Source organism: Lycium barbarum, chromosome 2 (assembly GCF_019175385.1).
Source record: "Lycium barbarum isolate Lr01 chromosome 2, ASM1917538v2, whole genome shotgun sequence".
Classification (NCBI taxonomy): Eukaryota; Viridiplantae; Streptophyta; class Magnoliopsida; order Solanales; family Solanaceae; genus Lycium; species Lycium barbarum.
In genome coordinates this window covers 1,161,137-1,223,875 of record NC_083338.1, presented here as the reverse complement: position 1 = coordinate 1,223,875, position 62,739 = coordinate 1,161,137, and the positions used below count along the sequence as shown (strand labels likewise).

Sequence of the window (62,739 nt, the reverse complement as noted above, 5' to 3'; positions counted from 1 at the left end):
CAACTCACTCTTTTCAGCAATCAGATCATAATAAGCATCAATCAACATGCTTGATAATAATATGAGTTTATTCTGAGAGTAAGTTCTTAAGTTTTTCTTAACCTTAAGAAAGTTTACCTCTTTGTCTTCATCATCGTAATTATTATTATTATTATTTGTATCTGATTCGACCATGAGTGCAAAGATTAAATCATACTTTGTTGCTCTATCTTCAATAGCCATCATTGATGTGATCATTTGGTCCTCCTTACCTTCTGATTCACTAAAGGGATCTCCCCATGCGGCCAGCGCTTGCTTCCCCATTTCGTCAACACTTCTTTTCCTCTGAGTTTTCTGTTGGGAACTTGGTTCTTCCGGCCAGTTCTGTCATAGTTTTCCTATTTGTTTCGAGGACAATCTTTCATAAAGTGACCAAGTTTCCCACACGTGTGACAGCAGTAGTCGTTTCCTTTGAAGTTTCTGTTGGAGCTTCCTGTCACGCCCCGGACCATGGCCTGGATGTAACACGGTGCTCGGTGCCTGACTGCATGTGACCGAGCGAACCACATGGCTTGCTGAATCATCATGATACATACCATAAGCGGAATATAACGTGAATGCATGATGAGCCTTTATAAAACGTAGTAAGTCATAATACATAATAAAATACTTGTTTAAACATGAGTGCGGAAATAACTTGAATGAGCCAAAATGGCTATACCACTCCAAATGTCTGACATGACATAACTGACTTGTCTAGTCTATGAAACCTCTACCGTGAGTCTGACTGGGAAACATACTTACTGGGACAAGGCCCCCAGCATAGCTTTAGATGCAAAACTAAATAAAGCAGGACAATGTCTAAACCCCGAATGAGATGAGGCTCACCAATAAGCTGGTACGTGCAAATCCTAATGAGCAGAAGCGTCGTCCTGTAAATCTATACCTGCATCGTGAAATGCAGGCCCCGGGCAATAAAAAGGGGACGTCAGCACATTGAATGTACTGGTATGTAAAGCAACCGAAAAAAACAACATGAGACATGGAATAACATGATAAGAACTGAAACTGAAAACCTAGACATAAACATGAGCATGAGCATGAGTATATAAACATGAAGTTGAAACTGAAACTGAATACTGAAACTAAACACAAACATGAGTACTGTAAGCATGAAATAATCTGTAATACCGACATGAACCACCACGGGGAGAAACGTGGAGTCTGATCTCGGCCCGATCAGCTAAGCCATCTCGTACCTTGCCGGGGCACGAGACATGAACATGACATGAATGGATCCAAAATCCCTCAATGGGGAAAATATGAAAGAATCGTCCTAACTGGGCGGAGCGATCCTTATCCTACGTTGGCATACGTACTTTCAGGCTATCTGAGCCTTCTCGGTATTAATACAACTCCCGAACATGAAATAACTGAAAACATGATTTCTGAATCTTGACATGAACATGGGTACATGAAGACATGACATTAAATACATATATAAAAGTTTTTCATGAAAACTTTTCCAGTTACCAGTTTCAAAAAAAAAAAAAAGTTTTTCATGAAAATAAGCATAATATCTCACATCTTGTGTTATAGAACCCATGGGATGCAAGTTATGGGTTTTTCATAGATTACGGACTGAGTCTCAATTACCAAAACAGTAGATTAAGACTAATCAAACGGAATTGTAACTGACCATATAATATACATCATGGTTCAAGTGTCTAGGGTTTAGTAGGAATATACCTAGAATCCTAAAACTTGGTGTGTAATCTTGGAATACTGAAACATGGGGAAGAACAAGGATGTTCCCACACGTGGACAGCGTCTACATACCTTGACTTCCTGCTTTTGAGCGTATCACAATGTCCTTCAATCCCTTCAACTTTAATCTATAGCAATAAAGGTCATAGGGATTCTATATTAGCAATAATATCCATGCTTTGATCATCTAAGCATTTTATCAAACACTTGATGGGCATGAAGCTCCACAACCTTCATTAATGGTGTTTTCTTCACCCAATCCCCATTCTATTACTTCTAGCTGATTCTACAATCTCAATTAGATGTAATTAACATCATTATTCATCACCCACATGAATACAACAATCCCAAGTCAATAATCCAAAAACCCTAGCATAGTTCATATAATTCTCTTTATCAAACCCATTTACTATTCTCCCAGAACTCATCAATTCACAACTATAAATGATTAGAGAGTAGAAACATTACCTTTTTGAAGTCCAATCCTCTTGAATTCGGGTTCTAGGGTTTCCACATCCAACAATAATATTCCAATCATAACTCTATGGATTAGAAAGGTTTTGGGGACTTGGATTCAACCTAGAATCATGATAAAACTTACCTTGGAAGGTACTTGAGGTTTGGGACTTGGTTCTCTCTGAATTTAGGGTGAGTTTTTGTGAATGGGATGTTGGGGAAATAACCCTAAATCTTAAATATAACAAAAAAATGCGTAAACCCGACTTTTGACCCGATACCGACCTTTTATGCGTTGGTTCCGCGACGCACGTGCATAGAGCGACCCCCATGCAGATCGATATTCAGAGAGAGGGTTTTTTTGCGATCGGCGCGCGGCGCGGGGCCATCGCATGCGCCTGCACAAGTGACGGGTGTCGGTTCTGAACAGCGTTCGGTAAAATAGGCATAACTTCTAGTACATAGCTCTGTTCAAGACCCATAATATACTGTTTGAAATCTATTTCACAGGGCTACAACTTTGATCAAGGAAGGTTTCCCAAATTCCCAACGGATTTTCACGAAATTTGACTGGAAGGCAGACGTATTGAAAACTTAGCCGATCATATAGGATTTCAAGTGCCTTACTATTAGCCATATTGAGACGATCATATCTCCTTGCTCTGATCTCTGATTGGCTTGGTCCTTATATCGTTAGAAAGGTATTTCTACATACTATAACTTTCATTAAGGGTACTTTCCCAAATTCCAAACTGATCAAGGAGTTATCGCTGCCCGAAGTAGGCCTATCAACCATTTTCGCAAAACGTTCAAACCTTCAGTGTTTCCACTAGAACTCTAATGATATGAGCCTAAACTTAGTTCCAAGATGCGGGGTGTTACACTTCCTATCTTGGGAATTCCCCCATTTTTTCTGATCATCTTATGAAATCTGTGCGTGAGCTAGGCCATTTCAGATTCCTCATCGCTCGAATCTCCTCTCGCATCTTTGAGAACCAGATCCCTTTCTTTCTTCACTTCATTATTTTCCACTTTCTTCAGAGTAATCTTCATGTCATAGGTCTTGAGATTTCCAATGAGTTCATCAATCGTAAGCTTGCTAAGATCCTTGGCTTCATAGATGGCATTCACCTTGCTGTCCCAAGAATCAGGTAAAACACCAAGCAACTTCCTCACCAGTTTAGTAGTTGTGATGACTTCCCCAAAAGAGTTAAGCTCATTGATTGTGGAGGTAAACCTGGTGTGCATATCATGAATAGATTCACCTTCTTTCATTTTGAACTGCTCATACTCTGTGGTGAGCATGTTGATTTTGGAGTTCTTCACCTGTGTTGTCCCTTCGTGGGCAGTTTGGAGAGCTTTACAGATCTCCTTAGCAGTTGTGCATGATGATATTCGATTTTACTCATCTGGTCCTATATCACAGACGAGAATCTTGTTTGCTTTATTCTCCACAGCCTTCCTATCTGCCTCAGTGTATTCTTTCCTTGTTTTTGGAGTGGTTTCCAAGCCAGCTTCATCGTTGTTTACAGGGACACGAGGACCATCACAAATGATGTCCCACAGCTCTGAGTCTTCAGCCATAATGAAGTCATGCATCCTAGCCTTCCGCCACCGATAATATTTTCCGTTGAATCTGGCTGGTCTGGTGGATGATTGACCTTTTTCCAAGTTTGTGGGGCGGCCATTTCATAGATTCTTTCTAGGTGTTAACCTTTTAGAAAGCACCAACTCTGATAACAATTGATAGTAGCAGTGCGTCCACCAAACAGGACATGGAGAGACCTGTTTGTCTACCAGTTCTCTCAGGCAGTGCAGTAGGTAAATAACACAAGATTTTACCGTGAATAACTCTTTGTTCAAAGGATTAAAAACCACAACCTACCACGTAGGATTTCACTTCACTACACTGAGGAACTTCATATTACAACCTCTTACAGTCTAGGAATTTAATTCACATAAATCCCTCACCCTTACAATACACCTATTGTAAGCTACAACTCTTGACTACCCTTAGCCAAGCACACAACGATGTTTAACTAACTCTAGCCAAACCAACTAATACACTTGACTGACTCTAGCCAAACCAACTAATACACTCTAGCCAAGGGTACAATATATTGAATAGGTAGACTGCGTAACAACTACTGAGAATGTAAGCTACCTACAACATCTTCTTGAAAGAAGAGCAGGTTTACAATTTAAAGTATAAATGAACAAAGACTCACAACCACCTAAGGAGTTTCTAGATCAGGTTCTTCAGCTTGTAAGTGGCTTTGTTCTTGAGAACATTCGAGAACTTGTGGCGGCAAGGATTTGCACAAAATGGTTTAGGTTTTCAAGCGATGCACAATATGTTGGAACAAGTTGTATATATATTGGGGAACATATGGGTGAGATAGAGACCACTCATCCCATGTTTGATTTAAGGCATGGGCCGCTGCACTGTTGTATAGTTGTACAGTTGGCAGTGTAGCTTTACAACTATTGCAGTTGACTGTACGACGTACAGAAGGAGCAGATAGCGAACAAGGTCTCTCTCTATTACTTCAGTAGTTTGACAATCATTAAAACATAGAATGTACTTTGTTTTATCAGTCTTCATGATGTAATAATGAATTTTAAAGTCCATTAATTACATTTATTTGATAACGTAAACAAAATTTTAAATTAGACTTCCGTTGTTTCTTACACATTTTCCTCAAAGAAAGCCAAAGGTCATTTTAAAAGATAGAACTATTAGTAAAAGCTAATCATCTCTAGTACTGGTGGAGCTAGAATTTTAACAAAGGGGGTTCAAAAATATAAAGAAGCAGACAAATGAAGAAGCCAAGAGGGTTCAACGTCTACTATATATACATAAAAAATAATTTTCACCTTGTATGTATAGTGTAATTTTTCAAATGAACCCCCTTGGTCCTTACTGGCTCCGCCCCTTTTTGCACCCAAATGTTCTTGAGATAATGTTTGGTTGAAGGGCAAAGTAGTCATCTAAACTTTTGATGAATTTTTTCATAATTCAACTTTTGGCCTAGAGTCTTCCCACTTTTAATATGGTATGATAATTGCGAAAAATAATAAGTATTCCTGAATTTGTCTTGAATCTCAGTTACACACATGTAGTTTGTCTTATTATTTTCTGACTTTTCTAAAAGTGAAATCAAGATAATTTCAGGCGACACTAATACATTTTCCCAAAATAATTTGTTGAAATTGTGGATCATCTTATCTAAATGTTCAATATATTTTAGTATGGATAATTCTCTATTAGTTAAGTCTCTAACACGACTTTTCACATGTGAGTGTGTTTTTCCCGTGGTTCAAGCATTGATCAATCTCTTTGTGTAATACATTACAGCCTCTAGACTAATATTTGCTCTTTTTGTGATACATTACAGCCTCTAGACTAATATTTGTTTTAATACCATGTTAATGTGTGTATGACTCATTGATTTAAAATTTTAACTTTAAGGAGGTACAACTTCTATTTACATAATAAATTATGATTTTGACTTAGTCAATGCGAACTTAATTTCTAATGTGACAACACACAGTAGGAAATTCATCTTCCTATTCTATAGCCTATAAACTAGAGCCATGGCTTCTTCCTCATACTCTGTCAAATTATAATCAGGTTTATGCATCATCTATAAAGATCGGTTTGTCTAAGTTACATATATTTTGTTTAAATTACTTTAAGAGATTCAATATGAGTTGTTTCAACAATTTATAGGGCGGAAAGAAAAATGTGCTTAGTGAAATCATCAATGTGCAAAAGTTACTAGGAATCACCAAGTGTTTACATATCAAAATTTTACCTTTAAATTATACATAAATCACCGCCATGTGTTAATTTGAACTAGCTTCCTATAATTTCTACTAAGCCTTGGAAACACAACATGCATTCCAGTATTTTTATTTCTCATTTTGGTCATGCAAAGCAACTAACTGCATCCATAAGTTGAACTTTAATGGAACAGTGAGGATTCATCTATCCGACCTTAACTTATTTGGGATTGAGGCATAGTTGTTAATTGTTGTTGTAACTATTGTTCGATCATGAGTTGAGCTATATTTTCTATTAGCCTTGGAAAAAACTTTGTGTATTCATCCAAACATCTCTAGCTAGGAACAAAACTATTAAAGCAACTAACTGCTAGATCACGAATTGAGCTTAAATGGATCAATGAGGATTCATCTAGCCAAACCCCAAATTGTTTGGGACTGAGGCGTTGTTGTAACTAACAGCTTGATCATGATGAAGTCTACTTCAAGAACATCAGTTTCAGAGCATCGGGCCGGACATCATCATCTGGGGTAAAAAGAACTGTGGGATAAGTTGGCAATCGAAGCAGAATCACCTTCTTTAAGCGAGTACTTCTCCCAAGCGTCATGAAGTTCCATGGTTTTCTCATCCACGAATGGAGGATTAGTAGGAGGAGGCAACTCTTCGTCTTTCTTGACGAACATTTGTAATGCCCTAGACACGGATGGCCTTAGTGTTGGGATCTCTTGAGTGCACAAAAGTCCGACATGTAAAACTCTCGCGACCTCATTTTTCACGTTGATTGTGTGGTAGTTATGCAACATGAGATTCGGATCGAACAGTTCCTCCACTATGCCACGTTGAAAGTTGTCCCACACCTGTTAATTTCATCCAATATTAGTTAAGACCAATGAACAAAATAGTTTTTCAAAATTGAAAATTTTGTTCAAGAAAAAAAGTGATTGATCAGAAATTACAATGGAAACTAAGCTCTTTGTGTATTCGGCATTTTTGCTCCTGTTATTTTGCCTTCCGGTAACAATTTCCAATAGAAGAACCCCAAAGCTGTAAACATCTGCTTTTTCTGTCAATTGGCCATGTGCTAAGTATTCTGGAGCCATATATCCCCTGCGTATTAAAAATGTAAATCATATTAGTCTTTGCATTTTTGTGTACTTTCATGCGACAAATTAAAAAATGAGATGAAGAAATACTAACAATGTGCCAGCAATGGCAGTGCTTATGTGACTCTTGTCTTCTTGGAATGACCTAGCCAACCCAAAATCAGCAATCTTTGCACGAAGCCTTGAGTCCAACAGGATATTGCTTGCTTTTATGTCTCTGTGAATTATTCGAGTCTTTGTGTTCTTGTGTAGGTATACCAAACCTTCCGTGGTCCCTATAATTATCTCGAATCTTTTCTCCCAGTTTAGAGCTTTACCTTTGACAGGATCTGTCAATTTTGAGATTAGAATCAAGACGCGTGACAAAGTCATTTTTGTGGTCATGTGAAATCACCATTTAGTTTTAATGCAAAGTCTCTTATCTGTCAGACCTCTCTATAATAATCATCCTCTATAACAACATTTCACGACTTCTCTGTAACAATCGTCTTCTATAACAACATTTCACTATAACGGTCAAGTTTTCTTTGGAACCAATATTCATGTTATGTTATATTGTATGTTATCTATAACAACATTTCGCTATAACAACAAAAAAATATTCAGACAAACGCCGCTTTTACGGGGAGGTTTGGCTTTAACTTGTTTCCACTTTCATTTTTAGTCGATGTGATGATGACACGAGTTCAGCTTAAATGGAATAGTGAGGATCCATATAGCCGATCCTTAACTTGTTTGGGACAGAGGCATAGTTGTTGTTGTTGCAGAGTCCGGTTACTTACCAAATATGAAGCGATCAAGACTCTGGTTAGGGAGGAACTCGTATACAAGAAGGCTTTCCGGTCCCAAACAGCTGCATCCCAATAACCTTACCAAATTTTTGTGCTCGACGCTACTGATTATGTTAACCTCGTTATAAAAATCTGCAGCTCTGTGTTTGTTGTTGATGAACAGCCTTTTGACAGCAATCTCTCTCCCATCTGCCAAAACACCCTGTAACAGATCACGCCTCAGACTACTTTTAATGCGAACACCTCTAGTATTGCATTAGTGTGATGGATGATTAACAACTTCCAACATATCAATTTGCACTACATTCAGCCATTACGTACCTTATAAACCGTGCCAAATCCACCTTGCCCGAGCTTGTTGGCCTCGTCAAATGACCCTGTGGCTTTTTCAAGTGTCGAATACTTGAAGTTCAAGCTGTTGTCATGAAGGATCTTCACTAATTTCTCGGCATCATTTGCGCCTGACAAGTTCAAAGTTTCCAGGAAAATAGACCATAACGCCTCAAGATAATTCTTGGAAACTATTTTCATTACAGTTGTGTGCAGCTAAAAAGTTTTGCTATTTTCTGCTTTTACTGAACCAGTTTTAGCGTAAAGATACAACATATGTTCATCATCGATATCCTAAATGACTTCTATAACTAATTTTGGCACAGAAGGATTTACCTTTTCTCTTCTTCTGGATTTGCTTGTTTTTCCAGACATAAATAGCAATGACAACACCTACTCCCAAAATGAGCATGGAACTTACAACGACGATGACAATGACTGCAACTTTTCCTGCAATATGATCATTTGAAATTAAAAAAGACCATTTATCAGCAAAATTACTTTTTCAGCAGTGTCATCAAAGCGAAAGCGCAAAAAAGCTCTAAGGTCCGTCGGGACTTTAAGCGCAAAGCACAAATAAAGCGTGGGCCTTAATGAACTAATGAAGAAGGCTCAAAATGGAGAAAAAATAAAAATATGTACATGTAGTTCAAGACTAATAATTATAAGCATAAATAACAAATATATGGACAAAGAAATTGATTAAAATTACGATAAAGTGAAGTATCAGTTGTTTTTAGTGTCCCCTTTCAGGATTACGCTCATTGGCAAGGAAAAGTATGCCTTAGAGCTAGAGCCTTGATGACGACAATGAAGCGTCCGTTAAGCGAGGCGAATCGCTTAACATGTTTTGCGCCTCGGTTCAGGCCTTCAGCGCGCTTTAAGCTTGCCTTTTGACAACATTGCTTTTCAGTCGATAAATAACAGGTAAACCAGGACAAAAAAGCGTAAAGGTACCTCCTGATGACGAGCCTCCATTGGTAGAAATAGCATTGAGAAAATTTGTATCGGAATACCTCATGAAGCATCCGGTGTACATCGCTCTACCTTCCGACCAAGGCAAGCATCCCAACATGGAGGCAGAAGCATTTTGCAAGCACGCTGCACAGGAATTTGAGCTCAGCGTCCTCCAACAATCAGCAAGAACGTAAGCTGTCTCGTTAGAAGGACCGGGCACTGACACTTGAGCACGCGCGTAGCCATTATTACTTGGTGCATTTGCAACTGCTTGCTGAACGGCTTGCCTAGCATTAGAAATGGCAAAATTAGCTCATGAAAATATGAACCGCCCAACCAGCCCAAGTTTGGGCTGGTAATTGACACGCCCATTTATTAGCTCAGCCCATCAAAAAATTGGGCTGATATGTAACCCAAATTGACCCGTGAGAAATCTTGTTAAAAATATTTCATAAGATTTTTTTTTTGTTTGATATGTTATAAAAAAAAATAGTTTATTAGGGACTGAAAAATATAAAAGAATAAACAAAGAAATTAAAATTTAGCAAGAGTTGGGCTTGGTTGGGTTATGACCCAGTTTTTAGCCCAACCCAATTCAATCGTCCATTTATTAACTCAATCCATTTTGACCCATCCAAATTCAGCTCAACTCGCTCATTTGACACCCTTACCTAGCATTCTGTTGGAACAACGAACCCTTTGTCGTCCTGTTTCCGCATACATGCCTGTCTTCCGGACCTAAGTACTGTTCATAGAATGTGTAATTTTCCGATCTCATAAAGCAACCATCAAGATAAATCCGCCCTGCGTTATGAGGGAAGCACTGGGGAAGAACAGTTCGCGCTTCAGCGTAACATAAGACGCAGTCGGATAACGAAAGATCGCCATAGCATTGGGCAAGTCCATAGTTAGTATCTGGTCCAGTGCCAGTAACTGCTACTCCATATCCTCTAGTTCTCATTTGTTGGCTTATAGTTTCCATAGTAGCAACAAAATTTGGAACGAAAATCGTTGTGTTATGCTCGTGTTGGTTTCCACATATGATCTGGACTGTCTGGGATCTTGGTTCAGACACTGATGTATCTGGTAGAAGTAGGAGCAACACAACGAAGAAGAGACTACAAAAAACTGAAGGGGCTGGTATCTCCATTTTGCCAAATGAACTGTACAACATAGAAAAGAATGTGAGAGGACTAATTGAAGTACTAAAAATGATAAAAGTAAGAAAGATTGAATGACTAAAAACTCTGAAAGAATATAATTTATTCATTGTGAATACAACTCTACAAATGAAAATTAATCTACAAGATGGTGATAGTTCAGGTACGAAAAGAGAACAACTGATAGTTGGGTGTGAAACTCCCAAAAAAGTGTTAGTTCAGGTGTGTTTTTTAACCATTAATTCTTTTTAAAAAAAATCATTGATATAGTATTAAATTAATTAATAAAGTTTATTAATTTTTAAATATAGACAAGTTTAATATGTTCAGTGGTTGAGCAAACTAACCGTTTTAAATATTTAGTATTTAGATCTTAATACTCATAAATATATTCAGATTCAGACGTTTTAATCTTATTTAAAAAAGGGGTCTTAGCCAACTTAATCGAATGACATAATACTTCAAGACCCCTAAATTTGGCACCATTTATTTGATGCACGGTCAAATTATTTTTGATCTTAATTATCCCCCTATAATTGACTATTCGTTAGTATTTACCCCCTATATGGAACCTATCACCCATCACAGCGTCGATGATTTTCTCTTCTGTTCATATACTTCTTACCAAATTTCAAGTAATTTTTTTTAAAAAAAAAAAAAAAAGGAGAACAAAACGGATGACTAGTAAAAAAAAGCCATTAGACACGCCATCCAGTGGTATAAATTCGTCTAAAAAAAAGTTGGATAACTTTTCTGCGCTGAAACTAAGAAATAACTTGAATCTGAGTGAAAAAGAATAAGAAAAAAAAAAAGGAACACTCACAAAATTCAATGCTCTGAACACTGAGCGCTCAGAATTCGCCGAATTTTGAGTCGCAACAAGAGATTGTCGGGCAAACTGATGGTCAACAGCTGTCAAAGTTGTAGAAACACATTGACGAGGGAGAGAGAAATGGGAGAAAATGAAGGATAAATAAGCGGATTGAGTTAAATTTAAGCGCGTCAAAATGAATTGAGACAATAAATAGGTAGATCAATAACCCACAAAAGTTACTTGGGTTGAAATGAAAAATCTTATTCTACTTTATTACTTACTGCCCAAACGAAAAATAAAAAGGAGAAGAAAAAGGATCCTCCATTCATTTTAATTAATAACATGATACAATTTGATTCGACATGAAATTTAAAAATTAGTATTTCATAAATTCGTGATTTTAAACATGTCATAATATTATGTGTAACAATAAAACTTTTGAAACTTGCGTCTTTAAACATGACATAATATTTGTGTGACTGTAAAAATTTCTTATGTCTCCTTACTAGTAAAAAAGGAGCTTTTCGACCAAGAGACATTCTGGTAGGAATTAAGGCCAACTTACATAAATAGCCATCCGCCTTACTTAACGTTCAATATACTGGTATGGATATTTCTCAGTTAATTATGTCTCTAACACGCCTTTTCACGTGTAAGCAAACATTTTTCTCGTGGTTCAAGCAAATAAATCTTTTTTTGCTATACATCTTCAACACTTATATCTGCTTTAATACCATATTAAATAGATATATCATTTAAAATTTTAATTTTAAGAAGGTATCGCTTTTATTTACACTAGTTTCTGGACACATGCATTAAATGTGCGTCCCATGTCAATTAATATATAATTTTTACGGCAGTATAGGTAATATGAAAATTACAATATAATTAGTAATGATAAATTTGAAGGGAACAATTATAAAATCAAAGTGATGAACAATTAGCTTATTCGAATGACTTTATCATTGTATATTAAGTGACTTAGATCTTAAAAATATAAAATTTGAATCCAGTAACTCAAATGATTAATTAATTTAATGGCCTCTCGAATCCATAAATTCAAATCTTAAATTTGTCACCACACAGCTTACAACTTGATTCTAGTAGATATTGTAGAGATAACAAGCGAATGATCCACTAGACGGAAGATACTTAGGGGTCGTTTGGTAGAGGTATTAGAGAAAATGATAGTGGTACTGGCTTAGGTATTATTTAATACCTTGTTTGGTAGTGTTTTCAACCTATGTATAACTAATACACGTGTGGTTATACACCCTATTCAGTATTATTCTTATACATAGTAAACCATGACATTAACCATATCAATACTATTCCCATTTTAATGTACATCCTATTAATTTGATACGACAAACCAAACAGTCGATAAAAAATAATGCTAGCATAACTAATCCCTTCATTACTGATCCCAGCATTACTGATACACCTTATTCAGTACTATTCTTGTACACCCTACCAAACAACCCCTAACAACCAAAAAAAGAGGGTAAATTGGTCCTCCTTCTTTTAAGTCAACCTTATCATAGTTAATCAATATTTTTGCAGGTAAAGTAAGGTAAGGTCTAGCCCCTATTGCTTGTACTCCTCCTTTTTAGGATTACTTTATTATTATTTAAAAGGCCGCTAGACACTCACACTTTGTCTAGTGTTAGAATTTCATAGAAAAAAAGACCACTGAACTTAGCTAGCGGTTTTCATACAACGGAGCAGCTCTCTCTCTCTCTCTCTGAGTTTTCTTCTCGGCAGTACTTGCATTGGAGCGCCGAATAATCCAAAATCTTACGGGGCAGTCCCAGTTTGACTAAAGAGTTCTATCAAAAGAAATTTTTATTTCTAGGACTTGAACGCAAAATTTCTAGCTAAAGATGAAGGGATACCTATCACCCATCAAAACGTCGATGATTTTCTACTCTGTTCATATACTTCTTACCAAATTTAAAGTAATTAAAAAAAAAACTAACAAAATGGATAACTAATAAAAAAAAAAAAGGTGCTAAACACGCCATCCAGTGGAATCTGAGTGAAAAAAGAATAAGAAAAAAAAAAGGAACACTCACAAAATTTGATCCTCTGAACACTGAGCGCTCAAAATTGCCGATTTTTGAGTCGTAACAAGCGATCGTCGCCCCAAACTGATGATCAGCTATTGTCAAAGTTGTAGAAACGGAGTGATGAGGCTGAGAGAAATGGGAGAAAATGAAGGAATAAATAAGGGGATTGAGTTAAATTTAAGCGTGTCAAAATGAACTGAGTTAATGAATGGGTATCAATTGTGGGGTCCAGACCCACAATTTTTGACTTTGCCAAAAGAAGGAAAATTTGGCACCGGCCAAATTGCAGAGTTTGTCAAAAAGTGATACCAATTCGTGGGGTCCAGACCCACAATTTTTGACTTTGCCAAAGGAAGAAAAATTTGGCACCGGCCAAATTGCAGAGTTTGTCAAAAAGAGTTGCAAAAAGGTTGAAGAATTAGCACAGGCCAATTAATGCCAAGAGAAAAAATTGCACACTCCATCCCTATAAATAGGGAGCTCTCTTTCAGTTTAAGGACACACCAAAAAAATCTCAGACAATACATCTGAGTGAGAGCAAAGTGGGGTATACCATAGACTGTGTAAGGAAATAGTCTGTGAAGAAAAATAGAGTGTGAGTGATATTGTAGTAAGGTGGAAAAAATCAAAAGAGTGTTTTTCCCTTTTGAGGGTGTAGTGGTCTTAGGAGTATTAGTACTCGTTACTACACAGTGTAAAATTCCTTGCTATAGTAATATCAGTTGCTCCTCTTGGCCGTGGTTTTTTCCTTATTCAGAAGGGTTTCCACGTAAAATCTTGGTGTCATTATTGCTGCATTTTATTCTTGCTGATTTAACCATAAGTTAATGTTCCGCGTTTATCACTAATACCGTGAATATTATTTTCGCGGGTCTATTTTATTCCCAACAAGTGGTATCAGAGCCAAGGTTCTGTCTGAGTATGCTCTGTGGTTGCAGCACATTCTGAACTTCCACATCAGAAAAGAATTACTTTGGTCTTCGAATAAAATAGTATTTGTATTTGTGATAAACGATGGAAGCCAACACTAGCAGAATGGTTACTTTGAGTGGCGTAAATTATGCCATCTGGAAGGGCAAAATGGAAGATCTGCTCTATGTCAAAAAATTTCATCAACCTGTCTTTGCCACTAAAAAGCCTGATAATAAATCAGATGAAGAGTGGAATTTGTTGCATCGGCAGGTTTGCGGCTTTATTAAACAGTGGGTTGACGATAATGTGTTGAACCATATTTCTGGGGAGACACATGCTCGGACCCTATGGGAGCACCTTGAAAGTTTGTATGCTCGGAAAACTGGTAATAACAAGATGTTTTTGATAAAGCAAATGTTGGGTTTAAAATACCACGATGGTTCCACAATGACAGATCATCTGGATATTTTTCAGGGGATCATGAACCAGTTATCTGCTATGGGCATTAATTTTGATGAAGAAATTCAAGGGTTATTTCTACTTAGTTCCCTACCAGATTCTTGGGAAATTATTAGAACTTCATTATCAAATTCTGCTCCGGATGGTGTGATCTCTATGGATCTTGCCAAGAGCAGTCTTTTAAATGAAGAGATGAGAAGAAAATCTCAAGGTTCCTCCTCATCAGATGTCTTGGTGACTGACACTAAGGGGAGAGGCAAGAATCGTGGTTCTCAAAATAGAGAACATCATAGAAGCAAATCCAGAAGCAGACCTAAAGATATTGAGTGCTATCATTGCGGGAAGAAAGGGCACACAAAGAAGTTCTGTCGGATTTTGAAAAAAGAGAATAGAAAAAAGGAGGAAAAGAAAGAAGATGGCAATCGTGTTGCCGCTGTCACGACAGAAGATCTTGTTACTGTCCTTGATGCGGATCTGATAAATATTGCTTGTGATGAATCAAGCTGGGTTGTGGACAGTGGTGCCGCGTCTCATGTGACATCAAGGAAGGAATTTTTCTCATTCAATACTCCGGGTGACTTTGGAACTTTGAGTATGGGTAATGAGACTGTATCTAGGGTGGCTGGTGTTGGAACGATTTGTTTGAAAACTAGTATTGGAACTAAACTAGTTTTAAACAATGTAAAGCATGCACTTGATGTTCGTTTGCACTTGATCTCTGTTGGTGTTTTGGATGATGAGGGATATGTCAGTACCAATGGTGCTGGAAAGTGGAAGCTTACTAAAGGTTCCATGATTGTGGCTCGTGGCGAAAAGCGTCGTGGTCTATACTGGACTACGGCCTCTACCTGTGTTGATATAGTGAATGCAATTGAGAGCAATAAATCTTCAACGTTATGGCATAAGAGGCTTAGCCACATTAGCGAGAAAGGACTAAATGTTCTGGCCAAAAAGAAATTATTGTCAAATTTCGAAAGTGCTAAATTAGAAAAGTGTGAGCACTGCTTGGCTGGAAAATAAAATAGAGTTTCTTTCAAGTCTCATCCTCCTTCAAGAAAGACAGAGTTGCTTGAGTTGGTGCATTCAGATTTATGTGGTCTAATGAAGACAAGGACTTTCGGTGGTGCACTTTACTTCGCTACCTTTATTGATGATTGCTCAAGAAAACTTTGGGTCTACGTCTTAAAGACTAAAGACCAAGTGTTGGGTGTCTTTAAGCAGTTTCAGGTTTCAGTTGAAAGAGAAACTGGAAAGAAGCTGAAATGTATTCGTACTGATAACGGTGGTGAATATTGTGGACCGTTTGACGAATACTGCAAGCAACAAGGTATCAGACACCAGAAGACTCCTCAGCTTAATGGTTTAGCAGAGAGGATGAACAGGACCTTGATGGAAAGAGTTAGATGTTTGCTTTCTGAAGCAAAGTTGCCGAATTCCTTTTGGGGTGAGGCATTGTTGACCGACGCACATGTTATTAATCTATCCCCTGCGGTTGCTTTGCAAAGTGATGTTCCAAACAGAGTTTGGTATGGCAAGGATGTTTCCTATGACCACTTGAAAGTGTTTGGTTGCAAAGCTTTTGTACATGTGCCTAAAGATGAGAGGTCAAAATTAACTGCCAAGACAAGGCAGTGCATCTTCATTGGTTATGGCCTTGATGCGTTTGGTTACAGGCTATATGATCCAATTGAGAAGAAGGTCGTAAGAAGTCGTGATGTTATCTTCGTGGAGGATCAAACCATTGAAGATATTAACAAAGCGGAGAAGATAAAATCTTCAAGTTCTGAAGGTTTAGTTAATCTTGATCAAGTTCCTCATACAAATGCTGATGAAGTTGGTGGGCTCAATGACGATGGTGATGCCTAGAATCATGTTCCAGATCAGCACGTTGATGATGATAACGATGCTACTATTGATGAAGTAAATGCTTCTACTCAAGAAGTCGTGGATGAGCCATATATTCCACTTAGAAGGTCTACTAGACAGCACGTTCCTTCTTCCCGTTATTCACCTAATGAGTATGTATTACTCACTGATGGGGGAGAACCTGAATGTTATGAGGAGGCCATGGAAGATGAGCACAAGGATCAATGGATTGAAGCCATGCAAGATGAGATGAAATCTCTGCGTGAGAACCATACTTATGAGTTGGTGAAATTGCCTAAGGGCATGAGAGCTTTGAAGAACAAGTGGGTGTTCAAAGTTAAAACCGAAGATGTTATATCCCGCATTTTGCGCATTTGGATAATTTAAGATAATTGCGGGGAGATGACAAGCAAGGCCTTATTTTTTTATTTTGTTTGGCATACAAGTTGTTATGAAAATTTTGAAGTGGGAATATTAAGAAAGGTCAAGGGCATAAAGGGAAACTCGCAATATGACTCGTGGAATTATGGAGGAAGACGAAGGGAAAATTTGGAAATTGGAAAAATTAAAATTTGTCATGAAGTACAAAAAAAAATGGGCTTATGTTTTGGGCCATGTTGGCCTTCCCACTTAGAGTGGGCTTAGCCCACTTTGGATCTTAATGGATAAATAAAAAGATGACTTAGTCATCTTATTCCCAACACCTTCTAGACATTTCAAGAAAACAAAAGAACAAGAAAAGCAAGAGAAAGCTCCAAGGCCATTTCGGCCAAGTGCAAAAACCAACAAGAAAATTGACAAAAATTCCTTCAAAAATCATTTTCTACCAAGTGGAGGGTCCTTAACAAAGTAGAGTTGTTATTGAAGCAAGAAAAACACAAATTCATAAGTTGGAAATTCAAGCAAGTTGGAGAATCAAAGAAGAAGGTAAGGGTTCATCCTTTTCTTATATGTTATGGATGTTGTGCATGTTGTAGTGTGTAAAAATGAGTGAAATTCATGAAGAACAAGAATATAGGTGTGTGGTCGTGCATGCCTATGTGTGTGTATGAATCATGTTTTAATTATTCTATCTAGTGTTTGGTTGTTATTGTTGTGGATGCTATGTTGATAATGGAAGTTGAATGATTTTGGAGAGGTTGTAGTTGTGTATGCATGATGTTAGCCGTGTAGTTGTGGTGTGGTGTGGAGGAAGATGAGTTAATTTTATTTAGTATATTGATTGTTGTTGTGTGGATTCTATATTGATAACAAAAGCCTAATGAGCTTAGTGAAGTATTAGTAGTTGGAGGCTTGTCTTGGAAGATTATGTAAATTGAATATTATGTTCTTACATGTATGGAAGGTAATGATATTAATATGGTGTTGTTGGAATGTATATTATAAGGTTGTTATTGTTTTATTGGAGTTGGAAGGTTTTGAAGGAAGTAGTAAATTGATTAAGTTGTTATAATGTATCTTGGATTGAATATGGAAATTGTTAGTATGGTTGTTGATATTATGTTGATAGTTTGACCGGGTTGAATTCCTGGATTGTTGTTGATTAAAAATTGACTGAGTTGAACTTTGGGGATGGTGTATTTACAGGGGAAGTGCTGCCGAAATTTCGGTAGCCAAGTATTATCTTAAGATTTCAATTCTAAATGCTCTAATCAAGTTTGGTAAATGTGACCAATTTGTAGATTTTGGCGGATTTGCAACTTGAATTTGGAATAGCATAAGGAGCGGAAAGAGGTATGTAAGGCTTCACCCTTCCTTCTACGGCATGTCTTAGACGTAATAGGTCGGATACGAGCCTCGGGGAAAACTCTATTCTCCGGAATCCGCACCTAAAGTTTCCCCTTTTTCATTCAGTAGAATTGAATTAGAAATTGTGTTAAAGGTTGGAAAAACTTTCTAAACATCTAGAACTTGCATAAATAGGACCCGGCTACCTTAAAACCCTCATAAGTGACGTCATGAAATGTAATGTACGCAAATTTGGTACGCCGCCTCATTTGACCCGAGGTGGGCCCCTTGTTCCCGAATTTTTCCTATTGTTCCATTTGACCTATTTTGGAGTAGAATCCAAAGGAAACTTTTGATCCTTATTCCGTTCATCAAATGACAAGTACTGTAACTATGCTAACGAGGATACTTCTATGATGACAATGATAATGATGATGTTAAGAAAGGGAATATGCCTATGATAAATATGACAAGAATGATTCCATGACTAAGAGTCTTAAGCTAAGGATTGAATATGAGTATAAAAGTATCAAACTAGTTCTTGATCGTTAATTCTATTCCTCGGTTATGACCCTATTTTTCTAAAGATTTCAAAGCATATGAATTGACGCTTATGACGCCCCTGATCTCATTCTATGTTTTCTCTAATGCTATTCTCCATTGATAGTCTCGCCTTATGATTATCGTTCCTCTAAGGTGAGACATGACGATCCCGGTCACTCCATAATGTAATCGGAGGTTACCGACCTTACGTCACTCCGATAGAGTTATAGTTTTTCTTTGGGCTCTCCTGCATGCTATGATATGATATATGTATATATATGTATATGGGGAAGATGGGAAAAAGGGCAGAGCGCTATAGTCGCTGGGATGTACACACGGTACATGCATCCGTATTTGACTTGATATCATCCCGGACGCGGGATGCCCGGACGCGGGATATATATATATATATATATATATGGTTAAATGGATCGGCTGCCGACGCCTCGGCAATATGACATGTTCTATCTTCTATATATATGAAAAGAAATGTTTTCAAAGAAAAGCTAAGCATGCATGGTATCCGCAAAAGGACACTTATATGTACAGGTTATCCTTCTACCTTATGACATGCTCTATGTTTCTTTTATGTTATTATCCTTGTCCTATATTTTCCGTATGTTATTATTCATGCCTTACATACTCGGTACATTACTCATACTGACGTCCCTTCTTGTGGACGCTGCATTTCATGCCGCGCAGGTCAGCAGGCAGACAGATTTGAATCCTAGGAGCTTCATCAGCAGTATTGTGGCAGCGCTCCAGTTGTTCCGGAGCTTCAGTTTCTTGGTACTACTTTTGGTTATATAGTCGGGCACGGCAGAACCCGGCCCTTCCTATGTATATGAGTACTATGTTTAGAGGCTCGTAGACAGATATGTACAGTTAGATGTTTTGTACTTTTGATGGTCCTCGTCGCTGTATAATGTGCTAGCAAAGTTTATTAGTCTGTGTTTATAATTATGCTATTAATGTTGATGTTAAGCAAAAAAAAAATATGGTATAGTTCATACGGCCCACTCAGTAATAGAGGTGAAACGATAGGTAAGGGGTGCTCGATACAAGTATCGGGTACTCGTCACGGCCCCTAGTTGGGTCGTGACAGAAGAACACAGCTTGAAGCCCAGATACAAAGCTAGATTGGTTGTTAAGGGATTTGGTCAAAGGAAAGGTATTGACTTTGACGAAATATTTTCTCCTGTCGTGAAAATGTCCTCCATTCGGATAGTTCTTGGTTTGACTGCTAGTCTTGATTTGGAGATTGAGCAGATGGATGTGAAGACTGCTTTTCTTCACGGTGACTTAGAAGAGGAGATTTATATGGAACAACCTGAGGGCTTCAAGGCAAAAGGCAAGAATGCTTCCAGGATTGACGAGTTGAAGAAACAGTTGAGTAAGTCTTTTGCAATGAAAGACTTGGGTCATGCTAAGCAGATTTTGGGCATAAGAATTACTCATTCAAGAGACGAAAGGAAGCTTTATTTGTCACAGAAAAAGTACATATAACGTGTACTAGAGCGCTTCAATATGGAGAGTGCTAAGTGGGTTAGCACACCTCTTCCTGGTCATTTGAAATTGAGCAAAAAGATGTGTCCTACAACAAAGGAGGAAAAAGAGAGAATGGCCAAGATTCCTTATTCCTCTGCCGTCGGAAGTTTGATGTATGCAATGGTATGCACTCGACCAAATATTGCTCATACAATCGGTGTTGTTAGCAGATTTCTCGAAAATCCAGGGAAAGAGCATTGGGAAGCTGTGAAGTGGATACTCAGGTATCTAAGAGGAAGCTCAGATGAATGCTTGTGTTTTGGAGGATCAAATCCAATCTTGAAGGGCTATACAGATTCTGATATGGCAGGTGACCTCGATAATAGAAAATCCACTACTGGATATTTGTTTACTTTTTCAGAGGGAGCTATATCATGGCAATCGAAGTTACAGAAGTGTGTCGCACTGTCTACAACTGAAGCAGAGTATATTGCGGCTATTGAAGCTGGCAAAGAGATGATATGGCTCAAGAGATTTCTTCAAGAACTTGGATTGCAGCAAATGGAGTATGTTGTCTATTGTGACAGTCGGAGTGCAATAGACTTGAGCAAGAACTCCATGTACCATGCGAGAACAAAACACATCGACATCAGATATCATTGGATTCGTGATCACGTAGAGAACGAATTGTTCCAGGTCAAGAAGATTCACACGAGTGAAAACCCTGCAGATATGCTGACCAAGGTGGTATCGAGAGATAAGTTCGAACTTTGCAAAGAACTTGTCGGAATGCACTCAAACTAGAAGCAAGTGTACCCTCCTTCAGGTGAATGGGTCTGGAGGGGGAGATTTGTGGGGTCCAGACCCACAATTTTTGACTTTGCCAAAAGAAGGAAAATTTGGCACCGGCCAAATTGCAGAGTTTGTCAAAAAGTGATACCAATTCGTGGGGTCCAGACCCACAATTTTTGACTTTGCCAAAGGAAGAAAAATTTGGCACCGGCCAAATTGCAGAGTTTGTCAAAAAGAGTTGCAAAAAGGTTGAAGAATTGGCACAGGCCAATTAATGCCAAGAGGAAAAATTGCACACTCTATCCCTATAAATAGGGAGCTCTCTTTCAGTTTAAGGACACACCAAAAAAATCTCAGACAATACATCTGAGTGAGAGAAAAGTGAGGTATACCATAGACTATGTAAGGAAATAGTCTGTGAAGAAAAATAGAGTGTGAGTGATATTGTAGTAAGGTGGAAAAAATCAAAAGAGTGTTTTTCCCTTTTGAAGGTGTATTGGTCTTAGGAGTATTAGTACTCGTTACTACACAGTGTAAAATTCCTTGCTATAGTAATATCAGCTGCTCCTCTTGGCCGTGGTTTTTCCCTTATTCAGAAGGGTTTCCACGTAAAATCTTGGTGTCATTATTGCTGCATTTTATTCTTGCTGATTTAACCATAAGTTAGTGTTCTGCGTTTATCACTAATACCGTGAATATTATTTTTGCGGGTCTATTTTATTCCCAACATCAATAAGCCACACAAAAGTTACTTAGGTTCAATTAATATATACTTTTTATGATGGTATAGGTAATATGAAAATTACAACATAATCAGTAATGATAAATTTGAAGGGAATAGTTATGAAATCAAATTGATGAACAATTAGCTTATTTGAATGGCTTTATTACTGTATATTAAGAAACTAAGATCTTAAAAATATTAAATTCCGAATCCAATAACTCAAATGATCAATTAATTTCAATGGCATCTCGATTCTAGTAGATATTGTAGAAATAACAGGGAAATGATCCACTAGACGGAAGACACTAAGGGGTCGGTTGAGGTATTAGAGAAAATGATACAGGTATTATCTTAGGTATTATTTAATCCCTTGAATCTCAGTGAAAAAAAATAACAAAAAAAAGGAACACTCACAAAGTTTGATCCTCTAAGCGCTACGTGCTCAAAATTTGCCGAATTTTGAGTCACAACAAGAGATGGTCGGGCAAACTGATGATCAATTGCTGTCAAAATTGTAGAAACAGAGTGATGAGGCATAGAGATATGGGAGAAAATGAAGGAATAAAAAAGAAGTAAATGTATTTGATAAATGACTGAAACTGGAAATGATAAGAATGATTATATAAATAAGTTTGTTAGAGAGAAGTCAACAAGAGGAAAGAAGTGGATGAAGGATTTGTTGAAAAGATTATTTGTGTGAATTTTACAGAAGATATTGTGTAAAATTATTCTTAAATGGCTTAATGAGCTATTTTGGTAATGGTTGTTATACCCTATTTTAACCGGAGTCAAAATAGTTTACAACATCCCGGTAATTCCGGGGTTAATTAAAGTTATGGGGTCGCCACCTAATTATTTATGGTGAATTAGGACACCTAAAGTTAATTAAAGTTATTTTCTAAAGTTAACTCCGTTTTAAGGTCTACGAAACTTAAGGTTCTAGGTAAGGGTTCAATTAGTCTAAAGGGAAGGTGTTAGGCATCCTTTAAGACCCATTAATAATAGTTAACCGACCGGACTTACAATTAATTAGGCTAAGTATAAATATATTATTGTAGAAAAGAAAATAGCTTTGTAAGTATTATCAGGATTTCAAAATGGAAAATATAAGGCTACTATTTAAATTAGAATAGGATAGTAGTTTATAGAGAAAAAAAAATTTAGCCATATTTAAAAAATGTGCTGGATTAATCAATACCTTAATAGGAATTCAATGACGATTATTAACTCATCTTTTAACTGCTTAGCTTGTTAAGTAACAAATAATATCAAGAAGGCAATAAACAAATTAATTTCCTATTATTATTATGTGAAAAGTTATCTAAAAATATAACTACCTCTTTTATGAAAATTGGGCCTTGTTTGGGAAAATAAAGATATGCATTTAAGCTTGGAAAAAGATTCATCACTATTAGAAATGGTCATTTATTGCCTTTAAATAGAATTAACCATAAAACTAAAAAGGGTTTATAAAATAATGCTAGGACTCTAATTTGAGGCATGTGAATGGTTTTGAAATCGGACTCAATTCTTAGCAAGCATCGATTGGTTTAATTCTACATCTAAAAGTTAGACGCATGCTAATCCTAAACCCATTATATCATATACCAAGAATATCAAACACGCACCAACAGAAATCATTCAAAACACACATTCAAACAAAATAATAAACGGCGTAAAGAGTTGAAAAAAAAATTAAAAAAAAAAAAAAGAGAAAAGGGAATCGCCATGGGCGAGCCTCAAGCGAATTTCATTGTTTTCTTGCTGTGGGATGAAATTAAGGAATAAGGAACGTGTCGACTCCATGCACGGGTAATGTATTAATGTCGAGTCTCAATTTGAAACTCCGTTTTGAGTGAGTCCCAAATTAAGACTCCATTTGCTCCAATGTGTACATGTAAAAGGAAAATATAATAAGGATTAGAGTCGTACGTAACTATTAAATAAGGTAAAAAAATATATGTAAATCTTGAAAATCAGTCGGACACCTAATTTTATGTTAAAGTTTAAAATATGAAGATCCACTAGCATTTTGCTTTGTAAAAGACTTAGTGTGTTGCCGGCAAAACCTGAACTCAGTTATTAAAGATAGGTCGTCAACAAACCAAACATAAAGATAAATGTAGTGCTAGACATTTCAGATAGGGGTGTTCATGGTTCGGTTTGGGTCGGTTATTGGTTAAAACCATAACCAAACCAATTTAGTCGGTTTTTAAATGTCTAAAACCATAACCAAACCAAGTAAAATAATAACCACCTGTTTGGTTATTGTCGGTTTGGTTCGGTTTGGTTCGGTTTTTCGATTTATGACTAGCCATGACAATTCAAATATTCTCTCTCTACATTCTTCAAATTTCTTATGAAGCTCTTTTTTCCTCACGGCCCACAAGGGCGAACTTTGCTGCATATTGAGGGAAAGACATGCTGATGGCAAATCAGGTGGACCAAACTTGCAACGCAGTTTAGATTCAAAAGAACAAGTCAAACAGTGGTTCCAAAATACAAACAACCCTTATGCTTACGACTTATTAGAGTTGGGTTTGGATTGTTGGTCATATTCTTTTAAGACATGGGCCTTAAAAATAAGTAGACCAAAATTAAATCAATAATTAAAAGGTATAAAATATCTTTAATTATTTATGAAAAGCTAATATTATACATATAAATAATTATAAATTTTATGTATATAATTATCGGTTTGGTTCGGTTATTTATTCGGTTATTTTTTACTATAACCATAACCAAACCAAATATTATCGGTTTTTCAAATTTAAAACCAAACCAAACCAAATGTCGGTTTTTTTATTCGGTTTGGTTTTGATTTTAACCAAAACTGTGAACAGCCCTAATTTCAGATACTAAAAAGTTCACACTATTCGTATATATGCTTCATCGGTATTACACCGGTTAATGTTTTAACTACTCTTCTTAATTAATACTCCAAGTAGCAAATATTTTCTTTTGTGTGCTTTTCGGTAAAATGACATTTCATTTGCATGACAGCTAGCTATGAGAATAATTGTTTGGTTCTCTGAACATTTTGTGGTGCTAAGACTTGGAACTGTGGATTTCAATTTCTGCTTTCATATTTGTTTCTTGTGCAGGTACAAGGAATCTCATATATTGTCATGTCCTATAACTATGTAGCATAGTGTGATGACCCGCCACGTCATCATGCCACCTAGGCACCACGTGGAACTATTTTTGCCATGTAGGAAGCTTATGTGGATGCTTACATGGAGAGGAGGCTAGCTTATGTGAGAAAGTTCTAGAGAAATATGGAGATTTCTCATGGAAGACCTTAGAACCTTATGGAATTGCATGGAAAGTCCTTAGAATAATCTAGTTGTGTAGAGATTTCTAGAATAGGGGCTTATTTGTAAATATGTAGGGACTTGTATAATAATTATTATTTACATACTATTCCCTAGATGAGTAGTATAAATAGGAGGGTCATTCATTTGTAAACCATCAAGCAAAATCAATTAACTCTTCTCTAATAAAAAGCTTCCTTCTAGCAAATTTCTCTTGTCTTTCTCAATTACTATTCCCTTAGCGATCTTGAGTATAGTAAACTAGGCTGACTTGGCATAGCAAGATCGTGAGCAAGTTGTGCAAGAACGTGAGTGAGTTGTCAAGTGCCGCACGTGCGCTTAGTTGAAGATTAAGGACGTGACAACGTGGTATCAGAGCGAAGGTTACGACTAAGGGAATGACAAACGACGGAGAAATCAACGCTGCTAAAACCCAAGCCAACGTCATCCAGGATGCTGCTGGCAAGAAAGGCCATAACAAAAAGAGGATTGTCGCCAACCAGAGCCAAGAGGTGCCACCAGAAGTTGTGTCAAATGAAGGGCTTACATCCCAAGAACCATCTACCACTAAGGCGAGCGAGGATGACGTGGAGGTCCTGTCCGAGGACGCTTCGCTCGGTAAAGAGTGGGTTATGAAGGTTAATGTGGGGATGGACGCCATCGACATATTTAGCCAACGTTTGGGAAAGGTGGAGGGCACTCTTAGCATTCTTGAAGGGCATACTCTTGAAGAAATTGAAAGCATCCGAAATGAGTTGGAGGGGCGTATGCAGGCTGAGATTGAGGTAAAGCAAACCATCACTGCCTTAAAGTGCAGACTCATGGAGGCGTTGAGTACTATCGATGTCATGAAGGCAAAGATAGTGGCACTCGAAGAGCAGGTCAATGTTGGCGTGACCGAGGCAGCCAACAATGTTGTTGTGACGAGGGAAGCTAAGATCGAGGTTCCTAAGCCACCACTGTTCAAAGGGGTTCGTGATGCACAAGAGGTGGAGAACTTTCTTTGGCCCTTGGAGAACTATTTCAAGCATGGCAAAGTAAGGGACGATGAGGCCAAGATCAACACCACTGTGTTGTACCTAACAGAGACTGCCATGCTATGGTGGAGAAGAAAGGTCGCTGATACTGACAGAGGTCTATGCACAATCAACACGTGGGATCAGTTCAAGAATGAGTTCAAGCGACAGTTCTACCCAAATAATGTCTTGTACAAGGCAAGGCGCAAACTTAGAGAGTTGAAGCAGACAGGGAGCATCCGCGACTATATCAAGGAGTTCACCACCCTTATGCTTCAAATTCCCAACCTCACTAGCGATGACTTGTTGTTTCACTTTATAGACGGGTTACAAAATTGGGCTAAGCAGGAGTTGCAACGCCGTCAAGTCGCAGACATAGACCAAGCCATAGTGGAGGCCGAGTCTTTGATGGACTTCAGGCATGACAAGCACGGCAAAGGCCAAGACAATGAGTCAAGGGGTAGCGATGCCAAAGATGGGGGAGACCGTGGCCAGAGCAAGGAGTCGCAACAACAATACTCCAAGACTCAAAATGCAAATAAGTTCGACGGCAAGAAGTCAGGTGATCGTCAGGGCTATGCTGAAAAGAAGGCGCAGAACGAGAAAAAGGGATGCTACTTATGCGGAGGGCCGCACAGCTTCAAAAGTTGCCCTGACCTGAAGAGCATAAGAGCTATGGTACGTGCAAGTCACGAGCAGACGCAAACACAGAGTACGGGAATCGCACAGTTGGGGACGATTAGACTATGTGGCGCTGTCGCGAAGCAAGATAGTCAAACCAATGATAATAAAAACCAGTATGTGGATCTCACCATCAATAACAAGCCCGCTCGTGCACTGGTAGACACTGGAGCGACTCATAATTTTATGACCGAGGCCGCAGCAAAGAGACTAGAGTTGAAGCTCACTCCAATTAACGCTCTCGTCAAGACCGTGAATGCTAAGCCAGAAAATGCTCGTGGTGTAGCTAATGGCGTTAGTGTCAAATTGGGTGATTGGAAAGGTATGACAAATTTTACCGCCACTACTATGGATATTTTTGACATTATTTTGGGGCAAGAATTCTTTACACATTACCATGCGATGATCGATCCCTACCTCCAACGTCTCTTGGTCATGGAGCGAGAAGGCGCTTGCATGGTGCCTACAGTGACTATGTCGCATGAACAGGGCCATGCACAACTTTCAGCTTTGCAGCTTGTCGAGGGGCTCAAGAAAGAGGAGCCAACATTCATGACAACCATTACAAGTTTGGAGGAAGATAATTTGCTCGAAGAAAACAAAAATGGTATTTCCAAAGAGCTACCTAAACGCTTGCCTCTTAGGCTTGAGCAGGATCACAAGATTGAGTTGGAGCATGAACAGGAAAAGGGTCAAGTCATGCACCGATTACCGTCACCACCTCACACGATAGGGAGATTGAAGCTATCATTGACTACCAGGCTAGGCAGAAACAAGGGCAAGAAGCCACTACCATTATTCACATGCATTGGAAAGGGCAATTACCGGAAGAGGTCACATGTGAACGATACGAAGACTTGTGGCAATTTAAAACAAGAGTCAAAAGTTTGAGCAGCAGCAGTGCGCCGTGGTCGTCGCAACATCAGGTGGGGGAGAGTGTGATGACCCGCCACGTCATCATGCCACCTAGGCGCCACGTGGAACTATTTTTGCCATGCAGGAAGCTTATGTGGATGCTTACATGGAGAGGAGGCTAGCTTTTGTGAGAAGGTTCTAGAGAAATATGGAGATTTCTCATGGAAGACCTTAGAACCTTATGGAATTGCATGGAAAGTCCTTAGAATAATCTAGTTGTGTAGAGATTTCTAGAATAGGGGCTTATTTGTAAATATGTAGGGACTTGTATAATAATTATTATTTACATACTAGTCTCTAGATGAGTAGTATAAATAGGAGGGTCATTCATTTGTAAACCATCAAGCAAAATCAATTAACTCTTCTCTAATAAAAAGCTTCCTTCTAGCAAATTTCTCTTGTCTTTCTCAATTACTATTCCCTTAGCGATCTTGAGTATAGTAAACTAGGCTGACTTGGCATAGCAAGATCGTGAGCAAGTTGTGCAAGAACGTAAGCGAGTTTTCAAGTGCCGCACATGCGCTTAGTTGAAGACTAAGGACGTGACAATAGTCACTCATAAAACAAAAAGGAAGCTAATATTGGGTGAGTTGTCAGCACTACACAGAAGTTTGACCCAATTCCATTTTATAAGCCTTTTCCTTTCTTTTCTCTCTTTCTCGATGGACACATGATAGAGAATCCTTTGTACAACAACCACAAGTTCAAACTAGATGACAACACAATGACTTATACTTAATATTTACCGAAATATACTTAAATATAATTTCAAACAGATTTACATATGACATGTAACAGAAAACATATCAATTTAACCAGAGCAGAATCGTAGTCATGCTTTTAAATGTACGTTATCCAAATGCACTAAACAAAATCCTCAATGTGGATCTTTTAAATCAACAGAGACACTTAACACGGATCAAATAAATGAACTAAAATAGAGTCGGATTTACCTCTTGTGGGTGCAGTGAACAAGGGCTTTGAGGTCTCAGATCTACTCCTTTGTGAGTAAGATTGAGTTGGACAGAGAGAAAGAATAATGAAAATGCTAAAATTTCTTTGAGAGATAATAAAAAATATAAATATTTTAGATGAGAGAGTTTTTTTTTTTTTTAATAGTTCCAGCTTCCCTCTTTTTTTTTTCTCCCCTTTAGCCGAGGACATAAGATAGTATTTATAGGTAAAAGTCTAGGTTTCCGTTTGAATTCGAGATTTTTGGCTCCGACAAAAGTTCAAGGAGCCGTTTGAATTCAAAAATCGAATCTTTAAAGTTGATTTTTTTCAAGAAAATTTGGAAAGTATTTTGGCCATTTGTTGACCAGATCGTGTGTAAAAGACAAGGCAAAATCTGTCATGGTTGAAAATAAAATGGGTTTCTTGTTTGGAAGAGGAAAGAGGAGAGAGAGAAAGAAAGTGACTCATGCCCTTTTTTTTTTTTTTTGGGTAGATAGCATTATGAAGAATTCTCTCCTTGTAAAATAATATTTTGACGAAATAAAAATTATAACACGTCGTTTTAAAATATGAGCTTCAAAATGAGTCCAATATTGATATAATTCCGAGCAATATTTAAAAATATATAAAAAAAATGCGGTCAAAATGAGCCGTAATTCATACATCATTTTAATTAATAATTTTTTCGAGTTAGACGGGGCGGGATACGTATCTTCTTTTCAAATCACATTTGTAAAAGTAAATAACTCGTGATTTCTTGTAATTGTTAATTTTTTTTAATGAAAAATAATGATTAAACATCAATTTTTGCAATTTTCTCATGATTTTTAATTTTTTTAAGGGCATCCTACTCCGTCTTGGACTCGAAAAATTTAAAAATTAAAAAACGCGGTTTATGAGGTAAAAATTGGGTGTCAACAATGGCGATGGTATAAATGAGTCAAACTATTGATGAGTGGCATAAATGAGCTATTTGCAATTGTTCAATGGCATATTTGAGCCTTTTCCGTTATATTAATAAGTTTGTGAGAGAGAAATCAACAAGAGGGAAATAAGTGGATTTGTTGGAAAGATTATTAGTGTGATTTTTTTTTTTCAAAATATAGACTTAAAAAACAGTAACAGCTATGAAAGACTTTGAAAGGATGGGCCTCTTTTAACCTTAACTTGTCAAATGAACGGGATGGATTGAATTTAAATTGGTTAAACTGATCCGCGTTAATAAATATGCGGATCAATAATCCACCCAAAAGTCACTTCAGTTGGAATGTGAAATTTTATTCTACTTTATTACTTACTACCCAAAACAACAACAAAAAAGAGAAGAAAAGGGATCCTCCATTCATTTTAATTAACAAAATGATACACTTTGACTCAGAGATAAAATTTAAAAATGAGTATTTTTTATATTTGTGATTTTAAACATGTCATAATATCTTGTGTGACAATAAAACTTTTGAAACTTGTGTCTTCAAACATGACATAATATTTGTGTGACTATAATAAAACTTTTGAAACTTTTGTCTTCAAACATGGCATAATATTTGTGTGACTATAAAAAAATTTATGTCTCCTTACTAGTCAAAAAGGAGCTCTTCCATTAAGAATGCATTCTGCTGGTAGGAACTAAGGCCGACTATTACATAAATTGCCGTCTGTCTTACCTAAACGTTCAATATATTAGTATGGATATTTGTCAATTAATTATGTCTCTAACACGCCTTTCACGTGTAAGTAAACATTTTTCTCGTGGTTCAAGCAAAGAAAAATCTCTTTTTGTCATACAACTTCAAGACTTATACCTGCTTTAATAACATATTAAATATGTCTATCATTCATTCAAAAATTTGACTTAAAGAAGGTACCATTTTTATTTACACTACTTTCTGGATACGTGCATCTCATGTCAATTAATATATTCTAAGAAGTTAGTTCCTATGTTTTCCAGATTACAAAATAATGTTTATCAAGTTATTTATCTGTAATTACCTTTTTTCCCCTGCAAAGAGTGCATCTCTATTTGTATTCTTTAACATCCGCAAGGAAGCAAGAAGCTTCAAAGTTTTCTTCGCTTGAACCACAAGAAAAACATTCATTCACTTACATGTGAAAGGCGTGTTAGAGACATAATTAATTGAAAAATATCCATACTAGTATATTGAACGTTTAGATAAGACGGACGACAATTTATGTAATAGTCGGCCTTGGTTCCTACCTGAATGCATTCTTAATGGAAGAGCTCCTTTTTGACTAGTAAGGAGACATAAGAAATTTGGTCTCTAACACGCCTTTCACGTGTAAGTAAACATTTTTCTCGTGGTTCAAGCAAAAAAAAATCTCTTTTTTTTTTCATACAGCTTCAAGACTTATATCTGCTTTAATACAATATTAAATATGCATATCATTCATTTAAAAATTTAACTTAAAGAAGGTACCATTTTTATTTACACTACTTTCTGGACACGTGCATCTCATGTCAATTAATATATTCTAAGAAGTTAGTTCCTATGTTTTCCAGATTATAAAATAATGTTTATCAAGTTATTTATCTGTAATTACCTTTTTTCCCCTGCAAAGAGTGCATTCTATATTTGTTTTCTTTAACATCCGCAAGGAAGCAAGAAGCTTCAAATTGATTAGAGAGCTCATCAAAAAAAAAAAAAACATTGGCCTACAGATTCGAACCAGCAACCTAGGGATTTCGCCACACACTATAGTCCTTCGCTCTACCAACTGAGCTAAGTATTAAATTTAATACTAATAAGTAGAGGTTGAAATCACTACCAAACCAGAGATTAAATAGCACCAAAGTTAATACCACTAATACCTCTACAAAACAACCCCTTAGTGTCTTCCGTCTAGCGGATCATTCAACTATTATTCCTACAATATATACGAGAATCAGGTTCTAAGCTGTGTGGTGAAAATTAAAGACTTGAATTTTATGGATTCGAGATGCTATTTAATTAATTGACCATTTGAGTTATTGGAATCGAAATTTAATATTCTTAAGATCTGAGTCAAAAACATTGGCTTCGGGTGAATCCGTAGTTAATACCTATATATCCGCCCCTAGTGGGTTGGTTGAGTTTTAATTTCTACTGTGCTCACGACATAAAACTATTTGCATAAAAAGTTTTAATTCACTCTTAGTTTCTGGACACGTGCATTGCACCTGCACTACTTGACAATACTCGCATTGGAGCGCAGACTAATCCAAAATCTTACCGAGGAGTCCCACTTTGACTAAAGAGCTCACTATCAAAAGAGACTTTATTTGTAAGACTCGAATGTGAAATTTCTGGCTAAGGATGAAGGGATACCTATCACCCATCACAATGTCGATATTTTCTCTTCTGTTTATATACTTCTTCCAAAAATTTCAAGCAAACTTTAAAGGAAAAAAAAGAAAGGAGAATAAATGGATGACTAATATAAAATGCCGCTAGACATGCCGTCTTGTGGTATAAATTCGTCTTAAAAAAAGTTGAATAACTGTTTTGCGCCGAAACTAAGACATAACTTGATTCTCAGTGAAAAATGAGTAGGAAAAGAAAAGGAACACTCACAAAATTCGATCCACTGAACACGTGCATTCAGAATTCACTGAATTTTGAGTCGCAACGAGACATCGTAGGGGCAAACTGATGATCAGCTGCTGTCAAAGTTGTAGAAACAGAGTGATGAGGCAGAGAGAAATGGGAGAAAATGAAGGGAAAAAAAAAAGAAGTAAATGTTTTTGATGAATGAAACTGGAAATGATAAGAGTGATTATATTAATAAGTTTGTGAGAGAGAAGTCAACAAGAGGGAAAGAAGTGGATTTGTTGGAAAGATTATTTGTGTGAATTTTTTCAAACGATAGACTTACAAGCACAGTAACAACAACTATGAAAGACTTTGACAGGATGTGCCTGTTTTAACAGAAACTTGTCAAATAAACGGGTTGAATTGAATTTAAATTGATTAAAATGATCCGCTTTAATAAATATGCAGATCAATAATCCACCCAAAAGTCACTTCGGCAGGAATGTGAAATTTTATTCTACTTTATTACTTACTGCCCAAAACAATAATAAAAAGGAGAAGAAAAGGGATCCTCCATTCATTATTAATAAAATGATACAATGACTCGAGATGAAATTTAAAAATGAGTATTTCTTAAATTTGTGATTTTAAACATGTCACAATATCTTGTGTGACAATAAAACTTTTGAAACTTGTGTCTTCAAATATGACATAATATTTGTGTGATTATAAAAATTTCTTATGTCTCCTTACTAGTCAAAAAGGAGCTCTTCCATTAAGAATGCATTCTGGTAGGAACTAAGGCCGACTATTACATAAATTGTCGTCCGTCTTATCTAAACGGTCAATATACTATTATGGATATTTTTCAATTAATTATGTCTCTAACATGCCTTTCCCGTGAAAGTAAACGTTTTTCTCGTGGTTCAAGCAAAGATAAATCTCTTTTTGTAATACAGTTTCAAGACTTATTTCTGCTTTAATACCACATTAAATATGGATATCATTCATTTAAAAATTTAACTTAAAGAAGGTTCCATTTTTATTTACACTAGTTTCTGGACACGTGCATTGCACGTGCATCTCATGTCAATCAATATATTCTAAGAAGTTAGTTCCTATGATTTCCAGATTGCAAAATAATGTTTATGAAGAGATTTATTGTAATTACCTTTTTTTCCCTGCAAAGAGTGCATTCGATATTTGTATTCTTTAATATCCTCAAGGAAGAAAGAAGCTTTAAATTGATTAGAGAGCTCATCTTAAAAAAACAATCCGGCCTCCAAATTCGAACCAACGATCTAGGGATGTTTACACACACTATAGTCCTTCTCTCTACTAACTGAGCTAAGTATTAAATGTTGATACTAATAAGTAGAGGTTGAAAACACTACCAAACAAGAGATTAAATATTACAAAAGTTAATACCTCTACCAAACGACCCCTTAGTGTCTTCCGTCTAGTGGATCATTCGCCTATTATTCCTAAAATATCTAAGAGAATCAAGTTCTAAGCTCTGTGGCGACAAATTTAAGATTCCTTTCTAGTGTTTGGACACGTGCATTGCACGTGTTTCTGGATACGTGCATTGTAGGTGCATTGCTAGACAGTACTCGCATTGGAGCGCAGATTAATCCAAAATCTTACCGCGAAGCCCCACTTTGACTAAACAGCTCACCATCAAAAGAGACTTTATTTCTAAGACTCGAACGCGAAATTTTTGGCTAAGGATGAAGGGATACCTATCACCCATCGCAACGTCGATATTTTCTCTTATGTTTATATACTTCTTTCAAAATTTTCAAGAAAACTTACAAAAAAAAAAAAATGAGAACAAATTGGATGACTAACATAAATGGCACCTAGACATGTTGTCTAGTGGTATAAATTTGTCTTAAAAAAAAATTGATAACGGTTATGCGATGAAACTAAGACATAACTTGAATCTCAGTGAAAAAAGAACTAAAAAGAAAAAGGAACACTCACAGAGTTTGATCCTCTGAGCACTGAGCGTTCAGAATTTGCCGAATTTTGAATCTCAATGAGATCGTCGGGGCAAACTGATGATCAACTACTGTCAAAATTGTAGAAACAGAGTGACGAGGCAGAGAAAATGGGAGAAAATGAAGGAATAAAACAGAAGTAAATGTTTTTATGAATGAATGAAACTGGAAATGATAAGAGTGATTATATTAAGGGATAAGGCACTGTTAACCTCCTGAAATTTGGTTAAAGCTGTTACGACACACCTTACCTTTTTAGGGGTCCTATTCCTCCCTGAACGTTTTTGGAATCAATAATTATCACCCTAAGCGCTGACGTGGCAAGGAGAGTATATTTTGCTCTCTTTGGAAGAGTGAGAAGCATAAAATCTGACACGTGCCATACTTTAATTGGATACTTCACATTTAATTACACCTAATTAATTATCATTAAAGCTCAAAGTTTTTTCTAAACTGATTTTTTTTAATGTGGAAAACTGGTTATTTTTTTCTATATAGAAAAAATAACCAGTTTTCCAGATTTAGTTTAAAAAATGGGTTTTCCACATTTTAAACAAATAATTGGTTTTTACAAATTTTTGTAAACATTCAGTTTTTTCACATGTTGACAAGAAAAAACACTGTTTTCATATTTTTTTTAAAATAATCCATATTTTATTTGAAAAATAAAAGTGTCCTAAAAAAATGAAATCATGAAAATTTATTTATTTTAAGTCAATTTTTTTTTAAAACAAAAATCTAGTTTTCCATATTTTAAAAAAATCTATTTTTTCCATATTTTTTTTTAAAAAAATACATGTTTTCAGATTTGCTTTTTAAAAAAAATCAAATTTTCAGATTTTTTTTAAATATCCATTTTTCATTTTTTTGGAAGAAAAATAAGTTTTTCAAATTCTTTTAAAAATTGCCGCGTACGCGAGAAGAATTAAAAAAAATAGAAAACAAATAAATATACATGTGGCAAGGAAAGTGAATGTCACTCGCCATAAGAGTGTAGATATCCATTTTCAGGGTGGTAACTGCTCCGTTTTAAAAAGGTTCAGAGGAGTTATAGGACCCCTGAAAAGGTAAGGTGTGTCACAGCAACTGCGGCCAAAGTTCAGGGTGTAGTGTTGTCTTATCCCTTATATTAATCAGTTGGTGACATTGAAGTCAACAAGAGGGAATGAAAGGGGTTTGTTGGAAAGATTATTTGTGTGAATTTTTTCAAAAGATAGACTTAAAAAGATAGTAACAGCTATGAAAGACTTTGAAAGGACGCGCCTGTTTTAACAAAAAATTGTCAAATAAACGGGTTGGATTGAATTAAATTGGTTAGAATGATCCGCGTTAATAAATATGCGGATCAATAATCCACCCAAAAGTCACTTGGGTTGGAATGTGAAATTTTATTCTACTATATTACTTATTGCCCAAAACAACAATAAAAAAGAGAAGAAAAGGGATCCTCCATTCATTTTAATTAATAAAATGATACAATTTGACTCGAGATGAAATTTAAAAATGAGTATTTTTTACATTTGTGGTTTTAAACATGTCATAATGTCTTGCATGATGATAAAACTTTTGAAACTTGTGTCTTCAAACATGACATAATATTTGTATGACTATAAAAATTTCTTATGCCTCCTTACTAGTCAAAAAGGAGCTCTTCCATTAAGAATGCATTCTAGTAGGAACTAAGGCCGACTATTACATAAATTGTCGTCCATCTTATCTAAACGTTCAATATACTAGTATGGATATTTTTCAATTAATTATGTCTCTAACACGCCTTTCACGTGTAAGTAAACGTTTTTGTCGTGGTTCAAGCAAAGATAAATCTCTTTTTATAATACAGCTTCAAGAGTTATATCTCCTTTAATACCATATTAACTATGCATATCATTCATTTAAAAATTTAAATTAAAAAAGGTACCATTTTTATTTACACTAGTTTCTAGACACGTGCATCTCATGTCAATTAATATATTCTAAGAAGTTAGTTCCTATGTTTTCCAGATTACAAAATAGTGTTTATCAAGAGAACCCTTATTTTCCCTGCAAAGAGTGCATTCTATATTTGTATTCTTTAATATCTGCAAGGAAGCAAGAAGCTTCAAATTGATTAGAGAGCTCATAAAAAAAAACAATATCCAGCCTCCAGAATCGAACCAGCGATGAAAAGAAAAGGAACACTCACAAAGTTCGATCCTCTGAACACCAAGCGATTAGAATTTGCTGAACTTTGAGTCGCAACGAGAGATCGTCGGGGCAAACTGATGATCAGTTGTTGTCAAAGTTTTAGAAATAGAGTGATGAGGCAGAGAGAAATGGGAAGAAAATGAAGGAACAAAAAAGAAGTAAAGTTTAATGAATGAATGAAACTGGAAATGATAAGAGTGATTATATTAATAAGTTTGTGACAGAGAAGTCAACGAGATGGAAAGAAGTAATTTTGTTGGAAAGATTGTTTGTGTGAATGTTTCAAAAGATAGACTTAAAAATACAGTAACAGCAATGAAAGACTTTGAAAGGTAAATCTCTTTTTGTAATACAACTTCAACACTTATATCTGCTTTAATACTCTGTTAAATATGTATATCATTCATTTAAAGTTTTAACTTTAAGAAGGTGCCACTTTTATTTACATTAGTTTCATGGACATGTGCTTCCCGTGTCAATTAATATATACTTTTTACGACGGTATAGGTAATATGAGAATTACAATATAATCAGTAATGATAAATTTGAAGGGGAAAATTATAAACTCAAAGTGAAGAACAATTAGTTTATTCAAATGACTTTACTATTGTATATTAAGTGATTAGACATAATATGAAAAGTTGGATAACTATATTTAGTTAGATTGGTACGATGTGTAATGAGCTAACCTCTACGTTATTAGGAAACATTCTGTTTGAAAATATGAAAACATTCCATTAGAAAGTGTAAGAAAACAAGAAGTTTTGCAGCAGTCATTCAAAATATGATTTTTTTACCCTATAATCTTTTTACCTTTTGCATAATTTTTTTATATTTATCCTTATAAAGTTTCAAGTTTTTTCGAAAAGAATAATAATCTAATTATTTATGCTTTCGCGTAACTTTTTTTTTTCAACACTTTAATATTCCAGTTCTTGAAGAAATAATATTGACAATTATTTTTTTGTGTGACTAAAAGTTTCTTACGTCTCCTTACTAGTTAAAAACTCTTCGACCAATTAGAAGGCATTTTGGTAGGAATTAAGGTCGACTGTTACATAAATCGCCATTTTCTTATCTAAATGTTCAATAGATTAGTATGGATATTTTTCAATTAATTATGTCTCTAACACACCTTAATTTCTTTTTGTAATACAACTTCAACACTTACATTTGCTTTAATACCATATTGAATGTGTATATCATTCATTTAAAATTTTGACTTTAAGAAGGTACCACTTTTATTTACATAAAATTAGGATTTGACATAATCAATGCAAACTTGATTTCTAAGTGACGCCATATAATAGGAATTCATCTTCCTATTCTCTCTTTCAATTTTAACACTTAATTATTATTAAACAATGTAAAAAAAAAATTAATATGATATTGTTTATTAGACTCCCAAGGAAGTTGACGGGAATTAAAGGAAAATTAGGCTAATCATTTGACAGATAAGTTGTTTTATAGAGTTGTTGATAGTTTGTATTGAAATCTGCTTTGGAGATGTATTAGGTAAAAAATACGTCCGATATTTATACTAAATTGATGTTAGTATGACATTTGTATTCACATATTTTTTATCACCTAATTATAATTAATTAATATGCATTTGGGCCTCATTTATTACTTAACTCCGGTTAATTACATTGATTTGATATTAACATCATGTACATATATGTTTTACCCTAATATGTATGAGATTGTTTTTACTAATATAAAAAAAACATGCATGTAAAGAACTCATTTCATGTGAATAATGTTGCCAAATATTGAAGTGGAAGTTTTGTTCAAATTTCATAAACAAATACTGATTTTGAATCAAAATTTTATATTTGAACTCCAAATTGTATGGCCAAACGCCTACTTAGTTTATTATGTGTCTTACTTCTTTTATTTTTAGTTTGTTTAAAAAGGAATGTCATTTTATATACTAAAAAAAAAGGGTAATTTGCGGAGGTTGAAAGTTGTAATTCGCGGGGATTTTAGCCTCCACTAATTGCTTGAGGAGGCTAAAACCCCCGCAAATTGCAACTTTTAACCTCCGCAAATTACCCCGTTTTTTTAAAGTGATATTTAGTAATTATTTAATTTCAATATCCTACATGGTAGGTTTAAAAGTATAGAATTCAATTAATATTTTGATACATTAAACATTTTAAATTTAACATAACAAAATATAAAAGCCCCTCTCACTTTCTTAAATTCCTTATTCTGTCAAACTTATACGCATACTAGATGGCCTATGCCCGTGCTGCGCACGGGCCCAACACTTCGGATTATAGTGTATCTATGTATATGTAGTTGTGTTTAGATAATATATATATATATATATATACTATGTTCAAAATACGATTAATATAACATTGTAGTTTGTGCTCCGTATCTAGAACTTTATTTTATTTGTGTTTGCTACGAAAATTTATTAATACTTTTTAAAAGAGAAGACTTGTTTAAAAAGAAACTATTTTCCTCTCTTTGAGATAAAACAATAGCAATATTTAAGCATCAGTTGATACTTTCAATTTTAATTCGATTAACTTAAAGATGTAAAATACTTATTATTTTTTATCAAATTTTGATTTAGATAATTCTAATTCAAATTATTAAATTAATTTTACATGTTTAAAACGAAACAAAGTAGAAATTGATTTTCTAAATTGATTTTCTATTTAAACGAAGAAATATTATTTTTTAATTTTTGGTAAATATTCTCGATTTAGCTCATTTTACTTGTCTTTTGGATGTTTTTGGATGGTTTTCAAATTTTGTTTTTTGGATGGTTTTTTAAGAAAACGTCGATTAGAATTATAATTCGAATAATTTACCTTATTCATTATTTGATCTCCATTTGATATAATTTTTTACGACATTAATCTCTTTTCACATTTATTAGAGTAAGAATAAAAATAAAAAAGTAATTAAATTCTATCTTATTTTAAAATATAAATATTTTAAGTATATTTATTTTAGTAAACATAACAAATAAATGACATGGCAGAATAACAAATACAACAGTTTTTGTCACACCCTAGCAATAGTAGGGCATGACGGGCACCCGACTCTCATCAGAGTCGAGCGAACCCTTAGACATTCGCTCTATTAAAACCTGTCATTTCAAAAACTTTTAAGAACATAAAAATTTTCCCATTTGAAAATCATTATCTCTAAATGACTCAACTGATATCACTTTGTCGACATCTTGACAAACATACCACAGGACACTGTCTGCAGAAGTCTCTAAGGAGTGAACTAAACATTATGAGTCAGGACAGGGCCCTGACATACCCATAATCATACATATCTATACATGACTCAGCACAACTCCAGAATGAGGTGGAACTTGCCAATCCCAGCAGACGTCAGAGCATCCTAGCTATATACTTAACCTGCCAAGCAATCTGGGGCTGCGGGCATGAACGCAGCATCCCCAGGCAAAAGGACGTCAGTACGGACAATGTACTGAGTATGTAAGGTGGTAACAAATCATAATCATAATTTGATTTAGGATAGAAGAAATAACAATGTAACTCAATACCTGCAGCCTTCGCTGGAAGAAACATAAATGTATACACGAAGTCTCAAAACAACATTTAAGTAAATAATGTAATCCAACACACATGCCGCTTCCGACATGTTAACAAAATGGTCCCTTCGGACAGCCGCTTCCGGCTAGTATCACAATAATCCCTTCGGACGGCCGCTTCCGGCATAATAATACTGGCCCCTTCGGGCAGCCGCTTCCGGCTTAGTAATGATGGCCCATTCGGGCAGCCGCTTCCGGCTTAATAATGATGGCCCCTTCGGGCAGCCGCTTCCGGCTTAATATCACAATTATGTCAACACAAATTTAATCCACAAATATCAATACAAGAAATGATGCTATGGAATGTAAACATAAATCGTAAATGAAATGAAATAGTAAAATCTCGCACCCCCTTCGGAGTGGTTTTGAAAATCGAACTTTATGTTCCCTTTAGTATAAAACTAATTTCCTCGAAATCATTAGTAAAACCATATACACAACTCAACTGGCACCTTATGGATGTTCCCTTCGGAACAGAATAGGAGTACAATATCAATAAACCATCACGAGGAACATATAGACCTTACTCGTCTAAGAATGGAGTCATATGGAGTACATATAGAACGAATAGCACAAGAATCATGCCAAAGAAAGAAAGGTTTGTCTTACATACCTTTAGCGCTTATTTGTCACACAATATGTATACGCTGCCCAATAATACTTCAACCTATATTAAGACGCCAACAACTATGGTTAAGCTACGGGGAGATTCAAAACGTATTCTAACGTTAGTAACTCCTTTCTAGATGTTTAGACGACGTTTTCTCTTGTAGTCAAACCAACTACATACAACCAATCCCACATCAATAAGTATACATTCAACACCAATCCGGACAGCCCACACAATATTCTAAACAGCCCACATTCATAACATGCAATAACGATTCACATACGGCTACGACATTCTCAAGTTACTTCTAATAGTTTGTAGCCTTAACGTTTGCATGTAACAACTAATAACAGCCCATCCAACATACAATATGATGTATACTCTTAACTTATAATTAGTCTTTCCAACTTAATGAAAACACAAGTCCAAAACAGTCCCTAACCAACAACACATCCAAAACAGTCCCTAACCGACAACATAACAATGTTCGGAATTCTTGCAAACGCTTACGAACATACTAAGCCAACCACATAAGATTTTTACACATCATTTCATGTCTTCTTTTCATATAATTTCAGTAAGTTATGACCAGCTATCCACACGACAAGTACGACATCAATTCATATGCAACTACGCTATATCGTCATTTCTATTATCCTTACAACAATTCTCAAACGACTTTAGTTTCAACTCCAATTATTAAACACCTTCATTTCCATCATAAATTTCATGATAATAACAATCAAAATATCAAGTAAAAACAGTTCACTAACTTCCTCACAAAACAGTCCACACACGATTTCAACATGCTTCAACATCACTTCACATAAAATCATTGATTCACTTTATTTTCATACTAACACAACTTCACCTTTAACCTTCCAATTCTTTTCATTCTTTTTACCATGAGATCTATGATAGTAACATCCATATTTATTAAAGAAAATTAGTTCATTAATTCCACCAAAACAGTCCCCTCGGTCACAACAACATTCCAACACCAACATTCATGATTTTATGCATGCGATTCATGTTCTTCAAGTTACAACCATACTTCAACATCAACACATATAACCTCATGGTTACTATCATGTTCCAACATCATCACACCTTATTTCATACATACAACTTATATCTACTCATCTACATCACCCTTAATGCATGGAAAAGAAAGTTAGATCTTACCTTGACAACTTGACTTCTCTACTTGGCTAGAGTTGGTGACTTGAGATGAAAATGGTTCTTGTTGCTCCAAAGACTATCTTCACTTTTTAGGGACCTTCTAAAGGGTTGAAACACCTTGGAAAGTAATTTTTGGATCAAGACTCAAAGAGCTCAAAAATCAGCCCCTTGGCCGAATGCTCTCTCTCTCTAGGCTTAGGTTTTCTTTCTTTGTGTTGTGTAGTTGAAATGAATTGTGATGGCTGATTTCTTGGTCATTATTTGGTTCAACTTTGATGCCTACAAGTTGGTCACATGCTCCACTTATGGCATGATTCATTCCATTAACTTTACACTTAAAATTTTCTAATTTGTTTTTTCTTCAACTTTCGGCTAAGTGTGTTGGCTGATTTTTCATCTTTGTTTCCTTTCTTCTTTCTTTTCAATTGTTTACAAGACAATCTCATGTGTGGTGAATGATTCACACACCACCCTTTGTCCATTGTAATCATTCCAAGATGAATGATCCATATTTAATGTGAAATGATCCCTCCACCATGTTATGTCTTCCTAAAATAATGTATACTTTTATAAAGTAATGCATGCTTCAATATTCAATTGCATGACTAACCTTTTCCTCCTCCAAATTTCAGCTCCTTGGCCGAATATACATGTATATTTCTTCCAATTTAATTGTCCACAATATAATGAAAGTGTAGTGGATGAATCAACAATTAATGCATATTTGTATGTCTTCCATAATAGCCTTATTTTAGATGACTTTGAGTCATCTTTTGGACATGGCATGTTAATGTTCATATTGACTCATTGTTGCCACTAATTTTTACTTAACATCATAATTAAATAGTTCCTAATTTCCAACAACATTCTTATACTAAGTAAATTTATAACCGATTAGTTCTAGTTTAGAAATTGAAATCCGAGGTTTCTATCTCACGTCGATTCTTTCGCAAATAACTCGACGTATAATAATACGGGGTCTAACATTCTCATGTAATATAGCACTAGTCCATAACTTCATTTTCCACACATAAATTATCATTCCCAATCACCGTCGTCACACTTTTTCGTCTTAAATAATTGTGGGACTTCATTCCTTGTACACACCAAGTTATTCGTTTCATGCTTGAATATGATCAAATTCTCCGGGCTTGAGTAAATTTACTCATGTTGGACGGTCCAATTTCCTAGTCCAAAAATACGGGGTGTAACATCCTTCCCCTCTTAGAAACATTCGTCCTCGAATGTCAAATGAGGACTAATACTCGTATCCAATTTCTACACTTATTAATATCACGTTACTCCCTTTTCTCAAACACATATAATCATGTTTCTTTCTCATCCTTGTTTCAGTCTTTACTCGTTAAAGCTTACTCTTTTTTTTTTTTTACTAACTCACCTCTCGAATGACTCCTTGCTTATCATTTATTAGAGTAAGAATAAAAATAAAAAAGTAATTAAATTCTATCTTATTTTAAAATATAAATATTTTAAGTATATTTATTTTAGTAAACATAACAAATAAATGACATGGCAGAATAACAAATACAACAGTTTTATATCTACATTAGATCTCAGGCTAATATAAAAAAAAAATTGTATGGTTTGACTACTTAACCTTTTGAAGAAAAGTAATTTCATTTGCTCCCACTAATGGATTGATACGCACGCGGCAATGAATCCATCATTATTGACTTAATGAGATACTTTAGAAATTGCATGAATATTGTTTGATTTTTTAGTATGGGGTGCACTTTTTTTTTGACGTTATTAATTTGCACTATTTTTATGCATATATATATATATATATATACACACACACATACTATGCTAAAACACGATTAATATAACATTGTAGTTTGTACTCTGTATCTAAAACTTATTAATCTCTTTTCACATTTATTAGAGTAAGGAAAAAAATGAAAAAGTAATTAGATTCTATCTTATTTTAATATATAAGTATTTTAAGTATGTTGTTGTATAATAATTTCATTTGCTCCCACTAATGAGTTGATACGCATGTAGCAATGAATCCATTATTATTGATTTAATTGTTTGATTTTGTAAGCACTTTTTTTTTCCGTGAGTTTGGATGCGGCGAGTTTCACTTTTTTTTTCTTCCGTTTTTTTTTATTGCTTGGTGTTATTTAGTATGGGGCCCACCCCCCCTTTTTTTAAGGGACAACGGACGATGAAGCATGGGTCTAAACCCATGCTTTATATAGTTACTTCTTTTTTTATTTTTTATTTTTATATTGCTTGGTGTTGTTTAGTATGGGGCCCACCCTTTTGGACATTATTAGTTTGTACTATTTTTATGCATATAATATATATATATATATATATATATATATATATATATATATATATATTCAAAACACGATTGATATAACATTGTAATTTGTGTTCCGTATATAAAACTTTATTATATTAGTGTTTGCTAAGAATACAAAGTCTGCACTTTTTTTTTGACATTGTTTATTTTTTTAATATGGGATTCATTTTTTTTTTATATATTGCTTGATTTTGTCAATATGGGATACTATGTTCAAAACACGATTAATATAACATTGTAGTTTGTGCTCCGTATTTAAATCTTTATTATATTAGTGTTTGCTACGAATATGCACGGTGTTTAATATGGGGCCCACAATTTTTTTTTAACTTTGTTTTTTTTAATATGGGATTCACTTTTTTTTTTTAATATTGTTTGATTTTGTTAATATGGGGTTCACTTTTTTTTCCCGTGAGTTTGGATGTGGTGGGTTCCACTTTTTTTATTTTTTTAATACTGGATGGTGTTTAATATGGGGCCCACAATTTTTTTTTACAATTTTGTTTTTTTATGGCCCTGTTTAATATGGGGCCCAATTTTTATTTTTTTTATATATACTATGTTCAAAACACAATTGATATAACATTGTAATTTGTGTTCCGTATCTAAAACTTTATTATATTAGTGTTTGCTAAGAATGACTTTTTTTTTTTTACATTGTTTATTTTTTTAATATGGATTCATTTTTTTTATATTAATTGATTTTGTCAATATGGGATACTATGTTCAAAACACGATTAATATAACATTATAGTTTGTGCTACGTATTTAAAACTTTATTATATTAGTGTTTGCTACGAATACGCATGGTGTTTAATATGGGGCCCACATTTTTTTTAATATTGTTTATTTTTTAAATATGGGATTCACTTTTCTTTTTTTTAATATTGCTTGATTTTGTTAATATGGGGTCCACTTTCTTTTTCCCGTGAGTTTAGATGTGGTCGATTTCACTTTTTTTTTTTAAAATATTGGATGTTGTTTAATATGGAACCCGCAATTTTTTTAATATTAATTGTTTAATATATATGAGATCCATATTTTTTTTATTGGCCTGTTTAATATGGGGAGTCCACAACGGACTACAAAAAGAGCACCAACCGGTGCTTCTTAATAGTAGTAAAACGGAGAGCAATGTTCAAGTCAACCATTTTGTGGGGGCATAGAGTGCAATATTTTCAAAGTCTTTCACTTTAGAAATTCGGATAAAGTTACTCTTTTTGTAAGTATACGATCACAGAATTTAAAAAGCGTTTCCCACTTTTTAAAATTCTTTATTCAATCGACGCATGAAATGGAGAGAATAGTATTCAAGTCAACCATTTTGTGGGGGCTAGAGTATAATATTTTCAAAGAATTCCACTTAGAACTTTGGATAAATATGCTCTTTTTGTAAGTATATGATCACAAAATTTAAAAGCCTCTCCCACTTTCTTAAATTCATATTCAATCAAATTAAGATGCATAAAATGAAACAGAGAGAATAATGTTCAAGCCAACCATTTTGTGGGGGCTAGATATATTTTCGGAGTCTTCCACTTAGAACTTTTAATGAATATATAAATCACAAAATTTAAAAGTCTCTCCCATTTTCTTAAATTCCTTATTCAATCAACTTAAGACAAATAAAATGAAACTGAGAGATTAATGTTCAAGTCAACCATTTTGTGGGAGCTAGAATGTAATATTTTCAAAGTCTTCCACTTTAGGACTTTGGATAAATATGCTTTTTTTTTTAAGGTATAAGATCACAAAATTTAAAAGTCTTTCCGGCTTACTTAAATTGCTTGTTCAATCAAATTAAGACACATAAAATGAAACAGAAAGGCTGTTCAACTCACCATTTTGTGGGGCCTAGACTGTAATATTTTCGAAGTCTTCCTCTTTATGACTGAATAAATATGCTCTTTTTTGAAGTATATCTTACGCTGGAATTGCATATTTATGTGATGACACGACATGCATGTTGCAGAAAGTCAAGTTTTTGTAATTTACACGTTGCTTCAGTATTCCTAACGAAACAAATTTTCTATGACCAAAAAGATTATATCCTACAATCAATTAACTTGGTTGTTAAAGTACATGAAAAGTTTGTCATAACGAGGGCAAATCAGACTGTCAGAAAAGCTACATTATATGTTGATCACCGGGGTGTCTATGTCCGGAACCTAAATGACCCAAAAAAAAAATATATCAAAATATCTCAAGAAAAAAAAGTGGTACGAAAGTACCTTTAACGCAACTTTTTTATGCATTATATAAAAGTGAGTTAACGTCCCCCGTTAAAATTCATTATCTAAATTTTCTTTTTTAAAAAAAAAAAAAAACTAAATTACATAACGCACTATTTTACTGCGCATGCAAGCTAAGTAAGCCTAAGTTAGGCCGTGTGAATTTACTTAGCTAATCCAACTGTATCCATTTCAAAAACTATGCAAAAGTTTCCATCTTTTAAAATATTAATAATATTCCTCCGTTCACTTTTACTTGTCCAGTATTCTAAAAATACATTTTCACTTTGTCACTTTTAGCATATTAAGAGAAGATAAATTTTTTTTTCTCTTTACCCATAGTAGTAATTACTCATTTCAAATCATTTTCAAGTCCATTAAAAATTTACATCAATTAATATGACTATCATGATAAATTATGTATTTCATTTATTATTTCTTAAAGAATGTGCAAAGTTCTGGACAAGTAAAAGTGAATGGAGGGAGTATTAATTTATCTTCTAATACCATAAGTATCTTTTAACAAATTGTTACCAAAGTATGTATTCTCTTATCTTTTGATATTTATGAAAAACATTTATTCTTATAGAAAGTATTTATTCTCTTACTTTTTAATAATTATCTTTTAACAAATTATTTATCCTCTTGTTCATTGGCTTGTTGTTTTTTTCTTAATTAATGTTTGTTTAGCTAATTCTAAAAACAATCTAGGATCTATTTACCGATAAAAGTAAATAATTTGTATTATAAGTGACGATTAATTACACTAAACACTAATGTAAATAAGAATTAATTCGAGGTGCATACCTTGTATTTTAAAATCGAACATACTTATACTGTGAAAATCCTTCCTTTGATTATAAAATACAAGGGTGTATCTCAAATTAATTCTTATTACATGAGTATTTGATGGAAATATAACTAGAATTTTCACGTATTTGGCAAAAAAAAAATCAAAAAAATCTTTATTATAGTGGTGTATTCCTAATTTTTCAAACAAAAAACTTAACTTCTTAAGAAATATCACGCAAATGACACTTTATCAATAAATAATTTTAAAGCGGAAGAATAAATAAAGAAACTAAAGATGAGGAATTCTTATATAATAAAATATTATAACTCAATATAGCTAAAATAACTTGCCGCTTAATGTGCAAGAAAGTTAATAACAATAGTTGTCATATTTTATTAAGTAATTTGTGTTATTTATAATTTTAATTTGTCTTTTAATAAATACATTTAGTTACGACTATACTCCATAGAGAGTGTATGTGCATGATTCTCATAGTATAAATGGTGTAAATGTTCGATTTTTAAATACAAGGGGTGTATCTCGAATTAATTTTTATTGCATTAGTATTTAAATAATTTACCCTCCATTAAAATAGAAAATTATTAACTTTTGTCGGTGGTAAATAGATCATAGACTCGATTGTTTTTAGAGTTAACTAAACAAACACTAACTAAGAAAAGAGAGCAACAAGTCAATGAACAAAAAGTTAAAAAAATTGTCAAAAAATATAATTATCAAAAAGTAAGAGAATAAATATTTTTTATAAGAATAAATACTTTTTCATAAATATCAAAGATAAGAGAATAAAAATTTGTTAAAAAGTTCTTATGGTATCAGAACATTAAATTAATATTATAAATATTTTAGAAAAAAATTAATGTTATAAATGTCATTTCGGTTCTGAACTCCTGTATCTTATTAGCTAAACAACTAACCTTGAGGATCAACAAGTTAAAGTCAAAATGCATATTATTTAACCATAATTAAGTGTTAAAAAGTGTATATACAAGACATATTTTTTATATTTATTTGTTTTGTGTAAACATCTGATGCGGATAATGTTTTACCACCAAACCAGTGACCTCTTTTTCACAGTATAGACGCTGCCCAGACTGAAAATGGGTCACACTGCATTTTTTGCATGTAAAATTAAAGGGAAAAATTGCTCAATGAACACTGAAGGTAATTTTTTTTTTTAAATTTTTTTTGGAGGAGATGGTATAGAATAGCCACTTACAATTTGAAACTAAGAAAATAATTTTATCAATTTGAAAGGAGATTATGTAGAAAACTATGAAGTTCTCTAAAGTGTGAAAGAGCAAAATAATCCAAAAGCTTCTAAAGAAAAGGAATGGACTGGCCCACTTGATTTTGGGCTCAAAGAAGAGGACATAAAAGAGAGTGGATAAGATGAATGAAATGTTCTCTTCAGCTGGCCCAAATAGAGGTCCAAGAACAAACTCGGAGAATTTGAGCCTGACTCGTCCGGCCGTATTCAATACTTCAGACATACGCGATTGAAGTTGTTTGCCTTTAGCAACTCAAACTTTAGATATGCATGACTCAAATTTTGTATTTTAGTTATCTCTTATTCAATATTACTTCTGATATTTTCTTAATTGAAATAAAACGCCAAACTTCTAACCTTTAGCATTTTCACAAGTTCATTTTATTACATAGATTATCTTACTTATTATAAGATTGAATGCATCGATAATACCTTAAGCTTGTTAGTAAATTTTATTTCGATACCTGAACTACAATTTATTCCAATTGAGCACCTAAATACATGATAAATCATTTCTTTAGACACTTTTGTCTCAAATTTTGGAAAGGTTTTTGTGCAAGTTCTTAAATGTGTATTACATACTTAAGTTAACAACTTAAAATATATCACCTCCATTAATTTCACGCATTCACCTCAGTTGGAACATGCCTACACAATGGGCTCTTGAGAATACGCAAAAGCTTTCTTAAAAAATTTAAATCAGAAGTGTTTAATATAAACATTTTATCATGTGTTCATGTGCTCAATCCGAACAGTTTGTATAGTTAAAGTGTCTAAATGAAATTTACTGGCGAATTTAAGGAGCTATCGATGTATTCAGCCTTATTAAAAACCTATGAACCTTTGAAGCACACATGCTGTAGTAAAAAATCCAAGCTAAGGTTGAACAATCACAGAACTGTTGAACAATTAATTAGTGATCTAATTAGTCTTAAACAATATACTCGCGCACGAGAATCTACTGATTAGTAGGGGTGTTCATGGTTCGATTTGGGTCGGTTATTGGTTAAAACCATAACCAAACCAATTTAGTCGGTTTTTAGATGTCTAAAACCATAACTAAACCAAGTAAAATAATAACCACCGGTTTGGTTATTGTCGGTTTGGTTCGGTTTTTCGGTTTATGACTAGCCGTGACAATTCAAATATTCTCTCTCTATGTTCTTCAATTTCTTATGAAGCTCTTTTTTCCTCACGGCCCACAAGGGTGAACTTTGCTGCATATTGAGGGAAAGACACGTTGTTGGCAAATCAGGTGGACCAAACTTGCAACGCAGTTTAGATTCAAAAGAACAAGTCAAACAGAGGTTTCAAAATACAAACAACCCTTATGCTTACGACTTATTAGAGTTGGACTTGGATTGTTGAACATATTCTTTTAAGACATGGGCCTTAAAAATAAGTAGACCAAAATTAAATTAATAATTAAAAGGTATAAAATATCTTTAATTATTTATGAAAAGCTAATATTATACATATAAATAATTATAAATTTTATGTATATAATTATCGGTTTGGTTCGGTTATTTATTCGGTTATTTTTTACTATAACCATAACCAAACCAAATATTATCGGTTTTTCAAATTTAAAACCAAACCAAATGTCGGTTATTTTATTCGGTTTGGTTAAATTTTCGGTTTGGTTTTGGTTTTAACCAAAACTGTGAACAACCCTAGTATGTTCGGTGCTAATTACTGCAGATTATTGACTTAAATAATACGTAGTACTATGTAATTTAAAAACAATTTTCTGTAGGCCCCCAAGAAAAACACGGTTAACATTTTATAATTTTCTTATACAAAACCACATGTTACATATGCCTAAAGGATTATGACTTCAACAATGACAGCCGATTAGATTTGGATCGTCCATTTCCGGTAAGTTGTCTGACTGCGTAGTAAAATTTGAGATTAAATTTATCGAGTGTTTAATTACGGATATTTATTTTGACTAAATCTAGGATTTGACTTGTATAATAGCTAAAACTAGGATAAAATTTATACCAAAATCATGAGAGTATCTATTCCATATTAAAGGCGGGATTATCTACTAGTTATAATCTTGGGGTAACGCCTTGTTTTAACCAACGACCCCTTAAGGTATTAATAATCCCTCTGACTCATTTTATGTAATGGTATTTGTTTGACCAGCAACATAGATTAAAAGGAAAGAAAAACTTTTGAAACGTGTGATTCAAAATAAGGTGTGACTATAAATTATTTTATAACTAGGTAAATTATCCGCGCTTCGCGCGGTGGTAAACGACCTCATTAAGGTTATGCATGATCATTTCCTAATCTTCATTTAATGTAGATAATTAAAGGTCATTTATTGTTAAAAATTTAGACACATATATAAAGAAGCTCTAATGAATGCTTGCAATGTCATATTCTCTATTTTTGTGTACAAAAAATGTACCAGTTTTGATTGTTAATTAGAACGTACCAAATAATCTCATCGGAAGTTCTGAATTGCAGTTTCTTTGAATTTAATTTTGTTTTAAGTATTGCGTAGGTATTGTCTGGTGCGAGTTTAGTTACATCCTTTATATAGCAGAATTCTAATGCTGACATTTCAATTTTTCATTACGCACTTATAATGTCAATCAGAGAATCCATTAGATATTTTACACTAATGAAGCTTTTTTATCTTGGGCGAGGAGGGTCATAACAATAGTTTTCACTATCTTTTTTATCTTGGGCGAGGAGGGTCATAACAGTAGTTTTCACTATCTTTTTATTTATTGCCTCTTCAATATTTACTTTTGGTGTGCAGATAAAACTATCAATGGGACGTTGCATAAAGATTTTTTTGATTCCTGTTACTTTCTAGTGTTCGGATTTTTTTTATAAGGAAAGCAATCATCTCCACTCTCTTGCTTGGACAATTAATTCATAAGGACTTTTTTGAGTCCTGTTTACTTTCTTTCCTCCCACCTCCTTCAGCTCCATAATACAATTAAATAGATTTGTGAATTAATTTACGATTCACAAATCCTCCACTTTGTAATGTTTCATATGTCAACTGTATATCAAACAAACACTGCAAATGATGCAGAGAATGATATTCCAAGGGAAAACATTATTCAATACACACCCTCAAGCAAAGTTGAAGGAGACTCAGGATGAGCACAACAATATAACATGGATACTTCTATTCAACAAATAAGTTATTTTGCACTATGAACCACAACAAAGGAGACAGGGAATCCATACAAGCTAAAAAGTAGAAAGAAGATGGCATTAATAAGAGTTCATACCTAACAATGTTATTCAAAAGTCATACATGTGAGAACATAATATTTATACAAAAACCAATATATGTGTTGTCCTTCTTTGCATGAAGGATGTAGCAAAACTCCTCTATAAATTTAGGTTTTTAGTTGTTCTTGCTTTATTTTTATATTTTCTGATATTGAATCCGCATTTGTGAGCTGTTCATGTCCGTCAAAATCCTGGACATCTCAAGTAGCTTAATTACTGTATGAAAAGATAAATGCAGTATTGATTGGGATTAACAACAAAGTAGTAAAATTGCTAAAGTAAGCATTAAAATTTATCTGACAATTATTTAGAGAAGTTGGTGCACGTGATCTATATTTGTTTTATCCATCGGAGAAACATTGTTGTGCACGATCTATATATTCTTGTGGTTTATTATGAAAACATAAGCATATCAACGTACCTATGAAATAGCTAGTTTAATGCAACAATGAGTTTCTAATTGTTGAAAGAGCCTTAAGTAAATAGATAATGGAAAAATATATCCATGAAAACAGGGCAAGGACATATATCAAAGGAAACAGCTTTGTCAATAAAAGTAGATGTAAACTTGATAAGTGTATTTTTTTTTTCTTAACCTTGATAGGCAAAATTATTAATTAGAAGATGGCGAAGCATTTAATCAAACAAAATAGTAGTTCAGTATCTTCGAAGAATACCTACAAGTTACTGCTTATATTTATTTGCGGCATAAATGTAGTTGCAAGAGATATAAGAAAGGCAATCTTTTATAAATTAGTTCACATAAAAAAAGAAGAAACATAACAAAAACTAATTTTCATCTGTAACATCATGTTTTAACTTTTCTGTTTAAAGTAACCTAAATGGTATATAATAACAACTGCGTGTATATCTGACGATACAAGCTTTTTCAACGGGTGCAAAACTACAACAGTAAGAAGTGTTATGCAACATATTGACAATTCCTCTACATATTGGTGCCATATTTGAAAGGAATAAAATAGGAGATGCTTTGAAGGAATACCTATCTTGAGTTTAGTTGAAATTTTATCTGGGTTAAAAATTCTACAGTGTAACATCTGCAGAAGTACTGCATGATCTGATTTTTTTAGCATTCCTATTGTCATTTTATAACTTGACATTTGTAATACAAAAGAACCGATAAATCAAAGGCATTAAATCATACTTTTTCTGGTCCATAACATTTCTGGAAAAAATTAAAGCACTTTTCATCTAATTCAACAACTCAAGTAAACATAAACTGTAATAGTTTGTAATGAGATTCAATTACCTGATCAAGTTCCAACAAAATTTCTTCTCTCTTTTCAGTCTCTGCCTCACTTCCGATGCCCTCACGATTGCCTAATTAAGTTCTCATCACCGCAAAGTCAAAAGTCAATACAAATTCATGGAGGACAAAATATTAAAGATCATTGAATTGATAAAACACGGACTTAAGATCTGGGAATTCGCTAGCACAGTGATGACGAAAGGAATATTTTCGGAATAGCCCCCACCAAAAGAAACATTTGAGTTACGAAATTCAGATACTATAAAAGATAAATTTACAGATCATTTAACCGATCGATAAATATCGAACCAGAAAATTCTCATGGTTGTGATCAGTTGTTCAGAGACTGATCAGCACTTGGGGCAGTTTCTCTTTTGGCATGGCAATTCGAGAAAACAAATTACGATCGGGGATAAGGGAATTGCCATTTTGTTTCATCATTTTTTTGAAGATCCAAATTACAACTTCAAGGGAATTCAGAAACTTCCACCGAAATTTAGGAGAAGAGAAAGCAGCAGTTATGATTTGTGTTGTTTTTATATCGCTGTAGCCGAAGGGACGCATAAAGTCAAAGCAACGGTTTTAAAGGTAAACAAAAAGAGGGAAGGAAACCTAGGAATACGGAGGAAAAAGATAAATTAAATTCCTGATTTTAAGGTATGCCACATAAGCGGGCCTTTGGCCTGCTTTTATATATATATATATATATATATATATATATATATAGATGACGGCATGGAAAAAATACAAGTTCTTACCACGAATGACACAAAATACTTCACATGACACAAAATATAATACATGCAACAATTTCATTTCCTACTTCAGGAACAAATACAGATCTTGATGTCCAAGAGTCGGGGTTTGTCTGGAATGAATAAATCCCATAGCTTGCATGCATTGCCTAACCTTACATATGCATCCTTGGGTCCATGTTGGTGAGTGGGATGTTCCTACAGGTATCGTTTAACCATACATGAAAAAAATACACCACCAAAGACAATTAAATAAGCGTGTGGATTTACCAATTGAATAAATATTTAAACACTGTGGTTAGGAAAATACAGCATTTATTGTCTTTGAACCTGAACTCTAAAAGTGCACCATTCACAAGGTAGACTTGACCACCAATACTGTTGAAGGATAAAGAACTCAACTTCAGACTAACACCAGCTTGATTAGCATAATTAAGTGATGAAAGATTTTGAAGTTTTAAAAATGGGCAGCCCGCTGTACTCAGCTATGCGCGGGTCCGGGGAAAGGTAAAAAACAAAAAAAAAATTAGTGTAAAGTAATCAGGTGAAGCAGTTCAATGTCAACCCACGACGTTAAGATAATTCTTATATCCATAACAAACCCCATAGACACAACTTTCGCACTAATCAATAAATTAAGACAATGACTTACCTCAGAGATTCTGAAGTTCAACTATTTTTTCAAAATTGATAACTAAGGTCTAAAGATTCTAAAATACTATAAATATTGCTAATGAAACAATCATTATTATTTTTGCGTTAGTACACATCAGTCATCAGTTCCATAAAACAACCATTTGTCGAATTGACTCTGCATAGATAATAGATTAGCTTAAACTCAACATGTGACTTCGAATGTATTAGACAGGGTACTATTTTTAAGATTCAGAAGTAGTTATTCTACTAAAAGAAAGCGAACAGATATCCCAGGAGCAGTATTTCCATTTCCCAAGATTATAAAAAGGAAAAAGGAATTAGCGATGAAAATTCTGTCGCGAATCCTATTTAGCGATTGATTATCCAAAAATCCTATTGGATGTCGATAACTTACCGATGGCTTAGCAAAAAAAAAAAAAAAAAACGTAGCTAATTCCAATTCCTGTTCTTTTCATAATGAAAGCAGAGCTAAGCATGTTTAACTTTCGTTGGAGTTATCCACAAAGTCTTTAGGATGAGGGTGTGATGAAAAAACTTGGCAAGTTTATGAGTGTCTTTTTTACTAACCTTGTAGGTAGTATCTTCCCTGTGAGTTCGTGTAGCCTCTTCCAATCCATTGGTGCCGTTGATGGACAAATGGTCTGCAATAATCCGCCAAACATTCGTCCTGCACATGGAAAATAAGTGACACTTGAGAATTCAATCACCATAAACCTGGTTTTGGTTAAGATATAATTTATGTATATATCAATTATTGAGATACAGGGGCATAGTCTTAACATAAAGGTATATTTCAGTTCTTAGAATATGCAATTAAGTATTTATGTGAACGTCACGACTAATTTTTAACTTATTATGGCCCATAGCGAAAAGTTTCCCTATGGGCCATTTCATCGAACACTCTATGGGTGTCAGAAGTAACTTCCTTCTTCAGAATTTAAAACACCACTTGGAATCAATCCTCCAATAACTTGTTGATAACAGTTGGGACACAACACTGCGACAAAAGAAAAAATAACATGGTTGAAAAATAACATGGTTTGACGATATTTGAAGATGATTGTGGCTGAGCGTCCAGTTTTCTAATAACATTATGAACGACTCAAGTATAGATACTTTACCGAAGCAATAAACGGTCAAGTTTGCAACCCCACCAGAGCCTCCAATGTGTGTATCTATCAATTAAACTTGGAAGAGGTTTAATTGTGGAGTTGAATGTACGTGTAGGTCTTCTAATTCCGTGCTGATTCCAATTCTAACTGGAAATCGTGAGGCACCGATGAAGTGCCATATTTGGATAGATAACTGAGGAGGGAAACTTGAAATGTTGCGTCGAGCGAGGAAAGGTAGTGTTTTATGTTTTGGGGTTTTTTTTTTCCAAAGGAATTTGCAAAAAATTGTGGTAAAAGATAAATGCAATCTCTGCATCTGTGTTGCGCCACGTCAGCGGACCTATGACCTGCTTTTATATAGATATATAGATCACCACCATGTGTTAATTTGAACTAGCTTCCTATAATTTCTACTAAGCCTTGGAAACACAACATGCATTCCAGTATTTTTATTTCTCATTTTGGTCATGCAAAGCAACTAACTGCATAAGTTGAACTTTAATGGAACAGTGAGGATTCATCTATCCGACCTCAACTTATTTGGGATTGAGGCATAGTTGTTAGTTGTAACTATTATTCGATCATGAGTTGAGCTATATTTTCTACTAGCCTTGGAAAAACTTTGTGTATTCATCCAAGCATCTCTAGCTAGGAACAAAACTATTAGAGCAACTAACTGCTAGATCACAAATTGAGCTTAAATGGAACAATGAGGATTCATCTAGCCAGATCCCAAATTGTTTGGGACTGAGGCGTTGTTGTAACTAACAGCTCGATCATGATGAAGTCTACTTCAACAACATCAGTTTCAAAGCACCGGGCCGGACACCATCATCTGGGGTAAAAAGAACTATGGGATAAGTTGGCAATCGAAGCAGAATCGCCTTCTTTAAGAGAGTACTTCTCCCAAGGGTCATGAAGTTCCATGGTTTTCTCATCCACGAATGGCGGATTAGTAGGAGGAGGCAACTTTTCGTCTTTCTTGACGAACATTTGTAATGCCCTAGACATGGATGGCCTTAGTGTTGGGATCTCTTGAGTGCACAAAAGTCCGACATGTAAAACTCTCGCGACCTCATTTTTCACGTAGATTGTGTGGTAGTTATGCAACATGAGATTCGAATCGAACAGTTCCTCCACTATGCCACGTTGAAAGTGGTCCCACGCCTGTTAATTTCATCCAATATTAGTTAAGACCAGTGAGCAAAATAGTTTTTCAAAATTGAAAATTTTGTTCAAGAAAAAAAATGATTGATCAGAAATTACAATGGAAACTAAGCTCTTTGTGTATTCGACATTTTTGCTCCTGTTATTTTGCCTTCCGGTTACAATTTCCAGTAGAAGAACCCCAAAGCCGTAAACATCTGCTTTTTCTGTCAATTGGCCATGTGCTACGTATTCTGGAGCCATATATCCCCTGCGTATTAAAAAGGTAAATCATATTAGTCTTTGCATTTTTGTGTACTTTCATGCGACAAATTAGAAAATGAGACCAAAAAATACTAACAATGTGCCAGCAATGGTAGTGCTTATGTGACTCTTGTCTTCTTGGAATGACCTAGCCAACCCAAAATCAGCAATCTTTGCACGAAGCCTTGAGTCCAACAGGATATTGCTTGCTTTTATGTCTCTGTGAATTATTCGAGTCTTTGTGTTCTCGTGTAGGTATATCAAACCTTCCGTGGTCCCTATAATTATCTCGAATCTTTTCTCCCAGTTTAGAGCTTTACCTTTGACAGGATCTGTCAATTTTGAGATTAGAATCAAGACGCGTGACAAAGTCATTTTTGTGGTCATGTGAAATCACCATTTAGTTTTAATGCAAAGTCTCTTATCAATCAGACCTCTCTATAATAATCATCCTCTATAATAACATTTCATGACTTCTCTGTAACAATCATCTTCTATAACAACATTTCACTATAACGGTAAAGTTTTCTTTGGAACCAATTTTCATGTTATGTTATATTATATGTTATCTATAACAACATTTCGCTATAACAACAAAAAAATATTCAGAAAAACGACGCCTTTACTGGGAGGTTTGGCTTTAACTTATTTTCACTTTTATTTTTAGTCGATGGGATGATGACACGAGTTCAGCTTAAATGTAATAGTGAGGATCCATATAGCCGAACCTTAACTTGTTTGGGACTGAGGCATAGTTGTTGTTGTTGCAGAGTCCGGTTACTTACCAAATATGAAGCGATCAAGACTCTGGTTAGGGAGGAACTCGTATACAAGAAGGCTTTCCGGTCCCGAGCAGCTGCATCCCAATAACCTTACCAAATTTTTGTGCTCGACGCTACTGATTATGTTAACCTCATTATAAAAATCTGCAGCTCTGTGTTTGTTGTTGATGAACAGCCTTTTGACAGCAATCTCTCTCCCATCTACCAAAACACCCTGTAACAGATCACGCCTCAGACTACTTTTAATGCGAACACTTCTAGTATTGCATTAGTGTGATGGATGATTAACAACTTCCAACATATCAATTTGCACTACATTCAGCCATTACGTACCTTATAAACCATGCCAAATCCACCTTGCCCGAGCTTGTTGGCCACGTCAAATGACCCTGTGGCTTTTTCAAGTGTCAAATACTTGAAGTTCAAGCTGTTGTCATGAAGGATCTTCACTAATTTCTTGGCATCATTTGCGCCTGACAAGTTCAAAGTATCCAGGAAAATAGACCATAACGCCTCAAGATAATTCTTGGAAACTGTTTTCATTCCAGTTGTGTGCAGCTAAAATTTTTTGCTATTTTCTGCTTTTACTGAACCAGTTTTAGCGTAAAGATACAACATATGTTCATCATCGATATCCTAAATGACTTCTATAACTAATTTTGGCACAGAAGGATTTACCTTTTCTCTTCTTCTGGATTTGCTTGTTTTTCCAGACATAAATAGCAATGACAACAACTACTTCCAAAATGAGCATGGAACTTACAACGACGATGACAATGACTGCAACTTTTCCTGCAATATGATCATTCGAAAGTAAAAAAGACCATTTATCAGCAAAATTACTTTTTCAGCAGTGTCATCAAAGCGAAAGCGCAAAAAAGCTATAAGGTCCGTTGGGACTTTAAGCGCAAAGCACAAATAAAGTGTGGGCCTTAATGAACTAATGAAGAAGTCTCAAAATGGAGAAAAAATAAAAATATGTACATGTAGTTCAAGACTAATAATTATAAGCATAAATAACAAATATATGGACAAAGAAATTGATTAAAATTACGATAAAGTGAAGTATCAGTTGTTTAGTGTCCCCTTTCAGGATTACGCTCATTGGCAAGGAAAAGTATGCCTTAGAGCTAGAGCCTTGATGACGACAATGAAGCGTCCGTTAAGCGAGGCGAATCGCTTAACATGTTTTGCACCTCGGTTCAGGACTTCAGCGCGCTTTAAGCTTGCCTTTTGACAACACTGCTTTTCAGTCGATAAATAACAGGTAAACCAGGACAAAAAAGCGTAAAGGTACCTCCTGATGACGAGCCTCCATTGGTAGAAATAGCATTGAGAAAATTTGTATCGGAATACCTCATGAAGCATCCGGTGTACAGCGCTCTACCTTCCGACCAAGGCAAGCATCCCAACATGGAGGCAGATGCATTTTGCAAGCACGCTGCACAGGAATTTGAGCTCAGCGTCCTCCAACAATCAGCTAGAACATAAGCTGTCTCGTTGGAAGGACCGGGCACTGACACTTGAGCACGCGCGTAGCCATTATTACTTGGTGCATTTGCAACTGCTTGCTGAATGGCTTGCCTAGCATTAGAAGTGGCAAAATTAGCCCATGAAAATATGAACCGCCCAACCAGCCCAAGTTTGGACTGGTAATTGACACGCCCATTTATTAGCTCAGCCCATCAAAAAAAATTGGGCTGGTATGTAACCCAAATTGACCCGTGAGAAATCTTGTTAAAAATATTTCAAAAGATTTTTTTTTGTTTGATATGTTATAAAAAAAATAGTTTTATTAGGGATTGAAAAATATAAAAGAATAAACAAAGAAATTAAAATTTAGCAAGAGTTGGGCTTGGTTGGGTTATGACCTACTTTTTAGCCCAACCCAATTCAATCGCCCATTTATTAACTCAATCCATTTTGACCCATCCAAATTCAGCTCACCTCGCTCATTTGACACCCTTACCTAGCATTCTGTTGGAACAACGAACCCTTTGTCATCCTGTTTCCGCATACATGCCTGTCTTCCGGACCTAAGTACTGTTCATAGAATGTGTAATTTTCCGATCTCATAAAGCAACCATCAAGATAAATCCGCCCTCCGTTATAAGGGAAGCACTGGGGAAGAACAGTTCGCGCTTCAGAGTAACATAAGACGCAGTCGGATAACGAAAGATCACCATAGCATTGGGCAAGTCCATGGTTAGTATCTGGTCCAGTGCCAGTAACTGCTACTCCATATCCTCTAGTTCTCATTTGTTGGATTATAGTTTCCATAGTAGCACCAAAATTTGGAGCGAAAATCGTTGTGTTATGCTCGCGTTGGTTTCCACATATGATCTGGACTGTCTGGGATCTTGGTTCAGATACTGATGTATCTGGTAGAAGTAGGAATAACACAATAAAGAAGAGACTACAAAAAATTGAAGGGGCTGGTATCTCCATTTTGCCAAATGAACTGTACAACATGGAAAAGAATGTGAGAGGACTAATTGAAGAACTATGAAGATGATAAAATAAGAAAGATTGAATGACTAAAAACTCTGTAAGATTATAATTTGTTCATTGTGAATACAACTCTGCAAATGAATATTAATCTACAAGATGGTGATAGTTCAAGTATGAAAAGGGAATAACTGATAGTTGGGTGTAAACCTCGCAAAAAAGTGTTAGCTCAGGTGTGTTTTTTTAACCATTAACTCTTTTTTTTTATATAAAAATTCATTGATATAGTATTAAATTAATTAATATTTTTTTATTAATTTTTAAATATAGACAAGTTTAATATGTTCAGTGGTTGAGCAAACTAACAGTTTTAAATATTTAGAGACGTTCCCTTCGTGGAAACAAAAGACTTGAGGTCGCGGGTTCGATACCCATAGCTCTGCAGAGTGAAAATGGCATAGTTGTGCGATCCGTCTGCGACCCAAGTCATACAATGCCCAAGTATATCAAGCATGCATGTCATGGGGGGACTGTCCAGGGTCATCCTGGGGTCTACTCGCAGTCCAGGGTCAACCTGGCGTGGGGTCCTCACAACTATTCCATCCACTTTAACCACTGTTCGACTTGTGATTTTTTACCCTCTCAATATTTTACACTATTTTGTTTTTGGACTTTATTTCTAAAGCTCGAATCAGAGACCTCTTACGAAGGTTGAAGAAGTACTTGCCACTGACACCCACCATAACCATTGAAAATTTCTCTTTTGTTCATATACTCTTATCAAAATTCCTTGTAAGCTAAAATAGAACAAATAAAAGAAAAAAAAAACTGGATAATTGTTCTATGCTGAATCTAAGACATAATTATTGTATCTCAGTGAAAACAGAATAAGAAGTAAGAAGAAAAGAACTCACAAAGTCCGAATTTGCCGGATTTTGAGTCTCAAAATGATCAGCTGTTGTCAAAGTTGTAGAATCAGAGTGATGAGGCAGAGAGTAAGTGGAGAAAATGGAGAATAATAAAGAAGGAAATGATGAATGAATCAAACTGGAAATGTTAAGAGTGGCTTTATTAGTGAGTCGTTTTGTGAGACAAGTCTTTTTTTTTTTTTAATTATTATTATTATTATATTAGTATTCACCCGATGTTCAGTATCTGTACGGGCAGGGGCGGATGTACCAAGAGCCCAGGGTGTTCGGACAAAAAATTACAGTGTATATTTAGGGTAAATTTTATGTGTTTACGTACATATATTAACTTTTGAACACCCTGAACATATATTACAGTGTATATTTAGGTTCAATTATTTTTTCGAATACCCTGGGTGAAAATTCTGAATCCACCACTGTGTACGGGGTTCGACTAAATCCGACAAACTTGTGTCGGGAAGTTACACATCGGGGTAAAGTGTTCCTTAACAAAGACAACTCTATATCTAATAAGGCTTAAACTTAAAATTTTTAGTTTATTAAAAATGGAGGAGTACTTATCACTACACGTACACGTGTACATCCAACTTTTGTTGTTGTTTTTTTGGTTGGGAGAAGGCAACAAGAAGAAAGAATTGTGGAGGAGGGCTCGTCTATAGTCAAATTGCAAGAATTGTGGAGGAGGACTCGTCTATAGTCAAGTTGCGTGGGAAATATGGCACATTGAAGACTTAGAATGACACATTGATGACTAGAAATATCTATTGGTATTTATTTCAATTTATGTGAACCTATTTTCTTATTAGTTTATGCTAAAAAGAATGACTCATTTCTATATTTGAAAATAATTTATCTTTATACATTGATTTATAACCACACAAAATATATGTGACTCATTTAACACCGCAAGTTTAAAAGTCTTTCCATTCTTTCTTAAATTTGGTGTCCAGTCAAATAAATTCACATAAATTGAAAAGAGGGAGTATTATGAGAAGCATAATGACCTAAGGTGCGTACAGGAATTTCTATTATGGGGTAGAGATCTAAAATTTTACTCCCTCTGTCCCCAGGGGCGGAGCTAGGTTGGGCCGAGGGGTTCACCCGAATCCCCTTCGATGAAAAATCACATTGTGTAGATAAGGTTAAAATTATTTTTGTGTATATATAATAGATGTTGAACCCCCTTGGCTTCTTCGTATGTTTAAATTGCTTATATTTTTTAACTCTCTTAGTGAAAATTCTGGTTCCGCCGCTCTCCTTTTTAGTCTGTTCCAAAAACAATGTCACATTTCAATATTTAATTTATCTATATATAAAAATATTTTAACTTTATGAGATGATCTACAGTCACACAAATAATTAAGGCCTCTTGTGGACCATAAATTTTAAATGTATTCATTTCTTTCTTAAACTTTATGCCTAGTCAAATAATGCTACATAAACTGGGACGAAGGGAGTAAGACATTAAAATGAATACTTTAATAACCTCAGAAAATTTCAAATATCAAAACTAAAAGTTATTCTATTGTTGAGGAATACCACCCAAATTATAAACAATAGAGTACTTGAAACAGTCATTGAATGGAGTATAACCAGAACACATATGATCAAGAAATAGTAACAAACGTTAAAAACAAAATTAGTGAATAAGGTACCATGCAATTAGTAATGAAAAAACAAAAAAACTTTTAAGGATGAGCGACATCACAATTTTTTTACTATTAAATTTCGTTAATGATTTTATATATAAAGTAAGTACATATATTAT

At 34.8% G+C, this 62,739-nt stretch overlaps 2 protein-coding genes across 10 annotated transcripts; both read right to left on the bottom strand.

The window, feature by feature from the left end:
- Positions 1 to 5,981: 5,981 nt before the first annotated feature.
- Positions 5,982 to 29,162, bottom strand: LOC132625630 (cysteine-rich receptor-like protein kinase 2). 3 transcript variants are annotated; one of them, XM_060340256.1, is made up of 11 exons: positions 28,605 to 29,162; positions 22,140 to 22,228; positions 11,154 to 11,242; positions 9,842 to 10,333; positions 9,171 to 9,457; positions 8,550 to 8,663; positions 8,205 to 8,344; positions 7,875 to 8,085; positions 7,187 to 7,421; positions 6,946 to 7,096; positions 5,982 to 6,846 (listed from the first exon to the last, which is right to left on the bottom strand). In XM_060340256.1, exons 4-11 carry the CDS (start codon positions 10,318 to 10,320, stop codon positions 6,511 to 6,513), a joined length of 1,953 nt encoding a protein of 650 aa, XP_060196239.1. In that variant the 5' UTR covers positions 10,321 to 10,333; positions 11,154 to 11,242; positions 22,140 to 22,228; positions 28,605 to 29,162; the 3' UTR covers positions 5,982 to 6,510. The 3 variants fall into 3 exon arrangements, with proteins under 3 accessions (XP_060196239.1, XP_060196244.1, XP_060196249.1); XM_060340261.1 differs by lacking the exon at positions 22,140 to 22,228; XM_060340266.1 differs by lacking the exons at positions 11,154 to 11,242; positions 22,140 to 22,228.
- Positions 29,163 to 51,561: 22,399 nt separating this feature from the next.
- Positions 51,562 to 61,197, bottom strand: LOC132625597 (cysteine-rich receptor-like protein kinase 2). Of its 7 annotated transcripts, none has more exons than XM_060340221.1 (13): positions 60,957 to 61,197; positions 59,564 to 60,055; positions 58,892 to 59,178; positions 58,273 to 58,386; positions 57,928 to 58,067; positions 57,598 to 57,808; positions 56,910 to 57,144; positions 56,669 to 56,819; positions 55,412 to 56,569; positions 54,858 to 54,957; positions 53,680 to 53,831; positions 52,879 to 52,949; positions 51,562 to 51,824 (listed from the first exon to the last, which is right to left on the bottom strand). In XM_060340221.1, the coding sequence occupies exons 2-9, from the start codon at positions 60,040 to 60,042 to the stop codon at positions 56,234 to 56,236; spliced, it is 1,953 nt and encodes a 650-aa protein (XP_060196204.1). In that variant the 5' UTR covers positions 60,043 to 60,055; positions 60,957 to 61,197; the 3' UTR covers positions 51,562 to 51,824; positions 52,879 to 52,949; positions 53,680 to 53,831; positions 54,858 to 54,957; positions 55,412 to 56,233. The 7 variants fall into 7 exon arrangements, with proteins under 7 accessions (XP_060196204.1, XP_060196200.1, XP_060196224.1 ...); XM_060340217.1 differs by having other exon boundaries at positions 51,562 to 51,799; XM_060340241.1 differs by having other exon boundaries at positions 53,788 to 53,831.
- Between the last annotated feature and the right edge of the window lie 1,542 nt (positions 61,198 to 62,739).

What these genes read in the sequence shown, in the direction of transcription:
- LOC132625630 (XM_060340256.1), bottom strand. Translation starts at nt 10,320, where the DNA reads ATGGAGATACCAGCCCCTTCAGTTTTTTGTAGTCTCTTCTTCGTTGTG. An exon ending in AATCCAGAAGAAGAGAAAAG is followed by an intron (nt 8,345 to 8,549) that starts GTAAATCCTTCT and finishes TGAACTTGTCAG; the next exon opens with GCGCAAATGATGCCGAGAAA. An exon ending in CAAAGAGCTTAGTTTCCATT is followed by an intron (nt 6,847 to 6,945) that starts GTAATTTCTGAT and finishes TGAAATTAACAG; the next exon opens with GTGTGGGACAACTTTCAACG.
- LOC132625597 (XM_060340221.1), bottom strand. Translation starts at nt 60,042, where the DNA reads ATGGAGATACCAGCCCCTTCAATTTTTTGTAGTCTCTTCTTTATTGTG. An exon ending in TGGAGGCTCGTCATCAGGAG is followed by an intron (nt 58,387 to 58,891) that starts GTACCTTTACGC and finishes ATCATATTGCAG; the next exon opens with GAAAAGTTGCAGTCATTGTC. An exon ending in ACTACCATTGCTGGCACATT is followed by an intron (nt 56,820 to 56,909) that starts GTTAGTATTTTT and finishes TTTAATACGCAG; the next exon opens with GGGATATATGGCTCCAGAAT.